At 44.9% G+C, this 70,048-nt stretch overlaps 5 protein-coding genes and 1 non-coding gene across 12 annotated transcripts; all 6 read right to left on the bottom strand.

Moving 5' to 3' along the window:
• Positions 1-4,268: 4,268 nt before the first annotated feature.
• On the bottom strand, positions 4,269-6,751 carry LOC112272322 (vegetative cell wall protein gp1-like). 2 transcript variants are annotated; one of them, XR_002965963.1, is made up of 2 exons: positions 4,937-6,035; positions 4,269-4,826 (listed from the first exon to the last, which is right to left on the bottom strand). XR_002965963.1 is itself a non-coding variant. In XM_024462762.1 (2 exons), the coding sequence occupies exons 1-2, from the start codon at positions 6,523-6,525 to the stop codon at positions 4,612-4,614; spliced, it is 699 nt and encodes a 232-aa protein (XP_024318530.1). In that variant the 5' UTR covers positions 6,526-6,751; the 3' UTR covers positions 4,269-4,611. The 2 variants fall into 2 exon arrangements, 1 of the variants encoding a protein (XP_024318530.1); XM_024462762.1 differs by lacking the exon at positions 4,937-6,035 and adding an exon at positions 6,042-6,751.
• Positions 6,752-8,193: 1,442 nt separating this feature from the next.
• On the bottom strand, positions 8,194-14,142 carry LOC100826077 (probable NAD kinase 2, chloroplastic). The gene is made up of 8 exons (XM_003577705.4): positions 13,723-14,142; positions 11,517-13,397; positions 10,694-10,815; positions 10,462-10,603; positions 10,150-10,371; positions 9,565-9,639; positions 8,933-9,034; positions 8,194-8,717 (listed from the first exon to the last, which is right to left on the bottom strand). The coding sequence occupies exons 1-8, from the start codon at positions 13,894-13,896 to the stop codon at positions 8,514-8,516; spliced, it is 2,922 nt and encodes a 973-aa protein (XP_003577753.1). The 5' UTR covers positions 13,897-14,142; the 3' UTR covers positions 8,194-8,513.
• A 20,784-nt stretch (positions 14,143-34,926) lies between these two features.
• Positions 34,927-35,856, bottom strand: LOC100824012 (sphinganine C4-monooxygenase 1). Its single transcript, XM_010240949.1, has 3 exons — positions 35,602-35,856; positions 35,318-35,538; positions 34,927-35,164 (listed from the first exon to the last, which is right to left on the bottom strand). Exons 1-3 carry the CDS (start codon positions 35,854-35,856, stop codon positions 34,927-34,929), a joined length of 714 nt encoding a protein of 237 aa, XP_010239251.1.
• A 4,622-nt stretch (positions 35,857-40,478) lies between these two features.
• Positions 40,479-55,244, bottom strand: LOC100825762 (DNA topoisomerase 2-binding protein 1). Of its 5 annotated transcripts, none has more exons than XM_024454686.1 (17): positions 50,210-50,536; positions 50,044-50,086; positions 48,942-49,063; positions 48,759-48,866; positions 47,184-47,328; positions 44,653-44,744; positions 44,231-44,324; positions 43,695-44,136; positions 43,465-43,607; positions 42,925-43,355; positions 42,462-42,626; positions 42,050-42,340; positions 41,749-41,929; positions 41,503-41,684; positions 41,293-41,402; positions 41,097-41,217; positions 40,479-41,006 (listed from the first exon to the last, which is right to left on the bottom strand). In XM_024454686.1, exons 1-17 carry the CDS (start codon positions 50,444-50,446, stop codon positions 40,893-40,895), a joined length of 3,021 nt encoding a protein of 1,006 aa, XP_024310454.1. In that variant the 5' UTR covers positions 50,447-50,536; the 3' UTR covers positions 40,479-40,892. The 5 variants fall into 5 exon arrangements, with proteins under 5 accessions (XP_024310454.1, XP_010237869.1, XP_024310453.1 ...); XM_010239567.3 differs by having other exon boundaries at positions 43,465-43,604; positions 50,210-50,534; XM_024454685.1 differs by lacking the exons at positions 50,044-50,086; positions 50,210-50,536 and adding an exon at positions 54,816-55,242.
• Positions 46,055-46,179, bottom strand: MIR5185H (microRNA MIR5185h). The gene has a single exon (NR_126981.1). It is a non-coding gene; the product is annotated as a microRNA MIR5185h (primary transcript).
• A 1,397-nt stretch (positions 55,245-56,641) lies between the features above and the next one.
• LOC100823702 (putative L-type lectin-domain containing receptor kinase V.2) lies at positions 56,642-60,677 on the bottom strand. Of its 2 annotated transcripts, none has more exons than XM_010239566.3 (11): positions 60,302-60,677; positions 59,963-60,066; positions 59,442-59,563; positions 59,208-59,344; positions 58,571-59,119; positions 58,240-58,488; positions 57,988-58,154; positions 57,816-57,898; positions 57,579-57,726; positions 57,325-57,474; positions 56,642-57,232 (listed from the first exon to the last, which is right to left on the bottom strand). In XM_010239566.3, the coding sequence occupies exons 1-11, from the start codon at positions 60,555-60,557 to the stop codon at positions 56,969-56,971; spliced, it is 2,229 nt and encodes a 742-aa protein (XP_010237868.1). In that variant the 5' UTR covers positions 60,558-60,677; the 3' UTR covers positions 56,642-56,968. The 2 variants fall into 2 exon arrangements, with proteins under 2 accessions (XP_010237868.1, XP_010237867.1); XM_010239565.3 differs by having other exon boundaries at positions 57,816-57,895; positions 60,302-60,676.
• Positions 60,678-70,048: the final 9,371 nt, after the last annotated feature.

Below are 70,048 nucleotides of genomic sequence, written 5' to 3'. Positions count from 1 at the left end.
GATCTGCTGCAACGCCCCCTTTCGCCGCCGCGGCTTGCTCCGACAACGCCCCTGCTCCAGCGCCGCCGCGACCCCGCGCCTTCTCCCGCTCCGCCGGAGCCCCAAGGCTGCTCCACCGTGCCTCCTACTGCGGGAAGAAGAGACGAGAGAGAAGTACAGGGAAAGAGAAAAACAGCTTGGCCGCCCGATTGCCCTCGCGTGTATCTTGATGCGCGCCGCACGATAAGGTAAGGGTGGTCACGTCTGTAAGTTAGATTCACCTAACGGGTCTATTTTCTTCGTTCTACTGATTCAGATTAGTCATAGAGTACCACTTAAAAAACAGGTGATCCAGTTAAAAAAGAACAAGGAAGTATTACTAGAAAACAAGGATAGACAAAAATATTTTAATAATCATGGAGCACTGGATACACTGTTGTTTGATTTGGTGGGTCTTGTGAGTATCCACTGTTGTTTGATTTGGTGGGTCTTGTGAGGAGTACTAAATACCGTAAAGGCTTGCATTCAATTCCTTTTTTGAAGAGGCGCGTAGAGATAAACAAAAACTTTTCCTACGCGAACTCCCAAGCTCTAGCCGAGGTAGAAGGCCACGAGGATTACCACTAGACGCGCAGTTGCGGATTATTGATGCGGCGCCTTGATGCAGTGCAGTCCCTCGATCCGATCCAATCCCGCGATCGTCGAAGCGCTGAACGTACAGCACCTCTGCCGGTATCCACACGTGCGAGAAGGAGCTCCGACGGCGGACTGCTAGGTCCGGTGCGACGGTTGAACTGAATCGGGCTAGGGTTCTCAACGCATGAGAGTGGAAAAACCGTGCCCCTTAGGCATCTCACGCCCCTGCTTATATATCGAGTGGAAGTGGGCTCCAAGCCTTGTGGCCCATCCACCCTGCGAGTCCAACTCGCATTGTCAGCCCAATTCCAGTTCGGGTCCAACCCGACCAAATACTCGCTCCCGTTCTTAAGTGTGTGACCCCGCAGGCTCATGGCGACTTGGACACGATTGGAGTCCGACTCACAATCGATCAATCGGTAGCGGCTCCTAGCAGAACGTGCCGACTCCCAAGTACCATCGAGTCATGACGATGTACCTTCCAATGTGACATACGTCTTAGTCCCTTTTGCCTCACGATATACCTTGTCGAACTATAGGCGATTAATCGTCATCCCTTTAATAGTTCAACTCTCTTCTCGATCTGTGATATACGATTCATCCGACTAACTCTTAGTCGATCGACCCGGTTAACAGTTAACCAAGTCGCGCATGGCTATGCTTCCCGAATCATATCACTCGAGAGGGCCCAGAGAATATCTCTCCAGTCGGAGGGGCAAAATCCCATCTTGGTTATCCACATCACACAGCTTGATTCTCAGTCAACCCGAACTCTGCCTTTATAACTGCCCTGTTACGGAACAACGTTTGACAGAACCTAAGTTGGTGATTCACAACTCGGATTGTGCAATAACCTCAGGTCTAAGGATTACATTGATTGAGACATGCAAATGACGACCTACTTGTTGCATCTCAATATGGGTCAGTCCGACTCGCTAAACTCTTTAGCCGAGTCCGTGTAAGCTGGAATGACATCACCATGCCCATGACAAGTGGAACCGAGTCATCAGCCAACTTTCACATTAGTCTAGGTTATGTGTCCAGCACAACCTCAATGACTAAGGACAATTTAGTATGAACAAGATGAATACATAGTTCCACAATCAAATCACATATTCAATGATACATATCAGATGTTCAAATAAGGACAACTTAATAATATTTATGAATACATTGGGAATTACATCATACATGATTGCCTCTAGGGCATATTCCCAACATCTTTTACATTATAGAAATGTATTTTCTTTGATTTTAAATTTTTGTCGTTGTTTTAGTTCAAAACATTCTTGTTATTTTTACAGGAATACCAGATAACGTGAAAACCTTGCCTTGTTATTTTTGAAGGTGTTGTTGTTTTTACTGTGGTTGCATGTGGTCGATAAAACGATAGGATTTGCGCACCGGCGAAGTATCCAGTGAAAACTGGATTTCAATGAAAACCTGCAAACTTGCAACGTGGGCCGTTGGATAAAAAACGGACGGCCTAGATCAAAGGTGGGATTTCTACTCAACCACTTACTGCACTTTGCACATAACCCCCTCCTTTTACCCACGATCAGAAAACTCTCTGGCCAGGGAACTCTCTGCCTATTCATCTTCCTCGTCGCTTCGCCTTCGTTCTGGCGGCAGGACGATGGCTCAACCGGCCGTGAGCCCTCCTCCTCCGCCGGGCGTGGGGGAGAGTCTCCCTTCAGACCATGCGTTGCCGATGGCCCTCGTTCTCGACGCCCTCGCAGCTCCATCCCCTCCCATGCATCTACCTCCTCATAGCCCAGTTACGGTAAGACTGAATCATTGAAATCCCATCTCTGTTGATTCAGGATCCTGTGAGATGCAAAGCAAAAATCTGATCGCGACACCATGATGCATATTGACCCTTGTGCCGTTGCATTACAGATGGAGCCTGAGCATGACTCTTTATTGGTCATGCAAACCAACAATTGCAGTGATGGAGGGCGCAATGATATGGAAATAAATCTGCCCCTGACAAATTTGGATAGCTTTAGTACCCCAAAAAATAGAGCTACCAAAGGCCCAGTTTGTGTGAGTACCATTATTGCCACAATTTTGTTCAAATTTATCTAAAATATACTAACTTGTACAACCAATGCATCCCAGTTTGTCTTGAGGACAATACATGGTTTGCTAAGAGATTTGAAATTCGCGAGTCATGGATACCAGCCTACTTCAGAGGTGTATTCCTGGGTGAGATTCTAAGAACCACTTCAAGGTCAGAGAGTGCGAACTCTTTCTTCAACCACTTTATTGGTTACAAGCATGCTTTGGTTGAGTTTTGGATTAGGATAGGTACAGCCCTAGAAGAACAACGTCAGAATGAACTTAAGGCTGACCATGAATGTCTTAATTCAATGCCTCCATTGATTACATCCTGGGAGATAGAGAAGCATGCAAGTCTATACTTCACCCATGAGGTTTTCAAAGCTTTTCAAAAGGAGGTGAAAGCAGCTAGAGATCATTGCTTGATTGAAAACATATCAAATGAAGGAGATGCAAGAACCATGATTATAAGTGGTGACTACTCTTCCAATTGCAAGCCTAGAGAAGTTCAACTCAACACATCATCTATGAGTGCTCATTGCTCTTGCATGTTATTTGAGACACGTGGAATTCCGTGCCGACATATCATTGTGGTTTTGAGAGGTGCAAAGATGAATGAGCTTCCTAGCCATTTAATTCTGGAAAGGTGGAAGAAAATGGTTAATAGGAGGGCACTATATGATAGATGTGGCAACTTGCTTGAAGAGAATGAGAGTAGTTCTCTAGATTTGGCAAAGTGGAGAATGGTTTCAGAGATACGTGAAACCTTGGATGACACAATTAGGTTGGCTGAGCACTCTTCTGAAGAATTGGAAGCACTGAGAAACGCTCTCCTTGACATGAAAAGAAATATGTCTCAAAAAATGGTTGTTGGCAATCATCCTAGTAGACAAGACGAATTCGAGGCATACATTGGTTGTAGTATGCCTAATCAAATTGATATCCATCCACCAACCGATGTCCATACAAAGGGGAGATGCAAAAGAATAAAGGGGCACTTAGACAAGGGTGGGCAGTAAATAAGAATGGAGACGAGAAACAAAATAAGGATGTAAAAGGAAAGAAAAATATCGATGGACCGAAAAAGAAGGTGCCTAGAAAATGCAAGAAGTGTAACCAAGTTGGCTTCCATGACAGCCGTAATTGCCCTAACAATAGCTAAGAGCCCTACAGGTAGATACCATACACACAATTATTATTTTTGCTATGAGAAATCATGTGCTCACGCATCATGCTTATCTGTTCATGTTAATATGCAGGTTCTATTGAAGCTCCACAATGCTTGTTTCAGTGCAGTACAAGAAGTTCTTATGTTGAAATGATTTTTAAATGTGTTTTGTGCCTCTCTTTTTTTTATCAAACTGAGAGTTGTATGCAATATGACAATCTCCTGAAACTGGAGTATCTTATCTCTGAATGTTAGTACTGAATATCATGCATGTACTGAGTATTTTGTTGCCAAACTGATTATTGTATCTCCTCATTGCAAGTACTGAATATTTTGTTGCCAAACTGATTATTGTATCTGTGACAGCTGCTAGAGTGCCATTTCAATAGAGTAAGTTTCAGGTTCAGATCAGGGGATACACATGTGAACACACAATGCTTTCTATTTGAAATTTGGTTCTAAATTCATAAACAAACTCAATGTCAGATACAATGCTTCAGAATGCACGCAAGTGTCATGGCTTCAGAATCGGTACAACAGCAATACATAGTACAACAGAGATTGCCTACATTAGGATTGGTACAATGCTTGAATACAACTTTAGAACTAAAATTCACCTCTGAAATCAAGCTTCAGTCGGGGACGCCTCTGAAAGTCTGAAGCCATCCCGGGGGGGACGCGCCCGGCTGCCGAATCACCACCGCGGCAGCGCCGTGGGCGGCATGATGCCGTCGTGTTGGGGTAGCGCCTTGGCCGGCAAGAATCCTTCACGCTGGCGTACCACCTCGGCCACTGACTCGCCGTCGCCGGTGGCGCCGTGGCCTCCGAGATGCCGTCGAGCCGGCGCAGCGCGGCAGCTGCAGAACCGCCATCACGAGAGGGAAGCGCCAGGGCAACAGAATCGCCGACGCGTCGACACAGCAGCCGCCTAGTCGCCATCGCATCGGGGCAGCGCAGCAGTTGTCGTCGCCGTCGCATGGAGCTAGGAAGGGGATGGGAACGGGATTAGGAAGAGGATAGGAAGGGGGCTAATTCTTACGACCACAGGGGGTTATGTGCAAAGTGCAGTAAGTGGTTGAGTAGAAATCCCACCTTTGATCTAGGCCGTCCGTTTTCGATCCGACGGCCCACATTGCGAGTTTGCAGTTTTTCACTGAAATCCAATTTTCACTGATACTTCGCCTTGCGCACCTCTCCAAGGATGACCCATTATGTGGGTTTAATGTATTTGCACTAGCATATTTGGCCCTACCCGTTGGTATGTTCTTTTGCACGTTGGGCCTGGGCGCGCTCAAACCCATGGTGGGAATTGAAGTTAATATTGACTGAAGTATTGGCTCTGCCGGAAGTACTCTGTGTACAACGAAGTAATGTTCGACGGCTGTACGACGCAATGTCCAGCCACACGATTATTTGATCGATGGTTCGTGTCTTGTATCGGACGAGATCGAACTAGAGTTCCTCGTGCGTATAATATTACTTCTGTTTATTGGATCGATAAAGCTAATTTTTGTTATAAAAAAGAGTGCTGCTAATGGAGGACCACCACTCGAATCTAATTTTCTAAGCATACTCTTCATTCTTTCCCTAGCTTGGGCTGCATGCTCATTTTTACATTGTCTAAAATTCATTATATTTCTTGTTAATTGCATGATCGTACGTATAGCAGGTTGGATGATACCTTGCAATAAAAGTATCCTAGCATGTTCTCCAAGATTCAATACAGACCATTCGTTTGCCTACTTGATAATCAGAAGCGAAACAATTTAACTTGACTCTACCGGGCCTCGGTACTACCAACTAAACTCGGCACCTCCCACAGAAGAAATTTGAAAGGAATTTTATAACAACTCGTTTGGCACTCCTTCTTCCATTTGAAATCAAATGAAATCCAATTTTTGATAGGATTTGATTTGGTTGACTTCGAATTCCGGGTTTAAGAATCATGTTTGTCTACCGCATAAATTTGTAGAGCGTGACACAATTCCAGAGAAATGGTATCTTTTAAAAAAAAGCTCTTCTACAGTATCTCATAATTAATATAAGCCGTCCATTTTTTTAATCTGGTGGCTCGAATTGACAGTTACTCCTTAATACTCCACTTTGAATATACGGGGTATCACGGTGGAGTATTAGGAAAGCTGATGGAGTACTAGGAAAGGGTACCGACGTAATATTACTGGTGTAAAAGACGTACAGAGCTGTTGGGACGGGACGGCGACCGCGCCGGCATGCCGCGTGGAGGACGGTGGCGGCGCGTTGCGAGGGTCGTGACGTCGAGTTGCGCGAGGGCGGCGGGCGGCGCGCTGGAGGCAGGCGGGGACGACGACCGCGAGTTGCACGAAGGGCAGCGGAGGCGGGCTGGAGGAGGGCCACGGCGGCGACGGCGACCGCTCCGGCATGCCGCGTGGAGGACGGCGGAGGTGCGCTGCGAGGGCCGTGACGGCGCGCGGCGCGAGGGAGGCGGGCGGCGCGCTGGAGGCAGGCCGGGACCGCGACCGCGAGTTGCGCGAAGGGCAGCGGAGGCGGGCGCTGGAGGAGCGCCGCGGCGGCGCCGGAGGTGGGCGGCTGCGGGCTGGAGGATGGGCGCGGCGGCGCCGGAGGAGGACGCCGACGTCCGCTGCGAGGGCCGCGGCACCAAGCTGCTCGGATGGCAGCAGAGGTGCGCTGGAACAAGGCATGCGCAGCGCCGGAGGGCGAGCAACGCGATCAGCGATCGGTAATTGCGGTTAGCAGCAACGCGACAGAGAAGGGAGAATTTCATATTATTTTGTTTTGTTTTGTTTTTGTTACTGTGAAAAGACTACAATGCCCTTCCCTAATACTCCATTTGATCTAGTGGAGTATTGGGTACCGTAGATTTTGCCTTAAAAAATGTGATTTCATGAAATTTTGGATTGAATTCCTGCGGCCAATTTTGTGCCAACCAAACAAACTGGGTTTTGAAATCCAGAATGAATTTCAGAATTTTAGACCCAAAAGATAGGTGTCAAACAAGCTGTAAGGGATAAGGTTAAAGCCTAGTTGATCCGTAAGCAATTCAACCAGCTTCATTTTGTGAACCCTTTTTTATTGTACGGCTTTAGGGTTGGCTAACGAGCACGCTCGCTTCGTTAAGAGCTCGGTTCGTTAAGCTTGGTTCGTTAAGAGCTTGGATCGTTAAGATCGTTGTCGTTAACGATCTGAAACCATTGTTCGGCTCGGTTCGTTAAGAGCTCACGGGGGCTCGTTAAAAACTCGTTAAGATAATAGATGGCATGTTGATCTAAATTTTTGGGGCATTACCTATTTTCTTGGGATAAATTTTGGCAGCAAACAAAATATATCAAAAGTTAAACAACATTATAAAGATTAGAAATAACACAACAAAAGAGAAATAATAACATAATTCCAACAACAAAATAAGTTTCAATAGCCACACACAAGTGATGTACGAGACGAGCTTGCTAACGAGCTTAACGAGCGCTCGCCGAGCTCGCTCGTTAAGATCATTAAGCTTAACAATTTGAAAAGAAAGTCATGTTTGGTTCTTTAGTTAACGAACCGAGCCCTTAACGTACCGAGTTAGCGAGTGTTCAATAAGATTATCGAATTTCGATCTTTTTGTCCAGACCTATATGGCTTGTCCTATACTGAGTGTGAATCTTTTTATCTACCAAAAAGAGCTAGGAAAATATTCTTCATCTTGATATGCCACCAAACCTTCATGGCTTCATGCATACTCAGTTTTGTTAATTGTTATATTTATATTTACACCTAAATATCGGCGGTTTATTTGTATATATCGTAGTTCTGTGAAGAGTTCAACCAAATGGAATTTGGAGTCGATTTTTGTATCATTTCTAGGGCGTAATTCGATTGCCATCTAAAGACTGGAATTGATCTCCAATTCTAATTCTAGAATCGAAATTAGAAGTTCAATTCCATTTCCCAATTCCAATTCAGTAATCCAGATGGATGGAGAAAATATGGTATTCCTCTTTTTCTCACCATTGGCGGCTCCATGAAAACGTTCACTACTGTAAGCTGTGTTTTTTTTTACAAACCAAATTATCGCTTTTATTACGCTCTGAATTCTTTTGACCTTCTTCCAGTTTTGCTGATTACATTTGCAATCCAAAGCGTCTTTGCATCATACTGTTCATGCTCTGTCAAAGAAATCAGAGTTCTCAACCAGCCCAGTTCAAAACCAAGATCTTTTGACGAGGGATTTTCACAAGATGGGAGGAATTTTTCGTACCAGTCATCGGAACCTCTTCCGTCTCCATCTCCCCTTCTATCTAGTCTCTATTATGGCATGTCATCATGGCCAAGGTCCAGCTCTACGGCAGTATGAGCAAAAACGGAAGTAAGAGATTAAAACTTCAGGGTGATTCATTGCATGTCATCTTTTGCCAGGCCCAGAAATAAGGGGCTATATGCTGTTGATTTACAGGGTGGATAATTACAAAGGTATCAATCGCATCGTCATCTGCTGTCAGATCAACAAGCCAGGTGTCACCTGTGGTGTTGCAGATGCTACAAGGACTGCATGACCAGAAAAAGAATATCTATCTTCTCGCCCACCCAAAAGACGAGATTATCTACGTAAAAAGAGCTAGTATGTAGTATGTACAGGGGCAGAAGACTAGTAGGGTTCTAGTGTGTGTATGTGGGTGGGGTGGGGTGTCTAGAGCGCCTTCTGGTCCAGCCTCTCGTTCCAGTTCAGGCACCTGATCAAGCTGCGGAACCAGTCACCGGTCTGGTCGGACTTGTTGACGGTCGGGAGCGGGTGCTGGCTCATGCATATATGAACAGAGTCTCCTCGCGACAGCTGCTGACGCCTTTTGCCATCGAACGAAACCCATGCATTGCTTCTCGCGTCGTCTGGGATCTGGTAAGAATCGCAAATGCAATGGTCAGTAAGTCTTGATCAGTAAGCAGAGCAAGGCTATGGGTATTGTGAAACAATAATTGGGGTAGGGATGTTCTTGAGCATGAAGCATGCCAATCAGTTATATTTGAGGATGAGATGTTGACACAACATTACATGACAATAATATGATTTTTAAAGGCCTTTTGCTGCCATCTGTTGGAGATTTTCTGTACCTTCAATTCAAGCCGTGCGGAATCAGGAAGGATGACAGGTCTAAATGACAGGGAGTGCGGGCAGATCGGAGTGAACAACATACATGGGACGTTTGGGTGGACCTGGAGAACAAAAAACACCACAGTAAACACGCATGAGAAAAAAAACAGTTGACTGGAATAAACAAAGAGGTTACCAGACACAAGCCATTCAATATATTTCAGTATACACTTGACATCATGCATCTGAATGCAACACTAGACCAGCAAAGCAATCAAACAGGTCCTTGCAATATATCTCAGTATTCATCTTCAATGCGTAGTCCGAGGAGAAAAATTCAAATTAAAGCTCTTAATGGAAGCAACTCGGTTGAATCTCCGGCAACTGAGAATGACTGTCCATACTATTACTAATAAAGTAAACATTGTGCTTATAAACTGAATGGGCTGTTGAATATCCATATACTTCATCAGACAGAAATAACATGCTTCATGGAGTAAAATGTAGCACAAGAAACAGACAATATGTAAATCTCGAAAATGCTCTTATTTACATGCCACGAGTATAATTTAAGTTACGTCACCTACTACTTGAAACTTGTTATATAAAGCTCATTTCTTCCTAGTAACATAACTTGCAAGGGTTAACCTACCATTGAGCCCCCTGCTGCAGTAGAATACGCTGTGCTGCCAGTTGGTGTTGCTACTATGACACCATCTCCTTGAACCTAGATACATTTCCATCAATTCAGATAAGAAATTTGAGTTAGTGGGTACGAAGTAGTACAATTATCCTGAATTTCGAAACAAATACTAGCATATAACATTAATATAATCTTCAGGACTACTAGATCAAGCGCAGCATGCAGGCTCCAGTTTGTATATGCTAACACTAGTATGTAAGATTAGTTTGCAACAACTGTTTGGTTAATGCCATCAACTGATAAGATTATGTACCAACAAAGACCATCAGTTTGGAGAAAATTTAAAACATAAGTGAATGCAAATATAAATTTTTCATCCTAGTAGCAGTAATTATCACTGTTCTAGTTCAGTGTAGCTGCTACCCGTTGGCTGAGCCTTGTCAAGCATAATACAGTTTAAAAAACAACATAATTTTGAGATGCAAATCATTTTTTGAACAGATATATAGACAAATGACAATGATGCACACAATTACCAAAGGAAAAAAAAAATCACAGAGACATCTCATTTATAAGACTTCTCACAATTCTTACCTTAGTGATAAGGTGGTTATGCTCATAGCATTCAATTTTTGAAAGGTATGGATTAGAACCCCGATCAACCACAACTTCATTTAGCACATCAAACACTTTTCCAGGCATCGCTTTTCCATTGCGAAAGATCACACAGCGTAAGCGCATTCTAAGGGTTATATAAACTCCAAGCGTGTTGTTCCCATGGATAACAGCTCTCATGTCTTGTCTGAAACCTTCAAACTGAGGTGAAACAAATATTACAAGCTTAGATTTGACAAAACAATAGGTTATACAGAAGAAAGTTATCTTTGTATGGAGACTGAAACATACATTATGTGAGGTCAAGAATCCTAGAGATCCAAGATTGAATGAGACAACAGGTGGTACAGAAGTCCTAAATAAGTTTGATGCGTGCAATATGACCCCATCACCACCCAAGCATGTGACAAAATCAACTCTCTCATGAAGGTCACTGATTTTTGGCACAAAGTAATGTTAGAGAATATATGGAAACTAATATGCAGCACATCACTTGTCAGGAACTTATATATTTAACTTTTACCTGGTATCTTGAGTATAGAAGGTTTGCACAAAACCAAAACCGGGAATCCTTGCAAATATATCATGAACATCAGGCTCCACAAGAACATTCATCTTTTCTTGATGATGCAGAAATGAAGCGACCTGAAAAGTAAATGATTCAAAGTACATAGAATATCAAATGCTATATAATTTGCAAAAAAAGAAGGAGCTACAAGTACATGAAATGTATAGCCTAATTGACTATCAAACAGCTTGAAGAAGACTGAAGGGGTTGTAACTGTTGTGCAAGTATATTTTAGCACATATTTCTGGAACAGATGGCGCCATAAATGATTATCCCTACCATGAAATGAGAAAGGCCAGTTAATCCACCTCACAACAAAAAGCTATCCAATTTGGTGTATCCAAGAGTTGCATAGCTCATTTGAATTTTAAAGCAAACCCTTGTTGATCAATGAACCTTTCAACAACTTAACTCCAAAGAATATATTCGAATAAAGGGAGAAATGATTATATTAGTACACTTAACTAATGTTTACCGTGTCAAAAAGATTTCAACTTAAATGTAGTCGCACAGCTTGCTATAAATTCATTGTATTAAGTATTGCAACCTTAAAAGGTAAGAAGCTTCCAAACACGAGACATGTATTTGCAACTAAAAGTTTCTAGCATCATATTCATAGTATTTGTCAAGTAGTTTATTCCTATGCCGGAAATTTGATATTCTTTAAGATGGCTACTAAATTACAGTTTGCCACCAGATAAAAAAGCATTGATAATTTGATTTTCGAAGGATAAGAGGTTACATATGTATGTATTAAAGTTGGAAATTTTGTGCGCACCTCTTTAGCCTCTTCCATGAGTTCATCACCTAATTTCTTCAATAGAAGGACAGTCTTTGGAGGAGATTTCCACATAAGCATCTGTTGCTGGGTGCTAGGATGAGTGAAAGCCAAAGATGATTCTGTTACCTTTTCTCTAGTACAAGAGAATCCATCTGTACGTACCAGAAACATCTCTGCTTTTCTTCTTGACTGAACTCTGACAACACCAGTTGCAGAGGCACACATACTTCCATCAACGGGATCTGATGGGTATCCCTCAAGATAAGGGGCACCATTCTTTTCAGATGATTTTTTTGTTCCATGCTGAGCATTCCCATTCGAATTGCTCGCATTAGATGTTCTAGGATCAATAGTTAGTACTGAAGCCGATCTTTCCTTTTCCTCAACAGAACTGGAGGTCCCATTGTCGGTAGGTCTCCCATTAGTAATACCTGAAGAAACTGATAGTAAATAATCATTGTCAAATAGTGTCCCATTTGAGTTTTTCAGAACCGTCATGTCTGCAGCTTCATAATCAATGGCTTCATTCTGTTCAGCTCTGAGGTTTTGTTTTCTCCTCGAGATCATCAAGCTACTTGATCGTCTACGAGAATTGAGAACAGATTTTGGATAAACTCTTTTGCTTCTAAAAAATTTAGTCATCTCCTTTCTAGAGAAAACATTGCAAGAAGGAAACTGTGCTGCAAGGGGATTAGTCTTCAGTTTAAAATCTGAAAGAAGTTCTGCCCTGGTGCCATGCAGTTCGCCTTCATTGGGAAGGGAATTCGTGACTTCCAGATTATTACGTGCGATTTCTATGTCTATGTCACGTTCTTCCCCAGCATCAACTGTTCTATCAGACTCCACTAGCACACCGTTTTCACTTCCATTTGAGGAGGATCCTGGGCTGCTTGTGTGCTGTTCTGCCCCATGTTTCTTCAGGGCCTTACCGTTTACATTTGGTGAGCGATTTTGGGTAGCCAATCTCTCTGCACGAGTGGCATACTGCTTCCATCTGGAGACCATCGCAGACGTCCTACCAACTCCTTCCTTGCTATGAAGATAAATAGGTTTCTTTGCACCATCTGACACAAGTGCCGCGAATTGCTGGACCTGTTCAGCTGAAGGAGCAGTCCCAATCTCCACTGGCATGTTGACCACCTCTACCTTTCCAGATGAAACAGCTTCCTGGACTGCTGAAAGGTATAAATCATCTTTAACATCTTCCTCCCGGAGATCGACAATAGTTCTGAATCCCTTAGCCAACAACCATGCCAGTCCCTCCTCACTGATTTGCCCTCCCCTCCAAAATGCAACTTCCAACTCATCTGTCCCCGAATCATCTGGAACAGTTGAAAAGTACACCGGAAACAAATTTGCAAATAATGTTGGACATGGATGACCATCAGCCCTCGCGAAACCCGCATCATAACAGGCATTCTTCAACCTCTGAAGCCGCATCCATATATCCAATCCCCGGGCCTCATTCGGTACAAGGTAGCTAGCAAGAGCAACCTGCATGCTCTCACAGCACCGCTTCATATCTCCGCGGAACAAAGCGAGCGGCGGAATTCGATCCATTGTGCTGTGCTCAGATCCCTGGAACGCGCTCGCAACACCTGACCGCCCTGAGAGCACCTCTGTCCTTCCCCGGTTCAGCAATGCCAGCATGCAGCCAAGCACGGCAGCAACCTTGTCCTCCAGCACTGGCAGGTCCTCCGATGGCACATCGTACCGCACAGGGCACTCGCCTGTCTCTGGATCGCAGAGCGCCGACATGACCGCATTTTGGAGCTGCTCTGCCGCACGGAATATGCGGCAGTACGCCTCAATCTCCGCGATGTCGCCCGGGACAGGACCGACCCACAGCAGCTGGGACAAGTCCCTTGTGTTAGAATTCTACAAACAAAATTTTGCTCGATCAATAAAAAAGCGACAGTGGAATGTCATACGGAGCTATCGATGCAATCAAACAATGACCAAATTTCCAGTTCATCTCTAGCGCCACACCAACCGTTCGATTAAATTTCCACAAGAACCATAAAGTCTACAGTACGAACAAGCACATATCATCACCCCATCCATCCCATAAATCGTCAGAATTTGCCATCAGAGGTTCAACAGCGAGACGACACTAAGATCCCAAGATCAAGGGCGGCGTCCCCAAGCCGCTGCCCCCAACTGTTCGACGGAATGCTCGAGAACGGCGAGGGAGCCAACGAACCTGGGAATCGAGCCCGATCCGGGAATTGAAGGACGGCGCCCGCACGGCGACGCCGCGCCGCGCCGCCGCGGGGCGCCACCACCACCACCTGCCGGATACCCAGGCGACCCGTTCGCCCGCGAGCGGTGGCGGCGGGAGCTTGGCGGGCCCGTGCCGCGCGCACACGGCGAGCATCAAGCGCGCGGCGGGGCCGGCTACGAGGAAGAGGAGGAGGGGAGGGAGCGCGTCGCTGTCGAGCCCGCCCGCGCCCGTGGTCTCGACGTGCCTTCCGATGGCATCCACGGGTTTCTAGAAACTACTGGAGAGCTTTTGCGTGTGAAAAACTGTGGCTGTTGAGAGGGGGGGAAGAGAAGAATCTGAACTAGTAGCAGGACAAAACAAGAGGAGGAAGGAAGGTGAGGTGGGTCATGCTACCGCCATTGTTCTTCCCATTGGCAAATGGAGCATACTTGTACACATAAAATAAAATTGAATTTTTTTAGAAAAAATAAAAAATAAAATTGAATTATTATTATTTGTTTACATGGGCCCACAGGTCTGTGACCAGGCCGTAGAGGCAAAGACCAAATTGTCAGGTAAATAGAACTGATGGATAGTGCAAGGAGGAGGAGGAGGAGGAGGAGGAGGAGGGGAGATACCCCTGCAAGGAAAAAAGTCTTGGGGTGAAGAGAAGTTTCTTTTCTGTGAGTTTGACATTGTTGGAGGCTTGCTGGATGGATGAGGTTCAAGTTGGGGAGGATAACATGCATGGACCACAATGTGTGGTTTGGGTTTTATGGCTTCCTGTTAATGTCTTGGAAAAGGAAAGGAAAAGGGAAATGGTGTGCTGTGGAGGACTTTGGGGAGATGATAATGGTTATTTTTTTAGCGAAAATGTGTTCTGTTTTACCAGTGGATATGCTGCCTTGATTTGACCTTTTAGGAGGCTTGCTTTGGTTCTTGTCATATATAATTTAGTTTTTTTTTTCGAAATATTCAGAATTTCTTGATTGTGGGTTGTAACCCTGGTTCGATTAAGGGCATATCACTATTTCCCTTTTCAAATACGTAACTCCATGATTTAATTGTTGTCTAACACTAATTTTAATGCCCTTAAAGGTCTGATTGAGTTTTTTAGTCCAAGTTAAGCTTGAGCTCATAATAATGAGAAGAAAACGTCTTTTTTTTTTTACCTTTTACCGCTGGATAAGTTTAGTTTTTCTTCACAAACCCTAAATCACACAAATTTTTCACTCAGATTTTATAATAACTAAAATATTTATTTCAAAAACACTTTTTGTTCAACAAAAATCAAAATCCATATTTAAAAATCAAGAAAAAGATGGGAAATAAGAAATGTGTAAAAAGGACAAGCAATCCAAACAGATTATTTAAAAGTGAGAAAATATGAATATAAATAATAATAATAATAATAAATAAATTTATTCAAGAAAATTATGGAATTAGCTAAATCTCACAGATAATTTATGAACTCTCAAGGACAAAATCACCATATTCTCTTTTGTCATGAATTTTCATAAATCTAGCTATACTTCCAATTAGACAAACCTCTCGTTTTTACAATAATCTATCTTCAGTTTTTTAATATTTCCAAATTAACCTATTTTAAAATAGAGTATTAATTTATTTATTTTGAGTAAATATCACAGAACCCCTAGTTTAGGATGAACCGTATAACAGAACTCCACCTTTTGGTTTTCTTATCACTTAAACCCGATAATTGGGCAATAGTGTATCGCAGAACCCATAATCACGCTATCAACGGCGCTAACACGGAAACTAACTCCGGGCCCCACCTGTCGGTCTTTGTTACTTAGGGTGGCTGAACCGGTTGGTTTTTTAGGCCGATTCAGGCTGGTCAGGACACGGGAGTGGCATAAGTGCGCTCTTCCCCTCTGTTCTCCCGCTGTTCCCCTCTGTCCTCCGCTCTTCTCCTCTGTTCTTCGTCGTTCCCGCAAGGAGAGACGAAATCGAAGGTGGCGGATGAAGGCGCGAAGATGACGAACAACAGTGAAGCTTCATCTTCCCTGTCTACAGTTCAGGTTTGTTCGAATTTGGGGATTAGGGTTTCCGATTTGGAGATTAGGGTTTTCGATTTGGGGATTAGGGTTTCCCGATTGGGGATTACGGTTTCCAAATCATTGTTTGGGGCAAAATTGGTACGATTTGATGCTTCTGGGCTGATGTTTTCGTAGGAATTTGGCAAAATCCTGATGGACGTGGATGATATTGAGTGGTACGGTTGGGAGATGGACTCTGTTGTGAGGTGCCGCTGTGGGCAGATACCAGTTCGAAGGGTTGCATTTGAAGGTTGTTTTACTGGTCGGCGTTTCATCAGCTGCTGCTATGACGATGAAACGAGATGTGATTTCCTCTCATGGTATGATCCAGAATGGCCTCCTACCATGCAAAGGGCTTTGGAGAAGCTATGGGGCATGGGAGAAGCAAAAGAGAAGCAAATTCATGCCGAACTCAACTCACTGATGAACAAGATGTTTGAGGATAAGCTAACAGCTGAGAAAGAAGTGGTGAAGCTACAAGGTGAAGCTGACAGTCTAGTAGAGGAGAAGGTGAAGCTTCATACTCAATTTTTGAAGATGGAAGCTGAGAAGGAGATTGTCTTTCAGAAGCTTCAGGAGAAGAAGAAGTGGATTCTGATTGCAGTTAGCTGCAATGTGACATTAGTTGCAGTCTTGGCTTATGTCATTCCACTGAAAATTATCATGTAGGTTATGTAACTTGTCTTATGTTATTGCACTGTGTTAATCTGTAATGTGACAACAATGTTGCAGTTCATGTGGTTGTTATGTCAGACATAAATGGCAGAATTCATGTATTCATCTATGATATGATGCAATGACTATTTTCAGCTCATTCTGTAACTTGTCGTGATAATGTGACACATATTGATGAACTGTGCAAACAAATTGAGGCCTGAAACACATAGTAGTTATGCCAATCACACACAAAATATTGCACAAACATGTCCAGTGCATACAAAATGAGGTCTCAAACATACATGTCCAGTGGCATGGCAATCACACACATAATCCAGCACATACATGTTCAGTGTACACAAAATGAAGTTCTGTAACACTTGCAGTTAAGTACATGAAAAGAAGACAGCAATCAAGGCTTCTTCTGGTAGTTCCTTCCACTTGCAGTTAAGTATGACCACATCCTCCCCCTCCCCCTCCCTCTCCCTCTGACTGGAAGTATCTTTTGAACCCTGGCCTGAGAGGAAGAGCCAGCTTCATCATTGTTTCTTCCTCTCCCTCTAAATGGACTGGGTGGGGCTGGTGGAGAATTTTCATCAGATGTTGCTGCTTCAAATGATGAGTCAGTGTCATCACAGCTAGAGCCAACTTGATAGCTCTCACCATCTGAGTCCCACGCTCCTTCATCTCCTTCTTCTCCTTCTGTTGCTTCAGCTTGTTCTTCAGCTTTAAAGTTTCTCCTGTTGCTCTGCACATGTAATAATTAACATGGTGTTAATGTTTAATTATCATTGCAATGTGTCATATGTACAGTAAAAGTTCTGAAAATTACCCTATGAAGTTGTTTTCTAATAGCCAGCTCTGGCCTTAGCTCTTGCCCACAATGTGTGAACTTATGCCCTTGCAGATGGCAGTTTGAACAAGTGATGGTCGCCATCCTTGCTTTACCTTGGTCATGTGCTTTCTCATCTTTGCTTTTCCTTCTATTTTTCTTCCTCCTCCCTGGATGCCTAGTGAATATTGGTGGGTCTATGTCAGATCCTGTTGTCTTTGTCCAGTCATGGCTCCCTGGCACAGGATACACCATAGCAGCAAATTGATTTCTTATAGGTGTTGATCTTGAAGAACTCACTGACATAATCCTTAGGCTGTTGTCTGGCTTTGTAGATGGCAGAAACTGCATGGTTGCATGGCAGCCCTGTGAACTCCCATTTTCTACATCCACAAGTGTGTTTCTCTAAGTCAACAACATATGTTCTTTCACCACTTGTCACTTGGTAAATTCCTTGTCCAGCAAAGATAGGCTTGCAGTTCTGAGAATATTTCTTCATAATCTCTAACTTTTCAGTATAGAAAGGTGTTATTTCCCACTGAGCCTTTTCCAAGCCCTCCCTCTTGTCCACAAACCTAGACATGATCTTGGTCCTTATGCTGTCTATCATTGTCACTATTGGCTTATCTCTGACTTTTGGGATGAACTTGTTGAACACCTCACTCAAATTGTTCACAACAAGGTCAGTTTTGCATGTTGTGTCCATGGCATGCCTTGCCCAGCAAGATGGATCTATTTTGCACAGCTAGGCCCATGCATCTTCATTCTCTTCTTTCATCTTTTCCATTGCTACCTCAAAATTACTCTTATGCCACTCCCGTGTCCCGACCAGCCCAAACCGCCCGAACCGGCCTAAAAAACCGACCGGTTAAGCCACCCTAAGTAACAGAGACCGACAGGTGGGGCCCGGAGTCAGTTTCCGTGTTAGCGCCGTTGACAACATGATTATGGGTTCTGCAATACACTTTTGCCCAATTATCGGGTTTAAGAAAACCAAAAGGTGGAGTTCTGTGATACGGTTCGTCCTAAACTAGGGGTTCTGTGATATTTACTCATTTATTTTTGCCTTCTTTAGTTTGGCTGAATTGCCACGTGCACAAAAGCAGTACAACATTATCCATCAAATCGAGGCGAGGGCCCTAATATCCTTGATTTTGCATGTTACGATCAAATTTGTCTGATTCAAAGTTTACAAAGCAAAACTAAATTTAGGCAAGTTGAGGGGGCAAATAAAAAAATGGTTTTCATTCAAGGGTGTAATCATGCAAACTAACTTAAGAGTAATCATGCATTTTCTCTCATTAATTACAAAATGGATTGTTCCCATATGCTTCCAGGAAAAGATATTTGGAACTAAAGCGATATTTGTGTAGATATTTTTTTTATATAGATAAATGTGTCATTCCCTTCATCAAAATGAAAGAGAACTTAGCTACTCCTATGCATGCCAACCAAGCATCTTCAAATACACTAGTGCATGTACGTAATTCAAACACCAGATTTCATATATTAATGTATGTATCTACATTTACCATAAAGTTTAAAAAAAAATCATGTATAAATATTAAACTTTGGCACCAACAAAATTCCATGCCATATAATATTATACTATGGCACCAAACAGTTTTCGTGCCTATCTATAATGCTCTTGGATGCGGAAAATAGAAAATTAACATAAACTTCATATCTTTTAAGCATCAAAGAAGAAACAATGTCTATCTAAACTGTCAAAGTAATATTTTGATAATATGTTATGCATGAAGATTATCATTTATGTTAATTCGTATAATGTATGATTTTCAGTGAGGTGTTTGTTTACCTTAAAAAAATCTAGTCTCAATACTACATATGCATTTCCTATGTATAATTGTAACTTGGTATTTCATATGTATAAAAAAAAGAACCTAAACTTTGTTTTTATTTTACGAAGAACCTAGAGTCTTTTTTATTTTTCGACAAGTAACACTTCGTTTATCAGCTTCATCTTGAAGAAGCCGAATAAATAATGTAATAATCCGCAAAAGAATTATAGAAGTGATCTTCTTATGAAAAATAACAATTAAACAGATAAACAAACATTCAGTACATACTAGAATCAATTTATATAACGCTTTTAAAATAAGATATATTCAATATATAGTTGTGGATTCAAATCAAATTCATTTTGTTAATTCTACACTTTAAAAGACACTTCATATTTAAGCTGAGTTGTATATCTCTGAAATCAAGCTAGCTCTTATATGACATGCTTACACATATCTTGTCAACAAAACAGAAGTATATAACCAACAAGTAACGTTTAATTCATGCGCTATGTAAAGAGAGCTTCATTACACCTTCTATGTGTTTGACATATTACTACCGAGACAATTCCTTAGAGATAAGAATAAGTCATTCCAAATTCCAATATTTAGGAGCCCCAATGATTTTCAAAATTCCAATTACTATACTTTCGGCAATTGATTTAATCAGATCATTTTCTTTCGATACACAAGCGAGTAACTCTGATTTCACGTAATCTTTGAAAGCAACCACCATTTTATTGAAGTCTTTTTATATAGTTTGTTTAATAGCAAACCGACAGGTTTTGTATTGCAAAGGAGATTGCCGAAAAAATATTTAAATGACAAAAAAACAAATATATATATATATATATATATATATATATATATATATATATTTCCATAACCTAGCCAAACACCTAGGATATGGAAAGGTAGGCGGCCGCCACGAATTATCGAGGAAGCTAAGGAAACAAGGTGTTTTTCTTCCACAAATTACTTAGAAGCAACCGTCTGCAAGTGTCAATTGGAAGAAGAATACAGACCAAAGCCAACATGCAAATGCTGTAATCTACCTTGTTTACATCTTGTATCACTTATAGATTTAGTCAGCGTTGAAATGTGTCATGTGCTCTGCTCGCCGGCCAGATCAGCGTTGATTGTTACAGGATCCAAGAAACTATAAGCAAATTAACTTATAGATCGAACAATTGTCGCTGCCTTCAAAGCTAGTTAGAAGTTGTTGTTTTTTGCAGTATGAATCGGCTAGAAAAATACATATGTGATCGATTGAAGAAAACTTGTGGGATGAGAGTTGTGTTAAGGATGAGAGTTCGGAGTTGTTTTTAAGAAGCTAATTTGGGATGTGTGGGGAATTCCTTGATGACTATTTTGATTCCCAGATGGTGTTTGGGTTGTGTGGAAAATTCGATGGTTTATATATGATTTTCAGATGTTTATGACAATACTTTATTTCTATTCGCAGTTATTGTCACAATAGGAAATATTTTTTGTGTTGTGGATGTTGTAGATGTTCACTGGGCTTTATGTGTAAATATCAAAATGTTATTTGTTTTTAGGAAAAATTATTGCATAATCGTGATTGACATAGTTTTCTTGTTATGTTCTTTGCTTAAGTATTGGGCAGATTAGTACTGTGCAGGACTTCAGAAACAGCCGTGCAAGAGAGACGATATATGATTGTTGGTTGTCGCTAGGCTGGTTAATAATCATGTTTCAATAACTCCTGGTAGTACGTAGTTTGGTGCCGCCGAGGATCGGAGAAATGTGTAAAACTTGGTTGTTGTGGGTTGATCTAATATTTGGTCTTTGTCTATTAGTTTTGATTGTCAGTGTCGGTAGATGATCTATGATTCGTAGCAAAAATGCAGAAAAAGAGGATATATGTTACTCGATGAAAATTAATCTTCTTTGCACAAGTTTAAAAGCGATTTATCGATCGGGTCCTAAGCAAAGCATGTCAGATGTTAGTATGGTCAAAATTGGCCTTTATTTTGAGTACGAGACTGATATGTGTAGACATATGCTCTCTCCCATCCAAGAAGCGAAGTTGTCTTCATAAAAAGTTAGCATGTTAGAGAAGAGCAAGTTAGCTGTAACATCCCAAAATTTCAAACTTTTACATGTGCATTGCATCCATGAGCATCATGCCACAATTGCATATTTGAATTCAAATTTGAATCTCAAAAAGTCTTTAAAAGTTTTAACTTCAACTTGAACCTTATGGTATACACCCATTTGAGTTTTGGATTTTCAAACCAATAGGTTTTATGTATAAAAGGGGTTTAGTGCATATCTAAGCTATCCCATAATTTTTGGATAATTATTTGGAGTTGAAAAAGTATTTTATTTAAATAGATATATGGCCCTAAAGGCATTTATAGGGCAAATGTATTTTTACATATTTTATTTTGAGGGGAAGCTACTCCCAAAAGTTGTATCATGGTGGAACATGATTTTACAAATTTTCTGGAATTTGTTTGGACCAATTTGGAGTTCAAAATCAAAAGATATCAAAGGAATAAGAAAAACAGAAAAAGAAAAGGGTAAAAGAAAAAAAAAGGGAGCAAACGGACCGGCCCAGCCGCTCGCCCGCGCCGCGTGAGCCACTGACAGGTGGGACCCACCTGTCGGGGTCTTCTTCCCCACAAGGAAGGCGGCCGAAAATTCCGCGCCGCGCGCCCCGCGCGTGCCCGCCGTGCGCCATCACCGGGATCCGCCCCTCCGGACTTTCCCGAAACCCACCGGCCGCGTCGCTTTAAAGCCCGAGCACCCTGCTTCTTTTCCCCCCCGTTTGCCCTCGCTCGCACGCCCCCAGGCCGCCGGAGAAGCTCCAAGCCCGCCGCCGTTTCGCGTCGCGCCGACGTGCTCGGTGAGCCCTCCTCCTCGCCACCTGCCTCTTCTTCTTCCTCACTCTCGTGCGCGCCTTTTGACGCGACTCGTTTGGTTTTTGGGGCACCGCAGGACGCCGTCGCCGTTCGACCGAAGCTCACCGCCGGCCGCCACCTCTTTGCCGTCCTAGGCGAGCACCCCGTCGTCCCCGAGCGCCGCCGACCCCGCCCCCGAGTCCGCCTCGCCGCGCCGACCTCGCCCGTCGCCTCCCCGAGCTCCGGCGACCCCCGGAGACCCCGCCCGCCGCCCGCCAGTGCCCGCGCCGCCGTCTTCCCCGCCTCAGACGACCGCCGGCGCCGCCCGGTAAAACCCTAAGCGCCCGAGCCGTCCGATCTATGATCAACGGTGTAGATTAGATCATTCTTTTTCACTTAAACGAACCGGTACGCACCAATCAGGAGCCGCCACGTGTCACTGCGTGAATAAAATGAAAATGTAATTTTTTTAATTCCCCGGAATAATTAAAAGGCACTTTTGCAGATAGGCCCCTGTTATTTCAAATGATCATAACTTTAAATCTATTGGGCCAAATTTAGTGATCCACGCCTTTTTGGAATCCTTAAGAAATTTAGAATATTTTGGCACTATCCAATTTCAAATTTGAATATTTGAATCACATTCAAATTACAGATTAGGGTTTTATGCCATTTAAATCATAACTAATTATTTAGAAGTCCTTTTTGAATGAAACTAGTGCCCAATTTTTTTTTATTGTCCTCTGTCTAATGGGACAGATAAATAAATATTTTGAATTAAATTGCTTTGCAGTTGCAAATAAAAATCATTTTAGGGTTTAAACCCTATCCTTTGCTTTTGCGTAAAAACCCTAATTGCATGTGCTTAATTCTCAAGGCTTTGGATCAGTAGATCACTCAAATAAAATAAACCAAACTCATGTCACATATTTTTCATTGCATCATGGCATACATAATCTTTTGCTTGTATGGTGTGTTTATGTATGTGTATGTTTGCTTGATTGTATAGTTTTCTCGGAGAGCGAACTGTGTGACTGTGAAGAGTGTCTGAATACCAACTACTATCAAGGCAAGTTCACTTTGATCATTTACCCATTATTTTTATTATACACTAGATTTTATTAGTTGCATTGTTAGGATTATTATTGTATCTATGCTAGTTATGATCTGTCCTAGTATTATAGGATATCTTTGTCATGACCTTCACCACCAATTGCCATCGTAGTAGTAAAATGCTATGCTATGATAATATACGAGGGTGGTATTGTTACAATGTGATACTATTGAATTACAAATATAGTTTTCTTAGTGTATGGCAAAACAAGTAATTCAATGAACGGTCCTGGGTGGGCTGTTTTGAGTATTCGGATGTCGTGACGTTAGGTCCATTTCTATGGGTCCCTCTAAGTCGAGTTCCTGTGGATTCAGGAATGGATCGTCCATGGACGTCTCTCCCGTGGATTTGGGGAGCGCCTTCGTCACAATGTGGGATGCCACCCGAGATAACCAGAGACTGGACTAGTTTCCTGTTTAGTAGCTTACAGTACAACCACATGGTAATATGGGCTCTGCCTGGATGGAGTAAGAAATGTTTACCCAGATCCGAGGGATTGTACTGAGGTAGTTGTGTAGGTGGGAGCGCGGGTCCCTCAGGTGGTTTGGGTGAACATGTTCTGAAAATTCTTGAAGTCAATGTCGTTGCTACTCCACCCGGAGGACAGCAAGGGATTAACACGTCGAATTCTTGTGGGTAAAGTGTACCACCTCTCGAGAGTGTCAAACTAAGTACTTAGCCGTGTCCCCGGTTACGGACAATTATGAGCAACTAGATATTGGAGCTGTAAGGAAAGTCTCACTCATTCCAATTTCCTAATAAAACGAATGGATTGAACTGGGTAGGAGCATTGATGTTTCTACTCAATGTGCTTAGGTTAATAGGAGCATGGGTGTTTCTACCCCGTGTCCAATAGAATTCAAAACTATTTGTCTAAAAATGATAGGATTTGAATAATGATGCTTTTATGCAAAGTAGCCAAACCCCACTTAGCCAAACTATGCATGTACTTGGTAGGTCCTTTATAACTCTGGTGAGCTTGCCAATACATTCAAATGTATTGACCATGTAGTGGCTGTAATTAATAATGCAGGTGAAACTGACGAAGAGTGAGGTTCGTCGATATTTCTTTGGGTCATGTGCTTACATTCCAACATGCTCTCTCCTCTGGGAGTAGATGAGGCCCTTTTACTCTACCTTTCCGTTATAGCTTCATGATACATTGTTATCATGGTTTTGAACATTATTTGTTTATGCTGACCTAGAAGGTCATGCAAGTTTGTAAGTACAATTTAAGTTCTGGATGATACGATTTAATAAAGTACTTTTGACCTTTGTATCTTGGTATTACATTTTGAACTGTGTGTGCTAGTGAGTCGATCCAGAGACTAGCACAAATAAGCACAGAGATCGAACCCTTGGTGAAGGGGGATCGCTTCATCAGCTTAGAGCGTGTCCAATGGAGTGATGTCAGCTTTTTCTTAAACATGCCACGTAGGATAATTGCTGATGTGGAGAAGAGAGAGGTGAAGAAAGGCATGAGACTTCTTTTATCTAAGAGATGATCTCTTCACAAGAAGGATAAGGCAAAGAAAAGAAAAACTCCCCATTGTCTAGTGGCGGTAGTGTATAACCGCCACTGGTACTGTTTTTTCCTGAAAAAAAATAAATGAATTATTTATAAAAATAAATATTCATGTAGCACAAAAATAGCAGGAATACAGCACATAGCAGGAATACAACAGCACAGTATACAGCACCAAAGAAACAAAGAATAGCAGCAAATATATTACAAAGTTCCACACGAGTTAAACATTCAAGTCACATGCATGTATACAAAGTGTTTGAAAGGATGAGCCACAAATAGAAGTGTTCCACACAATTTAGCCACTTTTATGCATGTATACTACACTCCGCCACAGGTGAGAAGTCTCATTCTGTGGGCTCGTAGTCCAAAGGACCGGGTGAGGCACCAAGCGGCGACGGAGACGTCAAGCGCCGGGCGGGTGGAGACGGACCGAGGCGGGGCGACGGAGAAGGCTCCGTAGCGAGGACCACAAACCTCCTACGCCAGATGAGGTAGGAGTTGACGCAATCCCTTAGGGTCGTCGCCTCTTCGTGCGGAGCATAAGGGACCGGTTCGTCCTCGAAGCCCTTGAGCACGGAGTCCACCTGCACCCTGACCATGTCATCTCGCAGAGTCACGTGGTGCACCACGACCGAACACGGCATCAGCAACCCGCGCGCGCCCAGAGGATTCCTCCCCACCGTCGGCATGTGTAGCCGACATTTGACGCCCTTCTGCGCATGATAAACAAGGCAACATCATTAATAGATTGGAGCATGATAGTTGTATTTCACTATTTTTCGCTGCGCGGGAAGACGCTTACAGTGAGGTTCTCGTCGGGTGGCCCAAGCGGGTCAAGCTGGCACTCGGTGCCGGAGCATGAGGTGCTCTTATTGGGTAGTGGGGACGGATCCGGTGTGGGTGGGGTTGGTTGGATGGGCGCCGGCGGGAAAACACCGTGATCAATGAAGTTGTTGACATCACGCTGGTCCCTTGCATGCCGCATGAGCTTCCTGAGCTCCACCCTCGCCAACACCCGGATCTTCTCATCTAATTCCTCTGAGCTCTGTTCTTTGCTGGACGCTCTTCTACGTTTGCGGGAACCTTGCTCTTTCACCACCTGCCTGCGAAAGGGCCCGGAACCGACACCTCGCATATGGCCCCCGTGCTCATTTCGTTGCAGAGCGTAGCTGATGGCATCATCCCAGTGTTGGTTGATAGACGAGTGGGAGCCAACCGACTCCCACTCTGCCATTGCACCCTGTATACAAAAAACAACATGCTCGGTGTTAATCTTATATGTGAGTATAAGAAACCCAACCGATAAAAGATGATGTCAGGACGAGGCCTTATGAGTGCAGCCTCTTGCTTCTCTGACGTAGGCTCCAGGCCCGCCCACTGATTTGCGATCATGGACGACCGCAGCCATTTGCTGGAGTGCTCACCGCGAAGCAAAGTTGGGACCCTCGGCTGTATACCGGCTTGGTCCAATGCGGCGTCCTCCTTCGCCCACACCTTCTCCTTTCCGGGGCATCCACGACTGCCGAGGCGGTGGTCGAAGGGCCTTTTCTCACGAAGCTTGTTGTACCATTTTTGGCTGGCTTTGAATTCATCTGACCTGACCCACACCTTGAACCTCTCCTAGTCCTCCTCCGAGATCTCCTTCCAGTACTTGTTAACCACTGTCTTCCAGCCTTTGCCGATGAGCTTTCTGCAGTTATATTGCCACGTGCTCTGGCCCTTCCTCACGACTTGGTGCAACCGTCTCCTGATCTCATCATTGGCAGGCACGAACCACTTCCATGCCTCCTCGTAACAGTCCTGCTTCACAGCTTTCGGGACGTCACTCCATCTTTGATAGATCCGAGCGCGTACCCGTACGATGGCGTTGCATTTGTTCGAGAATCTTTTTGCAGCCTCCACCGGTTCCTCCGGGTAGCTTTCTTTATTTAGCTTGGTGACGACCCACGACTCTGTCGGCACCTTGTTCGCCCCCCGCTTGGACTTCGACTGAGTAGTCAACTCCGTAGCCTGAGACGTCGCACCCTGGGCTTCTTCCTCGTTAGCTGCTCCTTCAAGGAACAGCTGCTCCTCGGCTCCTTCAAGGAACACCTGCTCCTCGGCTCCTTCTTCGCTATGCTCGAAGCCATCGCTCATGGCAATTTCCGAGCCCGAGGAAGATGTCCCCGCTTCTTCTTCGACTTCTCCCTCCACAACGGGTGGCTGCTCAGGCACCTCTTCAATGCGAGCCTGAGGTTCCTATCCAACACTTATAAAAGTAATTTTAAAAAAACGGAAAAATTTGGCATGACCTATGCTGTAAAAGAAGTAAATTTTGGCATGACCATTGTTGTAAAACAACAAATGAGTCTACCCGAATTTTATACCTGCATAAAAAAACTCCCACCCACATATACCCCCTCGGCACGATGGCCGGACCCTTCTCAACGACCCGGCACGTTGGCCGGGCCCACATTCCTCATATCAACGGACACGATGGTCGGGATCACATGCATGTATCCATCTTTGCACCAAGAGCAGCAATAACAACAATATTTAAACAAGAGCAGCAATATAAAGATTTAAACCCTAAATGGCAATATGAAACCATAAACAGCAATACTAAACCCTAATCAACAAGATTTAAATCCTAAACAGCAATATTAAACCCTAAACAACAATATTAAACCCTAAACAGCAATATTAAACCCTAAACAACAATATTTAAACCCTAAATAGTTAGATTAAACCCTAATTAACTACAACTAACCATAAACAGCAAGATTAAACCCTAATTGGACGCTAAACAACAAGATTCAACTTCGAAATTAAAAAATTCTACCCTAACCTAACCTAACAGCAAGGGAGAGAGAGAGAGAGAAAGAGATAGCGTACCGGGGTCGGGGCCGGGGCCGCGACGGCGAGGGTCGTCGGGGCCGGGGCCGGAGTCGGAGTCGGGGTCGTGGACGGGGTTGCGGCGGAGACGGCCGGGGCCGAGGTCGGGGCGGCCGGTGGAGGCGGCGGCGTCGAGGCGGCCCGGCCGCACCCCCGGTGGAGGCGGCGGCGTCAAGGCGGAGCCGCCGGATCCAGATCCGGCGGCGCACTCTTCGTCGTCCGTTGCGACCCCCCGCTCGGGTCCTTCGAAGACATAGTGGCGGCAGCAGCGGCTAGGGTTAGGGTTTCGGCGAGGAGGCGAGGAGAAGGGCGGCGGCAAGGGAGGCGCGAGGGAGGGGACGAGAGGTGAGGGAGAAGGGCAGCGGCGGCGGCGCGAGATTTGGGCAGCGCTTCGCCGTCGGGGAGGTCGAGGAAGCGCTGCGGGTCGAGAAGACGCGCGCTTCGGATACGAAAATTTTCGCTAAGTCTGGCTCTGCAATATATATAGGGAACATCAACAGTGGCGGGTATTTTGTGGATACCTGCTACGGGTGACCCCTCCTAGGGTTATTGGTACAGGAGACCACCGGTGGCGGGGATTTCTAGATACCCGCCATTGGTGACCCACCAGTAGCGGGTATATCAAAACCCCGCCACTGGTAATTGGAACAGGAGTGAGGGTTCACCACATTCCTGTTCCACGCACCAGTGGCGGTGATATTGTATATACCCGCCACTGGTTAATATTTTGGCTCTAGTATTATATTATTATTATATTCTGTGTCTCTCTGAAAATTTGGCATGGAGGCTTCTCACACAACAATATGCCTATATATGAAGTTTGGTGTCAAAATTTCAAATGAAGCCCATAGAATACCATATCGGGATCATCTAGGTAGATATCTCTGATATCTTCTAAGCCAACATCCAAATTGTATCATTATAACAACTTTGGGTTTGATTTTTCCATGTGGCTTCATTAGACTGAGAGGTGTTCTCATGCCAAGTTTCAGCTCATATTGATGAAAATTGAATTTAATGGAATTAAATTAGCACCAAATCCACACATAATCACAGAAATTTGTATGAAATACTATGCATTAATGTCTAAAACTTGTATTGGGAACAAACAATATTATTATACACCTAAAAGTATAACTGCTATATTTTTTGGGAACGCAGAGAATATAATAGGATTATAATAGTGCATTCTGAGATCATTACCAGTGGCGGGTTTCAGGAAAATCACCGCCACCGGTGAGTTGGGCAAGATTTGGGAAATTCCTAAGTCCTGTAGCATTCACCAATGGCGGGTTTCAGGAAAATCACCGCCACTGGTGCCAAGTTCCGGTGGCGGGTTTCCCTGTAATCACCGCCGCTTGTGCTTTAAGTCACCAGTGGCGGGTTCCTCTGACGTCACCGCCATTGGTGGCCTTCTGCGGGCTGCCGCGCGAGGACCTCGCTAGTTTACAGGCGTTTCGACCAGTATAAATAGCTTTCTCCCCCTCCCACTGCAGATTCCGAATAAAATCAAATGTCGCTCTCTCGTCCACTCCCGTTCACCTGGCCTGTGGGCCCGGTACCCTATGTGTGCACTGGTGGTCTCGGATTATAGCCCTGTGGGCCCGTGCTCTTCTGGCCTAGTAGGTAGTAGGCACCTCCCGGGTTCTCGCCTGCCTGGGCCCGAACGCGAAACAGCCTAGTTGACCGGGCGGGCTAAAAAAACTTTTTTCCCTCCTTTTCTGGTAGCACGCACCAGTGGCGGGTTTCACGGAAATCACCGCCACGGGTGCCCGCTTCTGGTGGCGGGTTTCCCTGTAATCACCGCCAGCGGTACCCCTTCCAGTGGCGGTTTTCAGGAAATCACCGCCACTGGTGGCCTTCAACGGGCTGCCGCGCGAGGCGAGGTGGGAGTTTAGTCCCACCTCGCTAGTTTACAAGCGATTCGACCAACATATAAGGCTTTCCTCCCTTCTCCCATCAGTTTCCGAATATTCCTCTCGCCTGTCTCTTGTGCACCTCGCCTGGCCCGGTACCTGTATTGTTCTTTGTGGGCCCGGATTACAGCCCCGTGGGCCCAGGTCTGCTCTGGCCTAGTAGGTAGTAGGCTGCTCCCGGGTTCGCCTGGCTGGGCCCGAACTTAAAACTTTTTTTTTCTCCTTTATAATGAAAATAACATGTAATAAGATTTAAAAAAATCCATATCTCTTAATTCTTTTCGAAATCGAAACAAGCAAATAAAATATGCATTCATAGTAGAAAAATATTGCGAACAAATTTACGGCATTTGTTTTAAAATTTGAACAAGTTAAAATTCGAACCTCGTTAGAATTCAAATTACATTGAAAATCATCGACGAGCATAATTGATCAAAATTACACAAATAGTGAACTATTAGACAATTTTGTCTTTTTTTCTTTGTTGTCTTCTCTTTCCTCTTATACGTTTGGACCTCATCGTGGTTGCTTCTGGCGTAGGCCCCGTCTTGTGTGGATAATTTTGACTTCTTTTTTGTTCGAATCGTCCGTCTTGCCACCTCTTCTTCTTGCCTGGTCATGGGATCGGGTAAACCTTCATAGTCTTGTTGTGAAGTTACTCCGTCGACCCCAACAATGCTCCTTTTACCTCTCCTCATGACTACGTGGTTTTTCGCTATCGGGTCTTCTATGAAGAAGATTTGTTTGCATTTGGAAGCAAACTGCCATGGTTGAAGCAGTGCCGAGATTCTTTTGACGTTCACCTGATGACGGGGAACCTCTTTTGGCAGAATCATTGTTGTGAACCTATGATCTTCATGCCTGACATCGCGTGCCCATCTGATGCGAAACATGGAGATGGTGGTGAAGGTGTAGTCAAGCTCCCAGATCTCTTCGACCACGCCGAAATACGCTTCAGTCTGGCCTTCGCTGTCGGTCCCTGTCTCAGCTACGAGCACTATACCACTGTTTTGGTACGTACTCTTACGGTCTTGAGCCTTGGTGTAGTACGTATATCCATTCATTCCGTACGACTGGTATGTCATGACGTTGCGGTCGGGAAGCCGTGACAACTTCTGGACAATCTTCTCATCTTCATTCGCCGCAGCCCTTGGATACCAAAGATCCTTGAGCCACATGGCGAATGTAGAATTGTGTTTTCGCTTGATCCAATCATCATTCCTGTTAGGATTGAGGTTTCGAAGTTCTTCGATGTGCATGTTGATGAACGGCTCGACCTCTGGCGTAAGTTGCCGCACCATTGTGTGTGCTCTTATAAAGTCGTCCATTCTTTGGCGGGCATGCACATCAAGATCCTTCTAGCCAAGCCCACCTTCACCTTTTAGTTTCCCCTTATGTCGTGATTCAGGGACCCCTATGGGTTTGTGGTCCGCCAACCAATCAGTGCAAAACTCAACGCACTCTTCTGCATGATAGCCTTCCATGATGCTTCCTTCGGGACGCCCTCCCTTACAAACATATCGCTTCAGCACCCCGTTGTATCATTCGGGCCCAAACATGTTGTGCAGGACGATGGCCCTAACAATAAGATCTCATCGGCGACGTGGACCATCAGATGGACCATAATGTCGAAGAACGTTAGGGGAAAGAACATCTCACATTCGCACAATATCTGTATCCTTGCATCCCTCAGTTGCAGGCAACGGTCTACCGTGATGGACTTCGGGCCGATCGTGTCGAAGAAATCACAGAGCTTCATGACCGTCTCTGTCACCCATGGCTCCATGCAGCCTCTTATTGCAACCGGAAGTAGTTGCGTGAGAATCACATGGCAGTCATGAGACTTCATGCCAACCAGCTTGTGGCTCTTCATGTGAACGAGTTTCTTGATGATGGATGATTAGTTCGATGGAACTTTGATGCCATGGAGACACTCGCACATTCTATGCAGCTCGGCTTTGCTCAGACTGTAACATGAAGGTTTGCATCGCGTATATATCGTGCGTTCACCATCCTTGTTTTCCTGTGGCACCTCTTCCTCTATCGGCCACAGCTTCTCCCTTATCCCCATCCACTGCAGGTCCTTCCGTGCCTTTGGTCCATCTTTTGACTTGTCCGTGTGGTGCATCATCAAGTCCAACGGCTGTCACACACGTTCTTCTCGACATGCATGACGTCTATGGTGTGACGGTTTCGTAAGAACCTCCAGTAAGGCAGGTCCCAGAACACGGACCTCCTCTTGTACGTAAGGCCGCCATCTGGACCAGCAGCCGGCTGTGCTTTCCCGGCCACGACTTCGAGGTCCCTGACAATTTCGTATACTTCGTGTCCAGTCAGTTCCCTCGGTTTGTGCCGCCTCTCCGCCCTCCCGTTGAAGTTTTTCTTATCATCCCTCCACGGATCCTTCATCTCCAGCCACTTATGGTGTCCCATGTACACAATATTTTTTGATTCTGGCAGGAACAACCCTTCTGTCTCGTCCCCGCACTTTGTGCACGCTTTGTACCCATGTGTTGACTGGCACGATGAGTTCCCGTTCGCCGGGTAGTCATGCACACATGTCAAGAGAGCTGCTCGAAGGGTGAACTCCTCCTTCTTATGAGCGTCCCAAACCTTTCGACCCTTCTCCCAAAGCTCCTTGAGCTCATCCTTCAGCAGCTCCAGATACACGTTCAGATCAGCTCCAGGCTGCTTAGGGCCTTGTATGAGCATTGATAGGTGGATGTACTTCCTCTTCATGACAAGCCATGTGGGGCGGTTGTATATGAACAGGATCACCGGCCATGTGCTGTGTTTGCTGCTCAAGTTTCCGAACGGATTGATCCCGTCCATACTCATCCCGAACCTGATGTTCCTAGGCTCAGAGCCGAACTCGGGGAATTCGCCGTCCAGAGTCCCCCATTGAGCCGCATCTGCGGGGTGTCTGAGGACTCCATCATCGTTGCGGTACACGCCCTCAGGATCGATATCCGCTTGAGTCGCGTCGTGGTAGATGGCAGATACCAGACGCTCCTTCTCGTTCTGGAACCTACGCTCCAGCCTGGTGCCACATGGGAGATACCAGACCATCTTTGCCGCCGCACCACGCTTCAATTCTTCTTCCTCGCCGCCGTCAGGATTGGGGTCTTTCTTCCTGTATCAGGATGTTTTGCATGCTGGACACCTGTGCATGTCTTTGTACTCGCCCTTATATATGATGCAGTCCAGCGGACAAGCATGATATCTGATGACCTCTAACCCGAGAGGGCATGTAACTTTCTTCGCCTCGTACGTGCTCTTAGGCAACTTGTTGCCCGAAGGAAGTACCGTACGTAAGTAACTCAGAATCTCCGTGAATCCCGAGTCCACGATGTTGTATTTTGCCTTTATACGCAAAAGCTCGAGCGTTACTTCTAGCACACTGTTATCCACGCCTCCATTTTCATATAACGGTGTCTCGGCATCCTCCCTCAGCTTCTCGAACTTACGGGACACCCTCTCATCCTCGGGGTCATCCAACTGATTCTGCACATGCTGATCGTCCAGCATTTCAGTCATCCTACCGGTTGGAACGTCCTGTATTGGATCCTCGCCACGGTATGCTTCTTCACCAGGCTGATCGCCAGACTCCATGTTTTCCATCTCAATGCCGTCATCGACTTCAATGCCATCCTCCCCGTGAGAAGTCCCCCTTGAATAACCAGACACAAATCCTCGCATGAGCAAGTGCATCTCGACATTCTCTAGCTCGTACAGCTTGCTGTTCCGACATCTCACACAGGGACAACACATCTTATCACCCCTTTTCCTATGCATATCTTCCACGCCGGCAGCGACAAAAGTCTTTAGCCGCTCTATCCACTCAACACGTAACCTGTTCTCGTACATCCAAGCACGGCCCATCGAGCTACAACACAATTTTTTTTAAAAAATAAACAAATCAGCTTGATCGACAAAAATGGAAAATTTCGGCATGACCTTTGCTAAAAAATAGCATTTTGCACTACGAAATTCAATACCTGCATCAAAACAAATTACCCCCGCCCACATCGGCACGACGGCCGGTATCACATCACATAAGAAATACACGGCACGAAGGCCGGTATCAACACACATTTAATATGCTCAACACGCACGTACACCGGTCCCGAGGTTAAGCTTAACCCTAGGGCTACCCCCCAGGGGCTAAGCTCCCCCATAAGCAGCAGCGGCCATGGACTCCAGAGAGAGAACTAGAGAGAGGGCTGCAGAGAGAGAGAGAGAGAGCTAGAGAGAGAGGGAGCTCATCGAAGCAAAATTAAAGCGAGAGAGAGAGGGATCCGGGAGGGAGGGCCCTCACTAGGGTGAGGGGGAGCTCTAGAGACAGCGGGGGCAGCCCGGGAGAGCCGCCGAAGAGAGATCAGGGCCGGATTTGCCACCACCGGCCACCGCGCCATTAATGGCTTTTTGGCCAAATTGAAGAAGAAGAAGCGGAGGAAGAAGGGATAGAAAGAAGAAGGAGATGGGGGGGGGGGGAGAGCTACCTTCGAGCCGCCGCCATCAATTTTGGCAGGGCTTTGCCACCGGTGAGGAGTAGAGCTGCAGCTGGTCCAAGACAGACGCGCGAGATCGAACAGCTTCGGGCCTCAGGTTACCCGCCACTAGTGCTCTCCCACCAGTTTCCCCTCTTTAGTCCCACCTCGCTAGTTTACATGAGTTCCGACCAGCATAAAAAGGATTCCGCCGCTCCACTTACCGGTGGTTACTACTCGGTGTTCACTGTGTTCCCCGTTCCGGTTGACTACTAAACGAATGATCAGGCGGTGCTTAAAGGGTTCAGGGAAGGTCACTGAGACTGAGTAGTACCATCATGTATCAAGTGGCCTATCAGTGACGGGTCTTTTTTACGGCCGCCACCGGTGGTTGTTAGGGTTTCCATGGCCATTTTCAGTGGCGGTGAAAAACGCCGCCACTGGTGATGGACCACCAGTGGCGGTGACTTGTTTCGGAACAATATTCACCGCCACTGGTGGCGCTCGTGGATGCCTCGAGAGGCCTCCAGTGGCGGTGTGTTTTTTGGTCCGTTTTAACCGCCACTAGAGGGGGATCATGGATGGGGTTTTCTGTAATAGTGTTGTTTAGGTGTATTCATTTAGGCATTAATTATAAGATATGTCACTGAGAGAGATGACATATTGTATAATATGTTTTGTTGTTTTATCTAAATGATGTGGAACACGCTATTATCAAACATTTATATGAAATGCCCTTATATGACATGCTTAACATTTGAAAAGAAAATGGAAGTACTCAGTATGTAACACGACATGCGGCGCACTAAAAACTTCGCGTTTCGATGATTACCATGTTTTTTTTACCAAAGAAATACTTTATTCAAAAGAGTTCATAGATGTAGTGAACTAGCTAGGCACACATGTGCAGCTACACAACGATACATGTATGACTAGAAAACATATGCTTATTAAGCTAGTAGCAAATTTACATAGTTATTTCCCTAAACTAACATCATTATACATGCAAAACAAAACAGTTTCGAGACACCCTCACGGATGGTTTCATGAGGCGTCTTAATTATTTAGGAGGAGGCAGTAGCACTACTCTCCACCGACGGTTCGAGACGCGTCTTAGGCACCGGTTTTGGCCGCAAAAGTCGGAGCTTCAGCCCCCCGCCGCCTGGCCTCTCCTCCACGGCATAGGGCATCTGCGTCCCAAAGAGCTTGTCCCACGTGACAAAGAACAGATCCGAGAAGTTGTGTCTAACCCCACCGGGCATGTGGTGCACGCCGTGGTAGGCAGCGCCGTTCCACAGGGGTTGGAGGAACCGGGGCATCAAGCACACGCCGCAGTGGTTGTCGATGCCCTTGATATTACAAAGCGTGAGAAACATGGCCGTGGCACGTGGCGACAACCCGGAGACAAAAAGCGCCAGCGAGACGCCCACGGTGTCCGCCATGAGCGCCTCCAGCGGGTGCCCGTAGATGGTGCCGTAGGCGTAGGGAACCACAATGCGGTGGTGCCATGAGTGCAGCTTCCTATACAGGAACCGGCTCCGGTGCGCAAGCCGGTGCCACGCGTACCGGTACCCGTCGAACACCACCACCGCCACCGCCACTCGACACGCCGCCCCTAGGTACGACGAGGAGGAGGTGGTCGCCGCCGCCGCCGCGTTGGATGATCCTCCCGCGACCTATGCATACATGGAGAATCAATGTTACTTGTCGTTTAACCAGAGGCCGCTATGGTGGCCAGCCGGCGAGGCAATTAAATTACTTACCATGGTGAGCAAGGCGACGCTGAGGAGCTGCAAGAAGTGCTGGAAGAGGACGTTCAGCAACACGTCTCGCTTGGACACCATGTTCTTGCTGTCTTCGTCTTCCTTGGTGCTGAGCCTGTACCTCTCCATCAGCCGCCCATGGTCGATGGCCATGTGCACGCCGGAGTAGGCCCAGTACACGGCGATCGGCGCGACGGCGGCCAGAGCCTCGTCGGAGTACAGCACCTCCATGCCTCTACTCTCTCTAAGCTTCAATATGCGCTGTTAATTTCCCGTATACTATACCTCGTGTTGATAGCTATAGCTTTGTTTCTTAATTTGCAACGAGTGCCTCTGTCGTGTTGTCACCATATATGGGTTTTGAGTAAAAGTTTGTAGGATATCCCTTATTTATATACACGTACATATATCCATGGTACTTTCTCTGGTCGGTATTACTTGTCGAAATAATATGGATCGAAATAATATGTGTCAGAATGAGTAGCTTATTTTGCATGGGCCATGATTAATTCCAATGGTGCATGCATGGCGGGGTTGACGAAGCGGGAAGCTGGGAGCATAAACAATTTGACCGCATACAAGTCAACAGTGCATGGTTGCCATGTTTGATCGCTGTGAAGCCTGGATGCGGTTAATTGGGTCCTACAAGGAATAGGGAGGGGGGAGGCCCCGGCTGACTTTAAGAGAGGTCGGGGTCGCAATACCATGCATAATTTGGCACGTTGTGCAAGCGCCTCAAATAAATACGCCTTCCAGCATTTCTACCCTGTCCTCAGCTGCCGCATCGTTCTAATTGGAGTAACTGGAGCTTGTTAGCTTAACGAGGGGGATACAACTTACAAGAGGTCACAACCAAGGTTTTTGGTATCAGACTTTTCTTCTTCGAGGGACCAGGATTACCGGATATAACTTTTGATAAAAAAATTCAGTGAGTGAAGCTATCTTTCGTAACTAGGGTGGGGGGGTAGGTGGGAGTAGTCAAGATTTTGAATCACGATGATCCAATTCGCACACACAAGAAAAAAACTGAGTGGTCCAATTAAACAGAAACCCTGTTTGGTTAGGCTTAAACGTGTTTTTTTTTACTTATATAAGCCACAAAAACACCGGTTTAAGAATATCAAGTCAAAAAAGTCAGTAGCCACTTTTGATCCTAACCAAACATGACAAATTGAGCCACGCAACACACGTCCTTAGCTGCCAGCGCCCGAGCTTATTCCACACATTGTTAGTCACGTCTGTGCCGTGCCATTGAGCTCTGTGCTCGCTACGGTTCGGGAACCGAGCACGAAAGAACACATGTGTTTGAGTAATCAAGTCGGAAAACGTGCAACCAGGATTAACGATAATACGACTTGTACGAAGAAACAAATACGTCGGTACTGGGAGAAGGACAAGGACACATGGAAATATCTAATCTGTACGTGGAACATCTAGGCTTAGGAGGCTATATTATTATCAATGATTTTTGGCTGAATTATATGGGGTACATGGCTGATGGCAAAATCCATCGCTACCTTTCGTTTGTGCATTTAAGTTTTTAAGTTTTAGAAAGAACATAATTGTGTGCCCAGTAAACGCATACCAAGGGACACCGAGATATGCCGTCGATAGATGAGAATCGAAGATACCGTCCCATAACCAAAGCCTTAACCGCCACAAAGGGTTCAAAATGAAACAGGGAAAGGTAAAAATATATCACAAGGTAAATGAAATAAACCCCCGAAAGAAGATTTTGGACTTAAAATGTAAGAGCTGCGCAGTTGCAGTCCAACCGTATATAGGTAAATATATATATTTTATAAAATGATATACTGAAATACGACATTTGAAAATCGAACTCTGCTGGGCTGCCGGCACATCTGAATGGCTGACCACCCAAACTATGATTGGTTCTCGTTGCTACGTTTTCTTGTTTTATCCAATGCCGGAATTAATGGAACGAAGCAATGAAGCAGGACACATGCTTGTTCATATCCATTTGCTCCTACATATCGAGGTATAGCAAACGAATTACGAAAACATGTTTGACGCCTTGACGGGCAGAGAGGATGTATATGGATGTTCAAGTCAATTCCATCGGTCAGGGCGGCCAGCCAGCCGGCTGAGACTGTTTAAATAGTCGCCACTTTCAATTTCCTTCCTCGCATACCCTACCGTTCGTTAATTGACCGCTACGGTACAAACACTACCTTGGTGCAGATCGATTCAGCATTATGTGCATATTTACACGGTCTATGAGCCAACTGTTTTGACTATGCACGGTCTATCTCTGTTATGCGCAGCACATTTTTTGCCTCGTGTTGGAACTTCACATGACCAAATAGCGTTGTTATTTATAGTGCCAAAATCCACCGGCCAGGCGCAAATCATTTTCTAGTAGCTAGTAATACCGTCTTCACTCGGCCCCCCCATTTCGCGTCCGACGCTAGGCATTTGGGGGAGCGCCGGCGCACCTCTTCGTATGAGGTCCATCCACGACCCAGCCGTACCCCCCAAACGTCGGCCCCCAAAAAAATACAATTCAAACAAAGTTTTGCCGCCATTTCATAGGCCGGCCCAAATTACCAAATCGCCCAAGTTCATCACAAGTTTCGACGATCAAAATAACATCAAACTTAAATAAAAGTGAAATCACTCGGCCCCTTCGTTTTCCGCCGGCGCTGATGTCACGTCCGAGCCCGCCGGTGGTGTAGAAGTGGCCAGAGTTGCTGTTTCGGGTGGTGAGGGCGCTGATGGAGTAGAGGTGGCCGTTGCTGCTGGGGCAGGCACCAACACCGGCGCTCTCGCTTCGGCCAAAATGAGCCTGCGCTGGCCGTCGTACCATGCCTTTACCTCGGCGTCCATGCCGGTGGTGTCGCATGTCAAGATCAACAAGTCCTCCCGTCTCTTCTTCGCCACGACATTCGCCTTGAGGATCTCGAGCTTGCCATCTTACTTCTTGATCATCGTCGCCCACACCGTGATGCCCCGACCGCCTCCCTCTTGGCGGTGAGCTCGTCCCTCTTTGCGGCTTGTGCGGCGGCGGCGGACATGCACTTCTCGATGCATGTGTATAGGCGCTCCGTGGCCGGCGCGGCATCCCTCATTACCTTTGCCTTCTTGTGGCCGATGGGCCGACCTTCCGCTGCCGCCGGAGGAGCGGCTTTCAGGTCGTAGGTGCCGGACTTGGCGAGGCCATTCCGCGTCTCCGTCCACTTGTCGCATGTCTCAATTCTTGTGAAGACGTTGATGGACTTGAAATCGGCGTCGTCTTGTCCTCTCGGAAGGCGGTGAACATGACGACCATCTACAAGACCGGGCGGCAAATGTTAAAATCGGCGACAAAAAAGCTCAAAAAAGACGTCGGCTTACCTGATCATGGGCGCTGCTACCGCTTGCGGGTCGCCGGCGCACCTCTTCTTGAATGCCATGCCACTTGTTGCACACTTGTTGGATCATTTGCCATCGGTGCGACAAGCCGGACTCCCGATCGATGATGCCGTCTTCACACGCCTCCAATAGGTGTCGTCGGATAGATTCGCGCCGGTGAAGGGATCCATGCTCACGACCTTCCAAGCTTCAACGAGGCACTCGTCTTCCTTGGCTGTCCATTTGGGGCCTCGGCCGCCGCCTTTTCTTCCCCCTCGGCTCAACGATGACGGGCTCCTCTGTCCCGTCGGCCCATTCTTCTTGCTCTTCGGTGTCCTCGCCGGCATAAGGCTCTTCTTCTTGGGTGTAGGTGTAGTGGGCGTGCTGGGAGCCGTCGTTGATCATGTCGGCCATGATTGAGTCGCCTTGCGACATTCCGCCGAACGGGTTGACCGCAGGATGGCTGCAGCCGGCGGGGAACTGCTGGAAGGAGGCGGACAGCGAAGAACCGCCGTAGGAAAGAGGCCCCCGCCGCAGAGGAGGTGAGGCGAAGGTGTTGGGGTTGAAACCCCCGAGAGGATCCGCGGCGAAGGTGTTGGGGTTGAAGCCGCCGAGGGGATCGATGTCGGGGTTGTCCGGCGAGAACCGCGAGAGGGACGGCATGGCATTTCCATGGTTGTCATGGGGCATATGGGGCGACACCGGCGATATGCCTGACGGCGACGGTGAAGAGATCCCTTGGCTGTCGCTGCTCCAGTGCTGGCCGGAGGGGGCCGCGGCACAGGAATGCCAGCCTTGTGCGCCGCCATCTGTGCCGAGGCCGCGACCCTCTGTGCCTCCATCTGCCGGGCCAGGTCGGTGTTTCTCTCCTTGGCCTTCCTCTCCTGTTCACGGCGGGAGGGGTTGTCAACACTGCGGTGGGTACAATCCGCCGCCCAGTCCACATTGCTCATCCCAGGCGAACGCTCCTTCTCCTTGAGTTTCTTCGCCGCTGCGTCGCCAGCCAGCGTGGAACAAGGGGGTGCATTCCTCTTCGCCACCATGGTTTTTTTGGGGCGGCGGTGGTGTCGGCGAGGCGCTTTGAGGTGATGTCGGCAGCGAGAATGGGGGGAAATGGCAGGACTGGCTGCCCAGGCGGGAGGGAAGTGGAGGGAAAAGGGGAAGCCGGCGAAAATTTAGAGGGAAATTTGTATTATCTCGCCGACGGTTGTGGCCCGCATTGCCTTTTGGCTTCAGCCGGCACCCCCAATCCCCCCCCCCCCCCCCACACACACACATATTCTGTTTCTCGATAACTGTGGCTAAATTTTAGAATTGGGGGGCTGGTCTAGGTGGGTTTTCGGGCGCCGGCACCCCCATTTTGCGTTTGGGGGGGCTTTAGGGGGGCCGAGTGGAGATGCTATAAGAACATTATATAGGTACAAATTTACTGGCATTTTCACATGCTCACTGATCCAGTATCAAGCAAGTTCAGGGTTCATAAAAGAAGTCTAGAGCCACAGTTATCGAGAAACAGAATATGTCGTCAGCCTTCGCAACTCTTGCATCTCATATTCTATGTCCATTTTAATACAAGATACAAATATCCGGTACAGCAAACATACAGGTCAGAATATCTGACCGTCTTCTCAGGAAGAACAAAAAAAGACAAGCACCACAGTGTTGATTCGCTATACAAAGCTGCGGTACAAACATACATTCCTCGGTACCATTCCGCGGCAAGCTTCTGCAGCTGTGCCACCAGCACATGATGTATCCTGCCTAGAAATAGCCTCCAGGATGCAGAATCCATCCATCTTGCTGACAACAACTAGGCCAGGTAAGCAGAATCAGATGTTTCTTTCTTTTTTTCTCGTGTAATCATGATGTCCAGGTTTGTCCTTAACTCAGCTCAAGCCGTTTCATTTGATAGAGTTTCATTGATTGATGCCCTGTGACCGAACTCTGTCAATGGTATTACCCTTTTTCTGAGAACTAACTCTGTCAATGATCTTTTGGATGCCGGTGAAATCTTCTTCGTACCCGACAATCTGCATGACAAACCAGAGGTTACATGAGCTGGGCAGTCGTGCCACTTATGAACCGCCAAGTGGAAAACTGTTGGTTTTAAGGGTTTATACCTGGGATTCTGACTGTGTCTCACTGAAAGGCGTCAAGTAGGGGCTGGGGGAAGGGGCAGGTGCCTGGATGGAGTTCGCGCCCAGAAAATTCTTGCCAGTGGGGCTGCCTTGCTTCTGTGGCCTAAAGGGAAATATTTAAATGTGCAGGTTAGTGATAAGGTGAAGATTGTTTCTGCTGCGTACTCATAATAATTACCAGTTGTTTGAGTGATTTTCGATTTTGTCACTGTATGGAATGTAAGTACAAGCAGGCAAAGGTCGATGTTCCTCATCTTGATGAACAACAGAATCAGCAGGTGCAGAATTCTGCATTAGCACTTAAAAAGGTGTCAAGCTCCCATTTTTATTCAATCTCCTATAAAAATGTGTATGTCATGGGAATACTAAAATATATGAATTTGATTACCTTGGATGACTGAACCAGTAGGTCCTCTAGGTCCTCTATGGAGTCTGCAACAGCAGGAACAGAGCTGGTGTCCGCATGTTTCTCAGTTCTGACGGTCCCAGATGTCTCATTAGCGCTGCTTGTTTCCAATCGTCTTCTTTTGTTAATGGAAGAAGAATTTTTATCCCCACTAACAGAGGAGCCTGCCAAGCCAGCATGGTGAGTTTATGGCAAAAAGAAATCACAAGTTGTGCAATGGAAAATTACCAGAGCTGTGTTTTGAACTGCCTCTTGGTACTTGAAATTCGCTGAGCGGCTCAGGGCAATCAAATTTACAGGTTGTATTGGCTGCTTGTGTTGGAAATTGACTGACTGTGCACAGACCAGTATCCCTGTCCTGAGAAGTAGGTGGTTTTGGCAGAAACTGATCAAAAGGGATAATTGTGTCCTGCGAAGACAATTTGCTGTACTGTTAGTCAACCCCATGCTCACAACTTTATCATCAACAAGACAACGATTGGCAAGCAAGATTTGGATATATGCTAAAAAGTATGCACAGAAGACATACCTGTCGTACACATTCAAAAAGCCACTCCACAGTAATGGTTGGAACTCCCCTCTTATGGAAAGCCTCGTACTTTGGACCACTTGCAAATTTACAGATAAGATGGGTTACTTTATTTGTTGCTTTATCAGTAAATTTAGCTCCTAGAGTAAGGCATAAGTTCTTCAGCAGAATTCTATCTTTCTCTTCATATTGTGAAACACAGAAACGAAAATCTTCAAACCCTGGGAATGGGATGCGACAGAGCAAAGGAGAGAAGATAGGATGACTTCCAACATCTTGCATATAGCCCACCTGTACAAGTATTTATGCGTAAGAACTGGTAGCTTATCAAAATCGGCAACAAGAGCAGTGTACGATCAATAAACGGCTTATTGAAGAGTGAAGGATCAACCATGACAACAGAAGCATGTACCTCCAAACATGAGGCTATCCATTGAGTTGAAACAAAAGTTGAATGAGAGAAGTCACATTGCATGTTGTTCTGTCCATGGCACTCAATTATGAAATCCACAACAGTTTGTGCATCATCCACCAACATGCCTCCACCTTTCCTGAGCCAGTCAACAACCTCAGCTCTCTGATTAAGATGGAAAAAGACACTTTATCAACAATGGCACTGCCTACATGATTATGATTAAGCGTTCTTCAGCTCGGGTGTACTACATATAACAACTTCAATGAAAAACAATGTCACGACAAGTAGATGGATCAGCCCTTAATTAGAAAGCTTTCAGAGCATAATTTGCTATTGACCTGCTTGTCCAGGTCATACAATCTAGTGAAGGTTGAAGAAGCAGAAGTCATTTAAGTGGCAAAGGTTAAATAAAAAGTGATACAGTAAAACAAATTAATCAACTAAGTACACCTTAGCATACCCGGTCATGAGAAAATGATTTTGAGAAACAAAATGTTCTCCCGTTGAAAATATTTGAAGAGCTACTCCGTAGATTCACTGCAGAAGAAGTTGCTTTGCCAATACTTGTTTCTCCACTTTGCTGGCTTGATTTTGCAGACCTGGTTGTTGTTCGGGTATTATTCATGTTTTCATGTTTACCCCTGGCTGGCTTTCTTTCAGATGACAATTCTCCACTTTGTTGGCTTGATTTTGCAGACCTGGTTGTTGTTTGGGTATTATTCATGTTTTCATGTCTGCCCCTGGCTAGTTTTCTTTCAGATGACAAATCTTTCACCTGCTGTTTATCATGTGAATCATTGACAGCTGGAACATGAAACATTCCACACAAACTTTTTGCTGCCTTCGTTTCACGTGTATCACTAGATTTGTCCATGCTCAAGAATGGAAATTCTGGATTCAGTAGGTAGAGAAATGATAACAGAATCAGCACAGGACAACATATGTTTTAGAGTGATCCGTTCAACAATCTGAAATACAAGAGAATCTGGTGTTTCCGTACCTTTTAAGAGTAAATCACTAGCCAAGTGAGTTGCTGATACTTTGACTTCTTTTTTTGCTTTATTACAGTCCTCTAACCATGTTACCTTTACCACATTTATCACACCCCAAGCAGCGAGGCGCCTTACCTCTTTTTTCTCTCTGCTAAGGCAAATAAGCATCATTAGCTGCAATTTCAAGCAGTTCATACTAAAACTAGCATATGCAGAAGAAACAGTGGCATGAACTTACTCCTCTGAAGGTGCACCTAGAATAATATGAGTAAGCCTCTCACTTAACATAACATGTCGGGATCCACCACCATCGCGTATCATTGTGACTAACCTTGACAGCTCTTTCTCCTCAAAACCCACAAGAGAAATTCTGCAATTTGATAAGTAAAGATCGTCATCTTCGGCCTCCGAGTCCTCAGCTACATGGCTATCAACCTGCATTTCGTTCGTCTCTTGGACGGAAGGTGCACCAACAACATCAGAACTGCAGATCTTTGAAGCATCACCAGAAGCCTGCACATACTGTGATGTTGATACTGAATCATCAACTGATGCCGCTGGAACAGGTTGAAAACTTGCACCACTGATCTCAGGGTTTCGTTGCTCCTTAGCGGAACCTCTTATGCCCTTAAAAGTAGTAGAGCTCTCAGAAATGAGATAGGCATTCTCATCTAGGCAAGCTGTGTTCCGAAGAAAGAAAACACTGAGGTGTTAGTTTAGCTTTGCTATCGTGTAATTTCTATTGGAGAAGCAAAACAATAACAGCATTATCACCTCTTCGAGCAACAGATTGGTCGATCCATCTTCGATCCACAATGAGAATATGACCCCATTTTTTAGCAACAACATACTTGTCACTTCCAGGTTCGTAACAAGAAGTTAAGAAAAGTTCCTCAAGATTTGTTTTTCTGATAAATAACATAGTAGATACTTGTTGCAGACCAAGTGCAGTATTTTTAAGGCAGAGGTTAACTGCCTAAAATAAATGAAGCATGAGCAGTATTAAAATTACTAGGAAATCCCTGTTATGCTATAATATCTACTGTATAGCTGTGTGGGACAAGGAGCTATCTCGAGATCTGTTCCATTAGAACTCAGAAAGAGAAAACAAAGTAAAGAATAGTTGGATAAATAATAATTGGATCAGATGAAATCTCAAACTGAGAGCATAAAATGCGAAAAACACCAAAGGATATAGTTGCAACTAAATGAGTGCACTTCTTCGTAAGAGTTGCAGAATACTGCCCACCATTTTGCAAAATTACTTCCTTCAGTTCCATCCGTTTATCTAATTAAACAAAAGAATATGAGGCATGAAAAACGAAGTAAACAAACATTAAACAGAATAAAGTATGGTAGTTCCCATAAGATGTTAGTGGTAGTTTCTATTACTATCTATTAAATTGGAGTTGGTGGTGATGGTACGGTCGCGGTCGCGGTCGCCGTAGGTTAACTTCGTTAAAATTACAACCAATATGCCACTACTCGTTATTTTCTTTTCCTCCAGTTAAAATTACAACCAATATGCCACTGCCCGTTATTTTCTTTTCCTCCAGTTTTTTTCACGATTTTTTCTACTCCATCTTACAACCGACGCCACCACACCCGCATGCCGACCTCGACAACGCCATGAGTTGCCTACACAGAAAATAAAAATAAACAGTTTGTGATTTTATTGACCCGTAGCAACGCGCGGGCACAGTAATTACTATCCCTTGGGATCTCGCCGGCGCCCGGCGCCGCTCTTGGTGGCCTCCACCAGCTCGTGCGCGTCGGCGTCGTCCATGTGAGGAAGGCGGCTGCTGACCCGCGGATCCGTCGCGGGCCCCGACCGCCGCCTCCACCGGCTCGTGCGCGCCGGTGGCTCCACACGGGACTTGGACGACGATGGGATGGGCCTGAGGCAATTAATTTGACGATACAATTTTCTGTTGTTCCGTAGCAACGCACGGGTCTTTTGCTAGTATTTATAGTGTCACAGATTTTCAAAGTCTTGCATGTCTAGAGTGAGCAGTTTGTCCTGTGGCAAAAATTCTAGCCCCAGTTTGTACAAAACCTAGCAATACATCTGTCAGAAATTGGGCAGGAGTAATCTGTCAACTATCTGGTTTATTACAGTTCCAGGTTGAAATTGAAAAATAACCCATTCGTGGATGATAAGGACGGTTATTAGAAGATTTAGGGCCTGTTTGGTTGGTGCCCAAACTAGCCAAGCCAAAATATTGGTAGCCTATATTTATTTGGTCCTTGTTTGGTTTTTAGCCAAAACTTTGGTTGCCAATATGAGCCACACCATCTCTCACAGATTTTGGCCAAATAGTTGGCAAAGTGAGGGCCCAGAAATCCTTGGCCAAAAATTTGGTAAGCCAAATGAATGTTGGCAACATTTGGTAGGGCTAGCTTTGTCACAAACCAAACATACCCTTAAATGCAACAAATGTTCTAAAAGTATGTGAGGATTGCCAAGTTAGTCCTAATTCTATGAAAACATTTCGGTCAAAAAATTCTATGAGAACGGGATCCTGCGAAAGTCCCTATGAAAACATTTCGGTCAAAACATTTTGGTCCTAAAAGTACTTTAGGTAAGGGTGCAAACGGGATCCTGCGAAAGTCCCGCTTCTAGTTCAATTCTCAAATCTCCTATTCAAATTCTGAGCAAAATTTTGAATAGAAGATTTGAAAAATGAACTAGAAGCGGGACTTTCGCGGGATCCCGTTTGCACCCCTAACTTTAGGTGAGTCACTGGCGGTCCTAAGGTCGCCAGAGCAGCTCTGACCTGCACCTGTGGTGCTTTGACTTTGGCCATGTCAGCAGGCTCAGTCTTGGTGGCAAAACTCCCACCAAAAGTAGTTTTCTTTTATTCATTTACACCCCCTCGGCTCCTATACAGCACCTCCAAGTTGCCCTTCTTCTCCACTGTCCCTCACTTCTTCATCCTCTTCCCGAGCCGATGCTTCCGAAGCACATGTACAACAGGAGGAAAACATGGAGTACTGCAAGGGCTCCATGATGGTGACGCGCCACTGGACCCAGAGAGGCGGGAGAGGAGGACGTAAGGACCAGCAGCGGGTGTGGGTAAAGGTGTGGGGGCAGGCCAGGTTGGGCACACTGGCGGCGAGGGTGCTGCGGAGGATGAGACGCCACCTAGCTGCGTGGGGTGGGGGGAACTTGACGGAGGTCTGGGAAAAGAGAGATAAAGATTGCCAGGGGGTCCTTCCAAAATATTACGGTAAAGTCAAAGCACCATAGGTGCAGGTGAGAGCTGCTCTGGCAAGGTTAGGACTGTTGGTGACTCACTTAAAGTACTTTTAGGGATTAGATGTGCGTTTGAACTAGGACTAACTTGACATCCCTCGAATACTTTTAGGACCTCTGGTGCATCTAAATCTTATTAGAACTTTACATCAAATATTAAAACAAAGTACAGGGCAGCATGGACAGGATTAGGCTAATTCAGAATATCTCGTCGATGTTAACTAGTAGAGATTCCAAATACCACCATAGACCATTCCTAACTACTGGTAGCACCTACCGCTGGTTTAACACCTTGATAAAAGTGTTTCAATAGTCAACTATTACCAATTTTTAGTAGAGCTGTGGCCATGTGAGAGAAAAGTACATATTGTTTGAAAGAAAAGGTTAAAGTTGCTTCCATCACCAGGCAAAATGCCTGCATCTATTCAACCAAGTAAAAAACAAATCATGCAAGGTTTGTGAGGAACCTACCTGCATCTAGTTTGGTGAAGCATATAGTCAGCCCAGTAAAAGGAAGAATCCTGTAAGGTTCATGAGGCACAACACGATGTTCGATCCAGCATTGCTCCAACCAGTTCATACTGACAATAGGCTTCTTTAGAATATTCAGAGCCCACTGCAGCACACAAAAAACATTGAAGCATGTCCCTATTAGTCAGGCCAACAGTATTGATCCTTGAAGGACATGACACCGCAAAAAGAAAAAGATTTCTTCCAGATCAAGGTCAATGAAGGTAACAGAATCTTAGTAGCACGTAATTAGTGTTGCCAGTTACAGAAAAAGAGCCTCCAAATGTACAGAAGCTCCTTACATAAATTTATAACGAGTTCAGAAATACAGCTCTGCTAGCATTCGAAGTGTCGACTCTTAAAACGAGCAGTTCAATCAAGTGATTGTTTCATCTAAGGATCACAACACAGATGCTGAAACGCCAACAACCTTGAAACGCATCTTTCTTTAGGTTGTGGACTAATGGCAAGCTTGAGATCAAATGAAAATGAACTCTTATCAGATTTACTGCTTAGTTTGGCATGATAGTGGCTTGGAATCTGTAGTTACAATTTACTATTTTAGTGATCTTACATAATTTATGACCTCTTATTCTAGCAATTGAATAATATTCTATAGAGATATGGTGAATGCTCACCTACATAGTTTCGTCTGCGAAAGTGAAGAAATCATCTGAGGAAAAAATACCTAGAGGTATTTGGGGGAGGAGATGAAAGAACAAGTGTGCACACAGATTTTTTCAGTCCGTAAAGAAAGTGTATGGCACTGGGTGCTGTCGCAGAAAGACTGGAGAATACTACTCCTGACTGACATGGAAGGATGGCTGAATTGAGACTCTGACTATTTTCTTCTTATTTTTCATACAGTATTCTTATTATTGTTTCCGTATGTTACTTCCAAGATGTACTTCCACTCCTTTGTGGCTGGAGTGGAATTGTATCCCCTGCATTGGTTAGAAAACTCTGTATTTTGGTCTGCATTCTCTGAGTGCAGGGTCTTCAGGCAGTAATTTGGGGTTGTTTCTTTATAGTTTTCAATTTATAATGGAGATTGGGATTGCTTGCTCACAATATATACAGTTTTCCTAAGATTCCAACTAATAAGACAGTAACACTTAGGGTAGACGGCCTAAGAGACTATAAAGAGAAAACCCCACAAGGAAAGTAACAGCGTTAAACAGGAGAGTAGGACGCCAGATGACAGCAAAAGGACATTCAAGAGAGTGTTGCTTTTAGATGTACCCAGACAACTAATAGACTAAACCACCACTGTGTACAACGCTAAGCAGTGTCTACAGCCCTAGACAAAGATAAAGGGATTGAATGTATAGTACATAATATATTGTCAATTTCTACAGTAACATTACAAACTAAAAAGTACTGAAATTCGGAGGCTTCAAACCTAGATGAGATACAGAGAAAATTAACAATATATTACCTGTTAGGTAAGCCTATATACTTCTCGGACTACACGGGCTGCAACAACAATTTAGAAATAGTTTTGATCCCATATTAACAGCTTTCAGCATTACTTACTTTATATTTAGCTGCCGAGACATCCTTGGCAATTACAAAGTTAATGTCCATAGAAACTTTAGCTTGTAGAAGACCTCCCATAGCTTCCACTAATTGTTCGATCTTAGCCTGGACAACAAAACAGGAACTTGAGATCAATCCGTCATGTGAAACTGCAACAGTAAGACAAGCTCTGATGCATACCTTCTCGTCTTTTTCAAAGCCTGAACAGAGTATCTTAACCCCATCCATTGCGAGACAACAAGTATAACCTTGCTTAGGAAGGGAGCGACGCTCCTTAGCACAGGAAAGAATGCACTGTGGTCCTGAGAAAAAATAAACTTGGTCTTACAATGAACATCAATAAACAAAATGGTTATAGAAATACTTCAGATGGCTTTGGTTGACTGTGCTTCCAACCAAACAAAATTGCTAGGAAACACATCATATTTGGCTCATTAAAATAACGAACCCTGACAAGGTAGATTTAGTATGCCAGATTTTTCTAGATCCTTAGTAACTGATGACAAAGTACCATACTAACATATGCACCATTGCAATCCTCAGCTACCAGAATAGCAAAATGACCCATTCAACTTCTGCAAGTTCTAGCTTTAGAGCATAAAACCATGTAAACCTCGAAGTAATTAGGGCCTTTGACTGCTTCGAATAAAAGTAATATATAGTAAAACACAAAAAATTAGGAACTTAAACAAACATGTGAATCAAAAAAATTCTAGCTAGTTGTCCTCGAGAAGTCGAGAGTGCTAGTATTAAAAAAAAAAGTATAGCATACATCAGCACAGAGTCCCAAATCCTATATCTGCAAACATTTCAATGCATGAGATACATTTTACAGTTAGGAATACTACAATCTGAGCTATGGAAAATATTTATAGAGGTACAAACAAATTTGGCTCCAGATTGTAAAATTTGATACATTCCACCAAGAAAATTGCAGCCTCTAGGTCTCGTAACAGATAACACCTCAAACCATAGCTACTCACGTGCAATGCCAGAACAACCTTGGTCTAGTGTAAGATAACAAACAAGGAATAAATACAAATGAACAAGTTATACGAGCACGCTATACCAAAAAGGAAAGGACGGGTATATCTGCTGACGGGTTGCGGATTCTAAAATACTAGCCACAAGCTCCCCAATTCCAAGGCATTCAGCCAAGTAATGTCAATTTCACTGGCTATATGAGCAACCTCCACTGTTTCCGCTAGATAACTTCCCAGCTCACACTCTACGCAAGGAAATCAACACTGCCAAACTGCACAAAATCGGCATCGCACTTTACCTAGCAAATTGCATCCTTTGGCCTTCAGATCTGCGAACCTCTCCTGCAGGGAGACGGGGCCGGCCGAAACGTGAGCCAGCATTTTAGGGATTTGGTTTAACGTAACGGGAGAAGGCGGCCGCGCCGCGGCGCAGGGGTTGGGGGAAGGGGAGAGAGGGGCGCGTACGTGGGACGAGGAGGAGATGACGTGGTAGTCAAGGGGGCCCGCGCGGCCCGGGTCGGAGCTGAGGAAGACCTCGGCGCCGTTGAACCGGAGCGCGTCGTGCACGGCGTCGAACACCTCGGGGGCCACCAGGTTCCGCGACAGGAACACGCTCGCGCCCGCGAACGTGGCGGTCCTGCGACCGGCGGAGGAGGAGGTGGAGGCCGGCCCCGCGCCGGGGGAGGGGTGCGACGGCGTCATCTGGGAGCGGCGGAGGCGGCGGCGAGGGGGCGACGGGGAGTGGGGAATTGGGGAAGGGAAGGAGGCGGGAAGAGGTCCCAAATTTCTCTACAGGAAGACCATCGAAGACGGTCGACACTCAGTAACGGCAGGAGGGTTTATATCTGAACCTTGAATTCTTGTTTGCAAATGATTTATATTTGAACCTTGAACTCTTGTATAAACTCTAAACTCAGATTTCAAGCTAGCTTAATTTCCTTTTGTCTTAAGGTAGCTAATCCTATCAGATAATCCTTTTAATACCATTTTGTTTATAATGGAAGTTTCATTGGACTAAGAAGTCGCATCGAAACGATGCATCCAAACGAAGTTCACATCTACCCGTTGCGTACATTTTATTCCGATGACTCCATACATCGAAATGGGATTTTGATACTGCGTATTATAATTTTCATTGTGTTGGAGGTGTTTTATATTTCTGGTGAAACTTTATAGTATAATCCCTGCAATTCTAAATTGTTGTCGAAATATTACATGTATCTAGACCTTTTTTAGGAATAGATACATTCATATTTGGATAAATTTGAGTCAAGAATTTAAAATCAAAGGGAATACCTTATTACTCCCTCCGTCCCATAATTCAGTAAAACAGCGACAAGAATTATGCGACAAGAATTATGCAACAGAGGGAGTATTAACTAACTAAAATACGTGCTAGTACATTTTTTTTCCGATGACAAGCTACCAAAGATCTCGATGTCAATAATAAGGACGGTGCTAGGGAGTGCCTATGAACTATTAGGGTGCTAAAGGTGCACACCCAAATATGGAAGGATGGTTCCACGGTTTCCTAAAAAGGCAAATTCTGGTCATCCCGCGGTCCGTCCTGTGTCAGCCCGCAAAGTCGCCTGAGAACAAGCTTTACCGGAGCTAAAAGTTGCCTCTTGGGCAAGCAAAAAAATTGGAAAGTTAAAATCTGGGTGATAGCACGTTGCACGCATTTCTTATCCTACACCCCCACCCCCCAGAATTAAAATCCGGGTGAGGAAAAAAATGGGCATGTTTCTAAAAGTAGTTTTTGTTTGCAAAATTATAAGTACAGAAATTTAGGCAACATGTAACATGCAAAAGGGGCAACTCCGAAGCTGTCATAGATGCATATTTCAAGTGTTATGAGAACTGTCAGTTTTGAGCAACACACACACGCATCCATACAAAGCAGTACGAGTAGATCTGACACATAACTACATGCATATAAAGGTTGCTGGAAAAAAAAGGAACATGATGCTGCATCCAAAAAAGACAGTCCTCCACAACATGCTTCAAGTAGATCAGTTTTCACCACCATGTGGTATGTTTCCTGATCTGACCTTGCCCCTTCAGTATGTAAACTGCACCTTTTGTTTTTGCTACCATATGTACAAATCCATTGACCAAAAGCACCTGATCCAAAGTACTCACATTTAGGATTGGCAACTTTTCGTACATTAAGGGCATTAAACATGATGAGTATTAAAAAGTGGGTAACATGCAAGCACGAGTTAAAAGCACCCTCTTAAAAAACAACCATTGATAAAAACTTAGTGCAGCAACTAAATGCAAAACACATACTGAATTTGCGAAAACTGAACAGCTAAGCGACTCCTAGCCAAAATTTGCCTAATCAGTCATGTAAATTCTGATAAACGTTGCTCAAAGAGACTAAAAACAACTTATAATTAACACACGAGCATTCTGAAGCGATTCCATGCCGAAATTTGCCTAATCAGCCATGCAAAAATTCCAGGAAAATCAAAAAAAAAATATCAAATAGACTAAAGCAACTTAATTAACACACATGAGCATTGTGAAGCGATTCTTGGTGAGCGTTTGCCTAATCAGCCGTGCAAAAATGCCAGGAAAGTCGAAAAATTGCTCAAAGAGACTGAAACAACTTATAGTTAACACACACGAGCATTTTGAAGCGACTCCTAGCTAAAGTTTTCCGAATTAGCCATGCAAAAATGCCACGAAAGCCGAAAATTTGCTCAGAGAGACTAAAGTAACTTATAATTAACACACACGAGCATTTTGAAGCGATTCCTGGCGAGAGTTTGCCTAATCAGCAGTGCAAAAATGCCAGGAAAGTAGAAAAATTGCTCAAAGAGACTAAAACAACTTAAAATTAACACACATGAGCATTTTGAAACGACTCCTGGCTAAAGTTTTCCTACCCAGCCCTACAAAAATGCCAGGAAAGTCAGAAATTTGCTCAAAGAGACTAAAGCAACTTATAATTAAAACACACAAGCATTTGAAGCAACTCCTGACAGAAATTTGCCTAACCAACCATGTAAAATTGCGAGAAAAAGTCTAAATCGGGTTGTTCAAAGACACTAAAGCAACTTAGAGCATGTACAATGCAAGGTGCTTTGACATGTGCTTACAAAAATAAACCAAACACTTTCTTAAACACCAGTGCTTATTTGTATAGAGGAGGTGCCAAGCTAGACATCTGCTTAGTCTAAATAAGCACCAGTGCTTAACAAAAACCGGTTAATTTTTCTAAGCACCCACCTAGGCATCTTGTATTGTACATGCTCTTATAATCAACAACACATGCATTTGAAGCGACTCCTAGTCGAATAGTCTAATAGGTGGTACAAAATCAAATTAAAAAATCCTCATCAACTTCAGCTTATAAATAAAAAAACTGCACTAGTGGTGGAGCGAATGCTAGTAAATAAGTTGCCTAATCGGTAATGATAATGCAACAAACTCCTGTTTTGGAAAAAGAATAGAGTCCAATTAGCTAAAAGCAACTTGTAATAAAAATATATATGAAAAAACAGAGAAACCTTGAAATTCTACAGCATGAACTGATGACAAATGCCAGAACGACCACCAAACTATGACATTGTACATCCATACTGATTAAAACAGTCTCAAAAAGAGCCAACAACATGTTTATGTTGGCTTTACTAGGAAACATTAACTAGATTACAGAACTGCAGAAGAAACCACTATAGGCCTACATCACCCAGGTCAATGTAAGCCTAATGAGTTATTCCAGCTTGTCTGGTTGGTACTCGGTATATCTAGTACCAGCACATCCTGAAAAGTATAAATTTAATACTAGCAGGTACAAACAAAGGAATGATGTATGATTTAACTTGAGTAAACCTGTTTCAGCACATTCCAGTAGAAATATGCACAAATTGGAATTCAAAGACACTAATAGTAGTGGCATGGCCAGTCAGCAGTAGAATATTGTATTGAGAAGACCCACATGAATCAATCAATACAGCGGAGCTATTGGTCTCTAATCATATCCTAAAACATGCAGGTACACATATTATGCATTTCATTGGAAATCTTACTGAGGTTGAGAAAACAGCTTATCACTCTCCATATGAACTTTGCAAAAGGGTGCTTAAAATGTTGAGAGTATCTGCTACCGAGCAAAACTTGCCCAGCACAGAACAAGAACAAAGCAAACAGCCAGCTGAAACAGGTTGGATCTAATTGTAGGTAGAATTACAGGGTTTGATTTGAGCACCCTAGCTTAACACTACTACTTCTGCAACCAAAATAAGGACAACACAAGGGCAGGCAAACAGTAGAAGCAACTTATACTTACGGTAGAACAGTAAACGCAACTCCTAAAAACAATAGAAGCAACCTGTTCTTATGCTAAAACAGTAGAAGCAACTCCTATCCTAAAACTTTTCCTAAGGACAGTAATGCAATCCTAAGCAAAAGCAGGGCAGAAGCAACTTAGGATACTCTGACGCAACAAAAATCTGAAGAAGCAACTTATTCGTGTGCTGCTGAATTAGAAGTCGCCTTCTGCAATTGAGTTTAGGGCCAAGCACAGTAAAAACAGCAAAAAAATAACAGTTGACACACTGATGACAGTTTGGTCCAAAATTGATTCCATTTGATTTGGTTTCGTCCATTTGATTAGCTACCCCCTAGCTTGAACACTTGCTAAAAATCAGTTAGAACACACAGATTAACGTCCAAAAAACCTTATCTAACCTTGCCTAAACCATAATATGAGGTAATCATCTACACTGGCATGCATTCCCTGGGTCAATCGTTGGAACACATAGAAAACATAGGGGGTACAACACACAGATGTGAGCCATGAACATCTTAAACCGGTGGAAACATCTGCTGTAAAAAACATCACGACCTAGAACGCGAAAAATCTACCATCTCCAACATGCAAGCCATGCTCGGTTGTGAGGGAGGAGGATTAATTTGTGCATAGATATCTAGGATAAATCGATGCACGGAAAATAGATGGAGACAAACCCTCCTTGCCACGCGAGTGCTCGGGTTTTGGGGTGTGGAGGTGGGGAGAACATCGAGGACACAGAGAGATGTGCGAGAGGGAGATTCTAACCGTAGATGGTGTGCACGCTCGCCGCCGTGGTCGATCCGTCCCCGTCGCGCTCGATGCGCCCGGGATATTGCCGCCACCAGCACCGGATTTCAGCAACGAGATCGCCCTCCATCAGCCCTCTGCACCTCGCCCGAAGACATGCAGGAGTCCCCACGCACCCCATGGCCTTGCCGGTAAAATAATCTTGCGCCGCGGGCCGCGGCGAAATCAACAGCAAAACCCTCGCCCCCCGCCCCCTCCGGGGAAACTCGGCTCCGACCCTCCCAGCACCACCGACGCCCGCGCTGCTGTTCTGCTGTGCCTTGCCGGCACCAAGCTCACCGGAATCGCCACCACGAAATCGCGCGCGAGAGAGAGAGGGCGCGGTAGGTTTCGCAGGGGGAATGGGGATGGGGAAAGAGCTTAATCTGGCCGACATATGGGGACCGCCCAGCCGATAGTTGGAACCCTGTTTTAACTGGACCGCACGGTGCGGACGGTCCAGGGTGAATCGGACGGTGTGGGAGCCTGCGCGCCCGTTTCGTGCGAAAAGTGCATAAGCACTTTTAAGCAAGTGGGCAATAATAAATACCCGTCCCTGCAGTCTGCAGAAAAGAAATTTGGAGGGCAATCTTCGCTGGGAACATTGGACCAGTGTCAAAGGCCCAGGTAGCACCACGGCCTGGACCGTACCGCAGGAGGACAGGCCGCCAACGCCAAAGCCCAGGCGCATCCCAAGCCCAGCCCGAAACTTAGACGACCGAACTTGAATCCAATATCGAGTCCCAAACCGATGCGACGGGCCTTCCGACGACGCTGATCTGTTCACCCGCAGCGGCAGACAAGACGGAGACCGGCGAATCTTTGCACACTTCCGTTCGGACCTACCGAACCAGGTGTAACCGATTATAACCGCGCTTGTTTTTATTTCCTGCCGATCAATAGTTTCTGGATTCTGACTGACATGACAGTCGATGCAGGATCAACTCAATTTCTTTAAGAAACAACCGCATTCTCTTTCCTTGGTACTCTCCTTCATGTGGTGACTGCTTTAGGAACAACTGATTTTCTTTAAGAAAAGAGAAACAACTGATTTTCTTTAGAAAAAGAGGAACAACTGAAATGTATATATATGTAGCCGGAGATGCACCACCGGTTGACCGTCGTCATCCATGTGTACAATTATTCGTCGCCGACAAGCACTCCGATCACGGCTTCCTCATGTCGGTTTGCTCCTGTAGGCACGCATGCATCACAAGCACTTGCCCCATCCAAGAATCCTGCCATTGTCGGACGCACAGTAGCACACTAACCTCCAAAAGGGAGTTGGTCATGTGATCATGTGATGCCCCCATGTGGCGCAACAATGTCCCAACTGTGCGATCCCCAAATGATTTAGTACCACTAATAATTAATCAGCTTTTACCTCCACTTCCCAATTGATCTTTTCAATTTTAACGTCAGCAATTATTTGTTTGTTTGCTGGACGGACGGACGCGCCGACCGACCTGCGCAAGATAATGCTGCTGAAGGCGGCCCTGATTAGTTTAGAGATTCAGAGTTTTTGAGTTCTTTTCTTCTTCTTTCGAATTTGTTTAATGGATGGACAGGCATCGTCCTGGAGGCACAAGCTTAAATTGGTATTGTATCTGCATGTGGGTGCATCTTACCGTATATTACAGGTATACCTTCCAGAGATACTGATTTTTTTAATTAATCATTTGGGACAATGATGGGCATACACCATACAGGGCATCAGATGCAGTTGAACATAAACAGTGAGATTTCTTTTTCTTTTTTATATTGGAAACACAGTAAGCTTTTTCATATTGGAAACACAGTAAGAATTCAGCAGTAACTATATTGTTCATAGTGAAGATAGCAGTCAATGAGGAGCTACGTTAGCTCATGTCAATGAGGACATTTTGTTCTGAAAGGTGAGCAAATTGGGTAGAACCCACGTTTTACATTCTTCCTACTTTATTTCTCTCATCCTTTGGGTGAGAAGGTTACATGCTCACCCATAATAACTCATAAAGAAAAACACGACATGATCTCAAGGCAAGACCTGGGAGGGAGGGCATTGCATGTGCCACATCTCATCCAAGGAGCAAAAATTAACTTAAGAAAGGGGAAAGAAAGATCTGTACACAAAAAAGGGAACTCTGGTATGGTCAGTCAAAGCTCGACGTTCGACTCCATCTTCCTTGCAGATACTCTTCCAAGGATGTGTTTGCGGTGATGAAATCGTTGCTGCTGACGGAGGCAGAGTCATCGTCCACATCGAATGCGAGATTGATGTAGGACTGGATATTCGTGCTGTTCTCAGGCGGTGTAAGGGTAACCGCATCTTCATCTGTGTCGCTTTCATATGATGAGCCGATTTGAGATCTAGCCCATTTGAGAATATCATTGTCACCGTCAAGTAGCTTCACGACCTGTTTACAAAGGGATGCTTGTAAGATGAAGCGGAAAGGAAATACAGAACATGATAACTTGCACAATGTAGGCATCAGAAAGGAAATCTTACAGCTGCAATGTGAGGACGGTGTTGAGGTGCTGGTCTGATGCAGAGTGAAGCAGCAAGAGTCATTCTCTCGACTTCATCATCATGACCTTCAGTCGGAAAGCTAGGATCTACTAGTTCTGCGAGCTTTCCTCCTTGTATGATGGAATTCGCCTATACAACAGAAACAACCATTAGTTATCTGTTAAAACCAAAGAAAGAACCATTCCTTACCATATCTTGAACCAAATTTAGTTTCAGACAAGCATGACACGTACCCACATAACTAGACTCTCCTGGCCTTTTGGACAACCAGTGCACAGTGGTTTCCTTCCGGAGATGAGTTCAAGAAGGACAACACCATAAGCGAACACATCAATTTTGTCATTGACCTTGCCATGCATGAAGTATTCAGGAGCTAGATACCTGGCGAGAGGTATGTGTACATCAGTAAGCCAAATGTTGTAGTGGAGTATGAAAAGGTAAAGCTAGTTACAAGTGATCAGCTAACTAACCCAAAAGTGCCTGCAACATCATTACATGTGATCTGGGGTGTTGCTTCGGCAGCCCAAAGCGCAAGGCCAAAGTCCGATAACTGCTTCACATGAACATAGGAAGATTGACTCAGTTAATTTGATCCTGCACAACAACTGTAGCATTTCTTGTAATTGGATGGGTTATGGTTACCTTTGGCTCAAAATCCTCTGAGATGAGGATATTTGATGACTTGACATCCCTATGGATCACTGGGCGACTGTTGCCATTACCATGGAGATAATCCAGTGCATAAGCAACGCCTGAAGCCACATTGAACCTCTCAGTCCAACCAAACACATTTTTACATTCTTTCTCGCCTGCATCACATGAAAGTGACAATTAGATGAGTTTGCAGGAAATGGCACAGGAAAAAACAGATGATATTAGATATATGAAACCCACCATGCAGTAGTTCTTCTAGGCTTCCTCTTTGCAAGTACTCGTACACCAATAAAAGGTCATTATTTTTGAAGCAGAAGCCGATGATGGATATAATGTTCTTGTGACTGAGAGAGCTGACAATCTCAACCTCTGAGACAAACTCCTTCAGTACATCATCGGAATACTTCAGGATCTTCACTGCTAACTCCTTGCCATTTGTCAAACAACCTTTGTAAACTTGGCTCGTGCCACCTTGCCCAACTATACACTCTGCGCAGAAAACCGGTCTGATGGCTAAGCATGACATGTCTAAACAACATAGGGATAATAGAAACAAATCTGAAATGCATACCAGGTGAGAAATCGGAAGTGATCTTTGAAAGCTCACTGTAACTGTAGGAAGAATAAATGGACAGGAATTTATCTCTGAGAGAGATCAGCTCCTCTGGAATTTCATTATCCAATTCCTCGATCACCACAGAAGAGTTTCCTGAATTGCTTCTTGAAGGGACAACCACCCGATCCCCCAAGATAGGAGTTGAGTCGGGTCTCATTGTTCTGTGTTCCAGATGGGCTGGCGAAACTGCTGAATACCTGCTCGGGAGTCGCATTGCCCACTGCACCACAGACATCTTGGGTTTGTCAGACAACTCAGCCTTTCGGTCCGGCAAGAACTTCTTCCTTAAGAATGGCCAGCCAGTTGCCACTTCTGACGAATCACGCCGGCAACCCTTCACTGGAACTAATGCTAATGAAACTTCCTTGGACCGCGTGGGTGTGCTCATTGGCATGGTCACAGCCCGAGAAATTGTCCTGTTATCCTTTACGTGTTCGTCCTGAGGTTTCTCTCCTATCAGTGAAGTCAGAAGCTTCCGGTAACTTCTCCTTGGAGTCTCAGCAGCTGGATTCAAATTATATACTTAAATACTCATAGCCACCACCAAACCAGGAAATGAACAAATGCAAACTTAATTGTTTAATCGACCTACTTGTGGTAGTGCTATGGATTGGTTCTTGCTGTGGTGCATCTCTTTGGTAAATAATCTTGCCATTGTTCACAGCAAGAACCGAGCAACTTGTGGGAACTCTCCTGGCACAGTACTTGGCAACTGAAGGGGAGGAGGACCTGATATTTGGAGGAAACAACACTACTAATATGATGAAACAAATTACTTTGGACTGGTACAGCAGCATGAAGTAGAGAATTGTGCCAAAGTAAGTACCCAAAAGGCCGGGAATTCTTCGCGACACCGAGGATCAGGTGTGCAGCACCACAAGAGGCCGCTTCCTTCACCAAAGTTTTCCGAATAGACGATCCTCTGCAGACCTTGAGCTCCAAATTGATCTGTCAGACGTAAATGAAACATCAAAATCATGAGAATCACATTCACAGTAGTAGCATCAAAGCGCTAGAAAATCACTGCTCAACAAATTTTTGCAGCTTGACAACAAGCATTTGCAGGAAAAAAATCATCGTGGGTTGTAAAATTAAGAGCTGCCAAAATTTCTAGCTGCTAGAATAGAAAACGCACAGGCGGAAAGTTTTAAGTCTGAGCCAATATTAGTCTGGGTCAGCAATAAATTCTCGGTCAAATTCGGAGCCATCGACACGACAAAGAAAGCCCAAGTGCTTTGAAACAGCGCAGGCACCCAATAAATTCCGCGAGTAACTCACGAATAACTGAATGAGGTAACGAAAATACTACTGCTGCTGCTAGTGGAGAAAGTGTTTGGGAACACGGACCTGCTTGAGGTTGCAGAAGCCGTCGTACACGGCGAGCACCGTGGCGAGCGAATCCGCGGCCTCGCCCTTCTCCTCCGATCCAGCCCCTCCTCCTCCGCCTCCTCCTGATCAAGCAACGAAAAACAAAACGGGGAAATTAATCTCACAACAACAAAATCGAACAGACAATTTGCCAGCAAAAAAAGGGGGCTCTCCAACGGTGACGACAGGGACAGAATCTGCCGTGATCCGCGACGAACAGTCGCAGGAGCAGAAACAGAAAGCGAGCGCCTGGGGCGTAGTAACCACACGCGGATTAGAGCAGAGACAGGGACGGGAGAGGAGGAAAGGGGGACGCACCGGCGGCGACGTGGAGGGCGACGACGCGGTCGCCGGCATTGGCGACCTTGACGAGGGCCCAGGTGAGGAGCTCGCGGCTGGCCGCGTCCCTCCTGATCCCCACCGCCACCGTCCTCCCGCTCGCCCCCGCCTCCTCAGCCGGCCGTCTCTCGCGGGGCCCTGCCGCCGTCACCGCCGGCGCCAGCGACAGCGCCGGGTCGGACGACGGGCTTCGGCGGTGCTGCTGGCGCGCGCCGTCGGGGACGAGGAGCCTCATGGCCGTCCTTCTCCCCTTCCCTCCCGCGCCTCCGTCGGTCCCTTTTCGATTCGCGTTCGTTCCTCTTGGGGAAGGGAGATAGAGAGAGAAGGGTGTGTTGTGTGGGAAGCAGCAGAGGACGACGGATGGGGGGCTGCGTTTTATGCGGCTTTTGTTTAGTTTCAGTTTAATTTAGTTTTAAGCTTTTGCTTGGGGGACGTCATCAGTCGTTAATTAACCCCGGCCCGGCACGGTTAAGCGGGGCACAATCTTAACGGCTGCCAAAGGGCAAAGGGCCCCCAACGTTACCGACCGGCTCTCGTAATAAACATCTGAAAAATGGAATAAAAGCGGCTATAAGCAAGTTGATCAAAGCCTCAAAGGGTTAAGCATTACATCGAACCGGACTGTGAAAAAAATAATCAACCTCCTAGGTAGGATTACTAATTCCTTTTTACAATCGCCAAACAGGAGTTAGAGGCACCTGGCTCGGTTGCATTTGTCTGTAATTTTGCTTTGGCGCGCTTAATACAAGTTGAGAAATGGGATGAACCTTGGGGGCAGGGAACCACACATCTACAGATGGGAAGATGCCTTTGCCCATGTGCAGTTGAGCAGGATCGTGCACTGTTCTTGATGCATTTGGCTCTGGGTTTTCTGTACCTTGGGCTCATACAGTATCGGTTGTATGGCGCTGACTTTGGGCGGATCATGTGATGTCTGTCGCCACGTTCTTTCATGTCAGGAACTCAGGATACATGAATCGATTCCATATGGGAGCAGGGTTAATTAAGATCCAGCAAGCTTAATGATCAGTTACTGGGAATCATGCATTGGGCGGGTAGGTAGCTCAGTGTTTTTTGACATGTGATTGTGTCATTAAGCGTCAGGATTCGAATCCCTTTTTTTTTGTTAGTCCGGGACTCGATCTGGTCCTGCTGCGTGACCACTGACGGCAGAACCTTATAAAAAGAAAGATCTGGTGAGTTCATACAGATATATATAGGCCCCGTGTTCTTGATTACTGGAGTTGATGGTCCATTCGATCCGTCCAGGACTCGCTGACCGCAGACCGGACGTGGTCAATCCATTCAACTAACTCCCTTCCTTTTTTCTTGGGCGCTAAGATTTTCGCCGTTTTGATGGGCATCATTTGCCTGCCTGCCTGCCCATACCGAGCGAGCGTGGCCTTCTTTTCCATTTTTACCCGTAACCCACTCTGTCCGTACAACAAAAGATGTCTCAACTTTAACTAAATTTAAATGCATCTATATACTAAGTCATGTCTAGATACATTTAAATTTTGTCAAACTTGAGACATCTTTTGTTGGACCGAGGGAGTAATTACGTTTGATTTTAATTTTCATGCCATGCATCAGACGGTTAATTAGCAATTTGTTTTATGATTCATGGACCAAACTGCATACGCTGAACTTATCTTTGTAACTACTATGAAGTTGAAGATACTTCCTCCGTCACGAAATAAGTGATATAGATTTGTATAGATTCCTAATTATACAAATCCATGTCACTTATTTTTGGACAGGAAGAGTATTTTTTTTAAGACCATTGTTCATACACCAAAATTACCACGAGGTGGATTCAGAAATGGAATCATGTGGGTTCATTCTATTGAAATGTTGTATAGATTCATATATTATTTTTCTTACAAATATTAATACATATGAACCCCTTATCTACATGGTGATTTAAATTATACAAATCCATGCCACTGATTACAACGCGCTCACCGAAACCAAGACAACCATACATACATGTTTCTTAAATATTGCACAAAGGGTCACAAAAAGAAAAAATAACACCTTAACACTTGCTGTCACCAACTAGCGCCGTGAGTGAGAGAGAGGGGGGACGACAACCAACATACCCAAGCCTAGAGGAGCACCGTCATAGGCCATCTGTTGAGCCAATGAATCGGACCACTGCACACGACGAGACTAGCACGTACTTTGTGGCACATCGGTCGTGGATCTTTCTTCCACCATCACAAATCATGTTGTCATCGCCTTTGCGTGGCCGTGGCCAGGGGAAGAAGAATGGCAGCACCAACCACTCTCCCTGCTTCAAAACACTAAAACCTTGTGCAAACACCGTCACACGGCCATTCAGGGATGCGTGAGTCTGACTATTCACGAAAAGTCTTTTTTTTCTTTCTTTTTTCTTTTTCACATCAACAAAAATCGGTTAAGGTTCAACCCCTGCGGATGGCATAAGCTCGCCGCATCGAGAAGATCGATGCGTACACCGAGCAAACTGCTTGCCGGCGTCGTGGATTCGAGCACCTTCGAGAGCTGTCTGGAAGCGTGCATGTATGCATGCCGTTACGGGTCGGGCAGGCCTTCCCGCGCGCGCATGCATGCACGTACTGCCCGTGAACATTGCGTGGCGTGAATTTTCTTGCTTGAAAGGGAACCGTTGGTGTCGTGATGATTATACATGCATAGGTGCAGCATCGGCCACGAAGCAGGTTAAAGATAGTGAAATCGCCACGTATTGCAGGTGCAGCTCCACCCCACCGACGCACGCCCGTTGTATTACCAAAAACAAACCAAGGAACGTGTAATTTCCTCCCTCGGATGCACGCAGCTAACTAACGAAGGAATCAATTCGCTAACACGTGATAAATTCAGATGGGCGTGTTGATTTTCCCAAGCGCCTGATTTTTTAAGTAGAAGGCTTAGATCTCAATCGACTTATCAGAGCCGCCGATATTTGACGTTTTTTAATATAGATACATCAATATTTGAGCAAATTTGAGATAGTTAATTAATATGAATCCGAGAAAGTACATGTCGTATGTACTAAACTATGTGCGTGTTTTTCTATTTTCTAAGGGGGGGGGGGGGTGTTAGTTATTAAAAAATTGTTATTAGGGAATACACTTTAGAAGAAACAAAACGAAAACTTGGAAATTCAAGCTACAGAGCGATATTGTTTTTCTATATCAATAAATAGACCTTTGCGGGGCAATTTAAATCATTTGGCATTATTGTACGTAGTGAATTAGTCTATTTACTTAATTTTTCTCGTAAAAGTTCTATAAATTTACTACTGTCAATGTTTTTTCCAGTTTAGAAAAAGTTATGTTGATGGATGCCAGGGAGGGGAACGACGGTCCTGAAAACACTTAACTATCTGATAGCTACCTGTGTTGGGGGCATGACCCCGGGTAGGGTCATGACGCCACGTTCTAGCCGAGATGACGAAAGCAAAGCCGGCATGGTCGTATATGCCGGCATTGTAAAGCCAAACTAACGCTAAGCCGACATACCGGGTGTATGCCGGCATGACTATCTTATCTTGTGAGTTTGCAGGATAAGGACGAGCATCCTGATCTCGGCTAGCACCGAGATCTCTCAACGGTCTTATCCTGACCGCGCGGCGCAAAGTAAAGCAGGTCTATCTTCATCACGGGAAAGCAGTCGCCGCTTACGTAGCGGTAGCAGGCGACTCCCTCCTCCGGTTTCTCCTTCGTCCATCGGCCCCAAGTTAATACATCCCATGGCATCTGCCGTGACACCACCACGACAACCTGTCTAATTAAGCTAGTACTACTACTAGTATATACTTACCAGATTTCGCTGAAATAATACATGTGCAAAGTTTCACGTTTTAACTGAGTATTAGATGAACAGGCACTGCTCCAGAATACCCCTCCACTGGCGGTCGAAAAATGGGTTGGTGGCGGTGATCACGCCCGCCACCAACTCTGCGTCACTGGAGGTTTTAGCACCGGTGGCGGGTAAAATACCCGCCACTGCTGCACCGAGATCACCAATGGCGGGTAAAATATCCGGCGCCGAAGACCTACAAACCGCCACTGTACATCCCTCCGGCACCACCCGAAAAGTGCGTGGAGTACATCAGTGGCGGGCAAATTACCCGAAAAGATGTTTTTTGGCGACAATCCCGCAGCCGAAGTAATCCCAAACAGCCGAATGAGCCACAAATATCTTTTCATTAAAAAACTCGGTAAACACAACATACCAAACAGCCCAAAGTATTTCAAATGCTCCAAAATACTTTAGTTTCTGAAAATTGTAATATCCTCTACCTAAAGGCAAAATACTTTGGTTTGCAGATACTATGGTTTTAAAATACTCTTCTTCCAAACATAGCCTAAAATGTTATTAATTTGTGTTAAGGATGAGAGTTCGGAGTTGTTTTTAAGAAGCTAATTTGGGATGTGTGGGGAATTTCTTGATGACTATTTTGATTCCCAGATGGTGTTTGGGTTGTGTGGAAAATTCGATGGTTTATATATGATTTTCAGATGTTTATGACAATACTTTATTTCTGTTCGTAGTTTTTGTCACAACAGAAATATTTTTTGTGTTGTGGATGTTGTAGATGTTCACTGGGCTTTATGTGCAAATATCAAAATGTTATTTGTTTTTAGGAAAAATTATTGCATAATCGTGGTTGAGATAGGCTTCGTCGGTGCCATCAAATATTCAATTGCGGTGAGGGTTCCCCACGGTCGGCGCCACTGTTGTTGTTCTAGAAAACAACGGGAGTACGGGGTGCCAATGCACGATGGCACAAATGTGAGAATAAGGTGTAGGGGGTGTACGCCGGCCTTATAGCGAAGGTCGCCGTACACTTGGGACAAGTTGACACGTCGATATTTTTTGAATAGGTTCGGTCGACCCTGCGGATAGGACTTAGTCCTATGTTAGGAGAGGCTTCGAGGGGGTCGTTAGCCAAGCGCTTGGGCCGAACTCGTCTTCCCAAGTCGCCTATAGCGAGAGATCTCTAGGGGCCGCCTCGGACCTGGGCCGAACTCATCTTCCCAAGTAGCGAGGTTAGGATACCCTCGAGACTCTAACCCGATCCCTCTACTTCGAGTCGAGGTCATGCTAGAGGGCCCGGAACCTCGAAACTAGGTTTCTCAAGTCGCGTCCCCGAGGTCGAGTCGAGATTAGGCTCAACCCAAGCACTCGAGAGCGGGCTCCTTGAGATGCTCTAGCCCTCTCCCCTTTGATCTTATTCCAATGGAGAGTGAATGATACATGCCCCCATGGGGGGCTTTTATAGCCTAGGGGTCCATGACAAAAGATCATGGCTACCCTTAAGGGAGAGGGAGAGTGAGGGTAAGGTGGTAAATTTGCTCCTAGAACTTTCTTGACCCTTACTCTAGCTCCTTTGACCATGGCTTGGAGGGATTGACCCTTCGACTCCTTTGACCGGCGCCTAATTGGCATGGCTATGCCTTATTGGCGATTTGACCGGTCTCCGGGATTCGTTGACTTGGTCGTCGCCACGTAGGATCGCGGCCCGGCTCATGTAAGGATTTTATTATATTACAACAATATTTAAGTTGAGTTGTATACCTCTGAAATCAAGCTAGCTCTTATATGACATGCTTACACATATCTTGTCAACAAAACAGAAGTATATAACCAACAAGTAACGTTTAATTCATGGGCTATGTAAAGAGAGCTTCATTACACCTTCTATGTGTTTGACATATTACCGCCGAGACAATTCCTTAGAGATAAGAATAAGTCATTCCAAATTCCAATATTTAGGAGCCCCAATGATTTTCAAAATTCCAATTACTATACTTCCGGCAATTGATTGAATCAGATCATTTTCTTTCGATACACAAGCGAGTAACTCTGATTTCATGTAATCTTTGAAAGCAACCACCATTTTATTGAAGTATTTTTATATACTTTGTTTAATAGCAAACCGACAGGTTTTGTATTGCAAAGGAGATTCCCAAAAAAATATTTAAATGAAAAATAAAATAATATATATATATATATATATATATATATATATGTCTGACTAAATCTATAAGTGATACAAGATGTAAACAAGGTAGATTACAGCATTTGCATGTTGGCTTTGGTCTATATTCTTCTTCCAACTGACAATCGGAGACGGTTGCTTCTAAGTAATTTGTGGAAGAAAAACACCTTGTCTCCTTAGCTTCCTCGATAACTCGTGGCGGCTGCCTACCTTTCCATAACCTAGGTGTTTGGCATCTAGCTTCATCTCTTCTTCACCAGTCAGCGTTGAAATGTGTCATGTGCTCTGCTCGCCGGCCAGATCAGCGTTGATTGTTACAGGATCCAAGAAACCGTAAGCAAATTAACTTATAGATCGAACAATTGTTGCTGCCTTCAAAGCTAGTTAGAAGTTGTTGTTTTTTGCAGTATGAATCGGCTAGAGAAATATATATGTGATCGATTGAACAAAACTTGTGGGTAGCTCTATGTACGATTGACCCAATCCAAGTTGAATGTTAGAGATTGAAAAAATAGGCTAATGCGTACCTGCTAGCTGATATCTTTTCATTAAAAAACTCGGTAAACACATCATACCAAATAGCCCAAAATATTTCAAATGCTCCAAAATACTTTAGTTTCTGAAAATTCTAATATCTTCTACCTAAAGGCAAAATACTTTGGTTTGCAGATACTATGGTTTTAAAATACTCTTCTTCCAAACATAGCCTAAAATGTTATTAATTTGTGTTAAGGATGAGAGTTCGGAGTTGTTTTTAAGAAGCTAATTTGGGATGTGTGGGGAATTCCTTGATGACTCTTTTGATTCCCACATGGTGTTTGGGTTGTGTGGAAAATTCGATGGTTTATATATGATTTTCAGATGTTTATGACAATACTTTATTTCTGTTCGCAGTTTTTGTCACAACAGAAATATTTTTTGTGTTGTGGATGTTGTCGATGTTCACTGGACTTTATGTGTAAATATCAAAATGTTATTTGTTTTTAGGAAAAATTATTGCATAATCGTGATTGACATAGTTTTCTTGTTATGTTCTTTGCTTAAGTATTGAGCAGATTAGTACTGTGCAGGACTTCAAAAACAGACGTGCAAGAGACGATATATGATCGTTGGTTGTCGCTAGGCTGGTTAATAATCATGTTTCGATAACTCCTGGTAGTACGTAGTTTGGTGCCGCCGAGGATCGAAGAAATGTGTAAAACTTGGTTGTTGTGGGTTGATCTAATATTTGGTCTTTGTCTATTAGTTTTGATTGTCAGTGTCGGTAGATGATCTATGATTCGTAGCAAAAATGCAGAAAAAGAGGATATATGTTACTCGATAATAATTAATCTTCTTTGCACAAGTTTAAAAGTGATTTATCGATCGGGTCCTAAGCAAAGCACGTCAGATGTTAGTGTGGTCAAAATTTGCCTTTATTTTGAGTACGAGACTGATATGTGTAGACATATGCTCTCTGCCATCCAAGAAGCGAAGTTGTCTGCATAAAAAGTTAATCGAAATGATTAGAGAAGTGCAAGTCAGCTTAGGGCGTGTACATTGGAGTGATGTCAGCTTTTTCTTAAACATGCCACGTAGGATAATTGCTGATGTGGAGAAGAGAGGGGTGAAGAAAGGCATGAGACTTCTCTTATCTAAGAGATGATCTCTTCACAAGAAGGATAAGGCAAAGAAAAGGAAAACTCCCCATTGTACAAGATTTCATCTTTTCTTAACATTTATTTCTCTACTCTAGAAAACCCTTCCAGTGGCGGTCAAAAAATGGGGTTGGGGGCGGTAATCACGCCCGCCACCAACTCTGCGTCACTGGAGGTTTCAGCACCGGTGGCGGGTTAAATACCCGCCACTGCTGCACCGAGATCACCAATGGCGAGTCAAATACCCGCCACCGAAGACCTACAAACCGCCACTGTAAATCCCTCCGGTACCACTCGAAAAGCGCGTGGAGTACATCAGTGGCGGGCAAATTACCCGCCACTGGACATTTCGAGTGGCGGTCTTTTGCCACCGCCACTGGAACCTTTTCCAGTGGCGGTGGTGTATAACCACCACTGGTACTGTTTTTCCCCGAAAAAAGATAAATGAATTAATTATAAAAATAAATATTCCTGTAACACAGAAATAGCAGGAATACAGCAGCACAGTATACAGCACGAAAGAAACAGAATAGCAGCAAATATATTACAAAGTTCCACACGAGTTAGACATTCAAGTCACATGCATGTATACAAAGTGTTTGAAAGAATGAGCCAAAAATAGAAGTGTTCCACACAATTTAGCCACTTTTGGCGACAATCCCGCCGCCAAAGTAATCCCCGCTCGATTTGAGGACCTACTTGTTGAGGATTTCGCCGATGTCCTTCTGGATCTTGTACACGAGAATTTCTGAGTTGTGCCCTAACTCGGCGTTGGCCAAAAACCAATTCCTCACTTCTTCGAAGGTCTTCTTCCCCTTCGGCTGGAAGTCGTTGATCATCTGCTGAATAGTGTGCGCGTAGTAGTAACCACGGTAGACGGATCCTTCAGGCTGTTCCTCGCAGGGGAAGTTGAAAGTGTGCCTGAGGGGAGCGTCATGATTGCGGCTGAAGCTAGGCATCCCGTACCATTTCACCGCGTCGCGATAGGCTGCGTCGATGACATATTTGGTCGGCTCAAAGTCGTGTTGTGGTTCATTCCCCTTGCGTCGCAGTGGATCAAAATATGTGACCCGTCCCATATCGAGGCAGATGGCGATTGTCACCCAACGGCCGCTATTTGACAAAAGGACGCACATTGGATTAGCCAAATAATATAACAAGTCTTCCGACGGAAAAAGATTTATGTATTCACACGAATTGAAAACAACTTACTGTAGATGGTACAATATCAATACAAAACGGCGGTCTTTGTGCTTCAACATGAATTGAGTGAGGTATTCGATGGCCAACCTTCTACTTTCGGCCAACAATGGGTCTGGACCAAGCAAAGTGGCGTTGAAGAGAAGTGGGTCGGCGACGGCCATCCCATATTGCTTCACCCTATAGGCCACCTTCGTGTAGTGTACACACCATAGTCTTAATATGGCGTTGTCGAGGCACTTGCGGTTGAAGAGGTGAAACAAGTCGAGGAAGTCAATGCCGAAGGTAACGTCGTTTTCCCTCTGGATTTCCCCCGTATTCGAGTCAAAGAAGCCATAATGCTTTGGCACTCGAATCCTCATTTCCAAATTTGTTAGGTCTGCGCCTGATGATGCCACATTCATGTACTTTTCATCGAGCTCTTGCATCTCCCGTGGCGGGCGATACAGGTCATCCTGGGACACAATCGGTTGTCCGGGGTGGAACAACACAAATTGGGAGAATTGCCTGTCCACGAAATAAGATCCATCAGACAATCTATCTCCAACACGGGGGTGGGTGGGCATCTTCAGAATGTCTGGTCGGTCTTCCCAAATTGCTTCTATCTGTGGCGCGGTCTTTGGTTGTCTTCCCGTGGAAGACGACTCTTCCCCCTCCTTGGAGGACCCCTTGATTGCCTTGCCGCCTGTCCCCCTCTTGTTTTTCCTGCGTCTCAGGAAATCGGAACTGTCCGGTTTATGAGGGACCTGCAACCCAAATGGGGCACTTGGACGGGGCTCCAACAAGGCCGATTGTGCCGCGGCTCTCCGAGGGACGGGTCTTGGTGCGGATGGCTTCGGGGCTTCGGGTTTGGGCAGCGACGAAGGATTTTGGCCTGCATTGTCATCACTGCACTCC

Source organism: Brachypodium distachyon, chromosome 4 (genome assembly GCF_000005505.3).
Source record: "Brachypodium distachyon strain Bd21 chromosome 4, Brachypodium_distachyon_v3.0, whole genome shotgun sequence".
Lineage (NCBI taxonomy): Eukaryota > Viridiplantae > Streptophyta > Magnoliopsida > Poales > Poaceae > Brachypodium > Brachypodium distachyon.
Note: the sequence above shows the minus strand (reverse complement) of the source record. Positions and strands in the feature narration are given on the sequence as shown.

Coding starts and splice junctions, on each gene's coding strand:
- LOC112272322 (XM_024462762.1), bottom strand. CDS start 6,525: ATGCCTTGTTCCAGCGCACCTCTGCTGCCATCCGAGCAGCTTGGTGCC. Junction 4,827..6,041: donor CGTCCCGTCCCAACAGCTCT/GTACGTCTTTTA, acceptor TCCCCTTCCTAG/CTCCATGCGACGGCGACGAC.
- LOC100826077 (XM_003577705.4), bottom strand. CDS start 13,896: ATGCTCGCCGTGTGCGCGCGGCACGGGCCCGCCAAGCTCCCGCCGCCA. Junction 10,816..11,516: donor TCATGGAAGAGGCTAAAGAG/GTGCGCACAAAA, acceptor TTTACTTTTCAG/GTCGCTTCATTTCTGCATCA. Junction 10,604..10,693: donor TTCTATACTCAAGATACCAG/GTAAAAGTTAAA, acceptor GCCAAAAATCAG/TGACCTTCATGAGAGAGTTG.
- LOC100824012 (XM_010240949.1), bottom strand. CDS start 35,856: ATGGAGGTGCTGTACTCCGACGAGGCTCTGGCCGCCGTCGCGCCGATC. Junction 35,539..35,601: donor GTAATTTAATTGCCTCGCCG/GCTGGCCACCAT, acceptor ATGTATGCATAG/GTCGCGGGAGGATCATCCAA. Junction 35,165..35,317: donor GGCACCATCTACGGGCACCC/GCTGGAGGCGCT, acceptor CCGGTTCCTCCA/ACCCCTGTGGAACGGCGCTG.
- LOC100825762 (XM_024454685.1), bottom strand. CDS start 55,233: ATGTCGGCCAGATTAAGCTCTTTCCCCATCCCCATTCCCCCTGCGAAA. Junction 49,064..54,815: donor GAGCGTGCACACCATCTACG/GTTAGAATCTCC, acceptor ATTTTTTCTCAG/GACCACAGTGCATTCTTTCC. Junction 48,867..48,941: donor GCTTTGAAAAAGACGAGAAG/GTATGCATCAGA, acceptor TTTGTTGTCCAG/GCTAAGATCGAACAATTAGT.
- LOC100823702 (XM_010239566.3), bottom strand. CDS start 60,557: ATGAGGCTCCTCGTCCCCGACGGCGCGCGCCAGCAGCACCGCCGAAGC. Junction 59,120..59,207: donor AATCCATAGCACTACCACAA/GTAGGTCGATTA, acceptor ATTTGAATCCAG/CTGCTGAGACTCCAAGGAGA. Junction 57,475..57,578: donor AGGAGAGTCTAGTTATGTGG/GTACGTGTCATG, acceptor TCTGTTGTATAG/GCGAATTCCATCATACAAGG.